Source organism: Cupressus sempervirens, chromosome 2 (assembly GCF_028749045.1).
Source record: "Cupressus sempervirens isolate cs-2001-9-10 chromosome 2, ASM2874904v1, whole genome shotgun sequence".
NCBI lineage: Eukaryota > Viridiplantae > Streptophyta > Pinopsida > Cupressales > Cupressaceae > Cupressus > Cupressus sempervirens.
In genome coordinates, this window is record NC_143119.1 from 449,140,789 (window position 1) to 449,212,877 (window position 72,089).

At 32.8% G+C, this 72,089-nt stretch overlaps 1 pseudogene; it reads right to left on the reverse strand.

Moving 5' to 3' along the window:
• Positions 1 to 24,851: 24,851 nt before the first annotated feature.
• On the reverse strand, positions 24,852 to 57,327 carry LOC149572991 (MLO-like protein 10; annotated as a pseudogene).
• Positions 57,328 to 72,089: the final 14,762 nt, after the last annotated feature.

Consider the following 72,089-nt stretch of genomic DNA (forward strand, 5'->3'; position numbering starts at 1 on the left):
ATTGTTCCAAAAAAATGAACAAAAAATACAAAAAAATATTGGAACAAAAATATGAATGTGGTTACTGACAAAGTCATAGACTCATCAATCAAATCTAACAAACCCATTTTCATTTTCAATCTCTCTAGTTGTATTTAGGATAATAAGAAAAATGTCAATGTATCATGAAATTTATGGTCTCATCACGATGCAAGACCATTATCCAAATTTGCAGCTCCTTCCATTATGTGCTTTATATCTTCTTTATATCTAAACAACTAATGGAAATAGTAGTATTATTAGTTTAATTCAACATTCTATTATATACTTCCTTGACACTATTGTTGGGAGATTATTTCCTCTATTTCTTTTAGTGTGGGTTTTGTGTGGGTGCCTATAGCTTTGAGGCTCTCGTGGGCCAATAGTTTGGGAAATTAAGTACAAGGATTTTTCTACATTCAACTAGATATTGCAAGGGTGCCAAACATTAATTATAAGTCTATTGTAAATTAAGTTTGATCCAAGAATTATCAAGTTATGTTTTTATTTGTAAAAAAATGTTGGTTGTTGTAGCAATTAATTTTTAATTCCATCATTATTTTTGAATTTGGAATAGTGAGGGATAAGTTGCAACTCTAAATTTGATTCATTATAATCCACTAGTGGGCGTGATCAATGTTGTGATTTTCTAATTATAAAGTGCTAGTTTGGTGAACATTGACTACAATCAAACTTAGAAATTTAGGAAGTCTTGGATCACATTGAATTGTTTTAGTTTCATCACATGTTTAATTTTAAAATTCCATAAATTGTTAGTGGACTCGATTTCAAGTTTATTGCATGTCTTTGTTTTGAAAACCCAATGAGAAAATTTCAATTCTAAGTTTGATTGTAAATAAAATTAGTTGTGAGATTGCTTGCCAAGTGTTTGAAGAAATATCAAAGAACTACTTAGTATATAAAATTGGTTTGTGCCTTAGCTATAACTAGCTAAAGTTATTACGATATAGAATCATATAAAAAGAGTAATAGGTGGTATAGGAAGAAAGCCACGACTAGGATCATACTTAGGCTTTCTAAGTTCATAAGTATTTTGACTCTTGAAGGTTTGATATCATTCAAAAATATTATCAAGATGCACTTTAGTTTTTTGAGGCATATAAGGTCAAAACAAATCAAGGTCAATAGAGTCTCAAGGCACAAAATAATGAAAACATATAACCATTAACAATCATGATATCTCCATTGTGAGGAAATTTAAGACAAATAGGAGAAGCCACGATTTTCATTGAAGTAAGCCAAGAAAGAACAAGTTTGATTTGAAATTTATTGGAAATAGGAATTATAGTGAAAGTAGTAGTCAAAGTTTTACCACCAATTTCTACATGAAATGAGATGGAAACATGGGAAGGATAAAGGAAACTATTGAAAGTTTGAGTCAAAATATTAGATATTTTATATAAATATTTATATAATCATTTACTAAAAAATGTGATTTCTAGTTATTAGATTTAGATAATAGGTGGGATTAATAAGCATACCACGGGAAGGAATACCACCAATATTGAATTCTCCCCAAATGGCTTTTGTTATTGATGATGATGGCACCTCAGTAGCAAATACCTTTGAATTTCAATTGCTGGGAAAAATACAAAATGGATTATGTCGACCTCAAGAATTTTTTTTTGAAGTTCTTGTAGATGTTGGAGGACTTAGGAGTAAAATTCTTGTGGTAAACAATTATGATATTTGCTTTAAGGAAAAAATTATCTAAATTTAATTTTTGATTCTATACTTGTCTTCACTCCTGCATATTGCTGAGTACTATTTATTTAATTCATGAAGACACTCATCACATTCAAATGAGAGTTTTGTATTTGTATTTGGATCATCCTTGTCCAAGAAACTTAATCCTAACTAGGGTTGTACATTTGTAATGACTTGATATAAGTATTAGACTCATTGTTTCAAGTTTCAATTGCTATATCCAAAAAAAACCATCTTAGTTTTCATCAACCTGTATGTCTTACTACTAGTGAGAGGAAATATTGTACATATTTAAAATCTTACAATGGAAATATATATTTCTTAGAATTATATTAAAATAATTATAGGAGAAAAGGAGATCTAATCTCAGTAACACTTCTCTATGACACATCTCTTTGTTCTAATAGGATAGGTTTTAGTTTAAGTAACATACTATTACAACTTCAAAATAAAGAGAAACCCATAAATTAGATAGAAATCAAAGTATACATATTCAACTATGCCAAACCAAAAAGACATTAGTTTCCAAGCCTAGGAAATATAGAGAAAATGTACATGTTAGAATTCATTAGGACAGATCAGAATCCAAATTTCTTTCTAGGTCCTCTTGAATCTTGGTTGACCACCACAAAGGGGGTAAACCTGTAAAATCCCTTACTAATTCTGTACTTTTTTTTTTTTTTTTTTGGATGTTTAACATTTTGTCAAACACTTTGCCAATAAGGTCTAATTTATGATCTCTTGTTTTGTTTTCAATACCCAATAATGAAGAACATGTAGAAATGTAAATACTAAATGCATAAAACAAAAACAACAAGCTTCATAATAAAGTTCACTTTTTTAGTATCAGGTCATATATGCCTAATACAATTACAACAATAGACTAATCTCTTAGTTTTGAGGTTTATTACAAACCAAAATTCACACACACACACATACTTGAAAGGAAGGATAGAAGCCCAATATTTGAATAAGGTATGGCTGTCTCAAGTGGCATCCAAAATGATTGATAACAACAGAAAATTTCTTTATACATTTGATATGAAGTGTCGACCTTCAAACCCTAGCTGAGCATTTTCCAACTCTCCAAAACTATGCAAACCCTTATTCCAAAATGTCTAAAATATTCCAACAATGATAAAAAAATATTATTTCAACTCCAATGGCTCTCAAGAATTAGTCTAATTGTAAATTTCCCTCATAAGAAATTGTTTTCAGCTTCAAAATTGTAATAATCACCAAAATGGGTTTTTGAAACCCTAGCTCTAGCTTATCCATAAACCCTTGTCAAACAAAGCATGAAAATGATGCCATAGATTTGCCATGACTAGATCTACAAATATCTTCAACTTTTATCAACATCCAAATCCTATTAAAGTTTCATACCAGAATTGAAAATAAACCACAAAAAAAAAAATGAACACTAAGAAACAACAATTTATCTTGGGAAAACCGCTGAACTATTATCTAAGGTCGAGTGTCTGTAATGTCCCCTTAATTAATAGTTGTTGATTTTTAATTATCTTCTAACTCATCTGCCCAGTTGGTGACATGCACCCAATTCGTAGAACTTGTTCAATGAATCTCTCATCCCATAACAATCAAAATGGAACCACCCCCTGCCATGTTTCCCCAGTCCAATGATGCCTCTAAGTGGTCATCCGACAAAATAGTGTGGAACCAAGTAAAATGGAGGTCCATGAAAAAGCCTAATTATTTTTTATGGCTACTGTGCAACCTCGGAGAAAACTTCAATGATGAATTCCTTTTACCTTGTTACAGTCATGGTAAGGGTAATATACATTTGTTTGCAATTCAATCCCATTTGAGGAATGCATAAAGCATCAGTTCATGGGAAAAGCTTTGGTCTGCAGTTTCTAGTGAAGCATTAGTTACTGATAGGAATCTCACACGTGTGACTTTGTGATTTGATTCAATTCAATCCCCCCCTCCATTTTTGTTGTATGCAAGTGGTTGCAGGAATCCATTCGAACTGGCAGATGACTGCAACCGTCTTCATCTTTTATCTTTTCTTTTCCATACTTAAGCGCATTTGTGAGAAGGAAATACAACACCATTCCCCAGTCGGATATATTCAATGGTTAAACAAATTGTTTGAAAATCTCACCGTAGATAGCGTGGTGCTTCCACTGTGCCCTCATGGACAAGCAGCAATGAGATCAAACAGATTGGCTCCTTGCTGGACTCCCTTTCATAGATCAGATCTAAGCTTTTATAATTATCAGTTCATAGTCAAAATAGGAAAATATGTAATTAGCAAAGCTCTAATCAGATCTGATAATGGAATCCATCTAATTGGCAAAATTATTATTAGATTTGGTAATTGATTTGCATGTAGAGTTCGCCAGACTTCTGTTGTGGTGCAATACATAAGCTATGCTCGAAGGAAGTTTTGAAATCTTCAATCAAATGCAATGGGAATGTTTCAAGCCATGTTGCACAACTTTAACGCTACCTCGCTATGAGGAAAGCTTTGATTGGCTAAATTAACATCTGTCAAAGCACGTTTACCATTGGAATTAACTAAAATGATCACATCAATTTGCTCAAATATCACACACTAGCACTTACACCCAAAAGGAGATGTAAGGGTAGCTGATAAAGTGTATATATATATATATATATAGAAGGAAACATATAAATTTGATATAAATTTGATATTATACAAATATTTGTTGCATCATTAATAAATAAATATTAGATTAATATTGTATAGTTTTTGTACTTAGAGAGATTTTAGAATGATTATACATCATTAATATGTCAATATTTGAATCTTTTGAAAATTAAAAAAATACGTTAATTAAGATTTTTATAAGATTTTTTATTTTTATATTAATTATATATTAAAAAAACAATACACTTTATTTGTAATATATATTTAAAAGAATATTATAATACAAATAAAAAATTTATTAATATATAATATGATATTATATATTTAATTTAATTTATATTATATATTAGTTATGCATTGATAAATATTATCATTTTCAAATAATATTATAGAATTAAACGTTATTTTATCAACACTTTGATATAAGTTATTAAAGTTAAATGATGTATATATATATTTTAATTAAAATTATATTTAAATTGATTAAGGGAAGTAGTAAGTCATTATGTAGCACTTGTTTCCAATTTTATTTCAATATTGTATAAGGGCATTTCATTGAGGTTCTTTGTGACATCGTGGAGAAATCTCCTCATCCAAGCTGTATTATATATTTTTCTTATCATTTTAAAAATTAATGACAATACAACTGCATTCCTTCTTTATTGCAATAATGCAAGTATTACCTCCTAGTGATTATAATTGTAGTCATAAAATTACATTCAATCAATGAATTTAGCTTTTTATTTCTAACTTTTTACTATGCCGAGAGGCATCTACAATGGAAAAAGCATTCCCACCACAGGAATATGCCGATAGAATCTTCTGTGTAAACAAAAAAGAATGTGTTGTAGTTACAAAAGTAGTGATGGAAGGCCACTCAAAATAAAATAAAAATGTATTGAAAAGCAATGGTGGAAGGCTATTTGTTATTACAATTGAAACAGACAATCACATTTGTCTTGAATCACAAATTCCGTTAGATTACAATGTTTGGAGATATGAATCACAAGGACAAAATGAAACACATGCAGAATATGAAACAGATAGAAATGGAAATGAAGAGGAAGATGCCTCACGTACTCATAATCCCATTCCCTTAATAGGTTGATATGATTCATATCTTGGATAGGTTCATACAATTCATATCTTGGATTCCCATTACTTGCCAACTGTTGAATGCAAGAGAAGGAGATTTACATTATGTTGGTTAATGAATCGACTAATGCCTGGAGCTTCTATATATATGAAGTTCTCAATCGACATTTTCCATTTCTCAGCTTTTGACATCTAGTTTTTTGTATAGGTTTGTTGTTTGAAAATTATTTGTTTACTTATTCTTAATGTTGTTTGTAGAAAGTGTATTCCATTATGCATAATCTTACTACATTTTCTTCCATATGCATGGCACTGTAAAAGAGAGTTGGTATTGAATTGCTGATCAACATAAGCAAGAGAAGAAGATTGTGTTTGGAGTTATGGTATACACTCCAATGACAGTTCCATATTTTTAAAAGAAATTATTGTTACTTTATTGAAATAAATGTTACAAATTTTAAAACAAAATGTAATTGTAAAACAAAAAAGTGTCCATAATTGTGTCATCCTTCATATGAGTAGTATGTTAGGCATTATTGTTAAATATCTTAATCAGTGTCACCCACTTCTAAAAATTCCCTTCTCACACAACTCCATTCAATTCTCTTGTTGACACACACATCACAAGGCCTTGTGAAAAAAAACAACAAATTTGGGTGCGTTTGAGTCGCTGCAGTAGCCAACATTGAGAAAAAAGAGGCAATTTTGGATACAGTCCATCTTTATTCTCCTACTAAGCTCATCCATGGAGGCTAAAGTGCTTGTACACCGTCCCATGCAATGTTTTTCTAACAAGTAATTATTGTTACTTTGCCAAATCTCCTTTGCTTGTTATGTAATTTCAACATTCTTCTATACTAAATATAAGTTTCAGCCCAAGAAATTGACAGCTGTGGCCTATTTTAGATAGTCCACGAGTCCCAATCATATCTAATCAGGGTGCTTGCGCATATCCTTGGAGATTATATTATAGGGGACTTTAATGCTCACTGTAGGCTTTGGTTTATAATTTAATGCATTTTTATGTATAAGTGGACATAGTTGAATATGTTTTGTTAGTGTTGAATAATCATTATACTTTTATTGTATGCTCAATTATCCTTCTTAGTTTTAAAAATAAAAATACATATATACACATGTACTAATATTATTATTTTTTAGTCTTTTTAATATCTTTCCAAAAATCACATAAAAAAACTTTAAATCCTGATAAAAATTATTTTAATTTAAATTTATAGAGTATGAATGTTTAATAACTAATTTAATAAGAAATAATAAAAATAACAAGCAATGTTAAGTTTTGAAGTATATATTTTAAACTAGAATGAAAATAAAAGCTTATTTTTTGGAGCTTTATGAGGACATATTTTTGTATCAAATTAGAATGTTTGATTTAAAGATATCACATCCTAAAAAGTCATTTAAAAAAGGAATTAAACTATTTGGTTGAAAGAAATTGTAGCTAGAAAATTAGAAATATTTGTTATTGAATTTAATTATTCTGTTATAATATAATTATTTACAATTTTATATTATGTTGTGCTTTACAAAAATTTAGTAATAGATATATTTATTTATTATATATATATTTTTTGTATATTATACTTTGGTTTTTACGAATTCTATGAAAAATTAATGATGGGATTAAATCAAAGCATTAAATAGAATGTTACTTTAAAATTCAAAAACTTATTTAGAAACATCCTAGTCTAATTCTATAGATGTGTTGGCACTTAAATTTTTCTTCATGCTAGAATTATATGTTATCTTTTTTTAAAAAAAAATTTGTATATTATTATTAGATTTATTATGAAATGCTAAATTTTAATATAATTTTTTTTATTGTAATCATGTTTCAATTAATGTTAGATTAGATTAACCTTTTAATATTGTTATACAAGTCATTTATAGTTATTTTAAAATTATTCATTGAAAACTCAATTTCATTGTATTCATATTTAAGGAAGGTAGAATGGAGGAGCTAAATGACATGAAGGTAGAAATATGCTCTTTTGAAGAGGTGTATTGGGGTGCCTGGTTTGAGGGCACAATCATTGGAATTGTGCCAAATGTCAATGATCGAATCATTTATTTTCAGTACGATCATTTCATTACGGACAAGTTGACTAGAGTACCACTTGTTGAAGAGGTTACAATATAATGTATTAGACCCCTACCACTTGCAATTCCATTACCACATGATATATATGTGGGGGATTTTGTTGAAGTTAGAGAGAATGATTACTAGTGGCAAGGGATTGTGGAGGTTATATTTAAAACCCCATTGAGTCATGAAGTTTTTTGTGAAGTGTATTTTCATGATACTATAACATTGAAACCATATTCACTTTCAAACCTGTGGCCAAGGTTCGACTAGATAGAAGGCCAATGGTGGCCTCGGCAATGGAATTGATTAATTTTTTTACCTTTCTATGTTCACATGCATCACCTTATATAAAGATATACCATTTCTTATTATCATTATTTTTGTATTGTAGATAATACTTCTTGGATTTTATGAATATGTAATTGTTCTCTATATAAATAAAAGTTCTCTTTCATGTTCTTACATTTGTGAATCACTCATATTTTTCTACATTATAAGTTGATTTTATAATATTCTTTATCTTAGTGCATAGTTTTTTCTTCATAAACTTATGTATATTGAACAACTAAATACAAATAAGGATCATATTTAGCTACATATTTCATGTACAATAGTTAACTACTTTTTTCAATATCAATACACCACCTAAAAACATACATTAATTTAAAGTATTTGTTTAATTTATAATCTAATTTATTTCTTCATAAAACTATGCTCTTAATTTATTTTCCTAACATTAATGTATTTCCACATAATTAGCTATGGTGAGACCAAGGTTAACCTTTCACTTAAAGGAGCAGAGAAGAGAACACCAAAGGGAATATCATAGACAATACCAAAGAGACTATCGTAGACATCAACAAGTAAAAATAACAGAAAGCTAAAGACAAGAACAAAGGACAAGGCATAACCAATTAGATAGAAAGAGGCATATTAGAAGAAGGGTTGAACAAATAGTTGAAGAATTGAAAATGCAGCAAAGAGATGGAAGAAATATACAATGTTAGAATTCTTCTCAAATCCTTCTCCTTCAAAATGAAGCATAAAATAAGTGTCAAGAAAATTATGGCCAACTGATTGAAAGGCACAACCAACCACCTAATGCAAATATTGAGTTGAATGTTCAAAACAAAAATCCCAGCTTAGTACAATGAGTATCTGAAACCCCACAACATGGAAATGTTAGGAGCATTAATTATAATGTTGAAGGAACTATGGAAAACACTACAAACCCAAATGGTCTTCTTAATACTGATTTTAGAGGATTTCAGATGCAGTTTAGGCATCAAATAGATAGTTCGAAGACTCCAAGTATGTGTCATGTTTGTTAGGAATCATATCTTTTTATGAAATTTTCTCATACTTCTGAAGGTCCTTTATGTAATAAGTGTTGACAAGAGAGAGGTATTCATAGATTTTCTTCTCTAAACCATATGGATCCTGGATCTCAACCAAAAGTGCTTGAAAATTTGACCCAAGTTGAAGAGATGTTGATTGCACATGTTAGTCCTATACTTCAAGTTACACATGAAACTAGTGGTTAAAACGAGTACAAGGGAAACTCTATATGTTTTCCTCAACATGTTGAAGAAGTATCCAAAGTTTTACTGCATGCAATTGATAAGTTGCCAATAATTATAGTTTGTAGATGGGATCAACTTGGCACCTGTTATAAAATTTACTATAAATAGGAAGCGTGTGTATAGAGCTTTGAGGTACAAAGTAGAAAATGATCCCTTTTATGTAGATGTTACAATCAATGAAGGTGCTCTTAATGACTTGGACCAAATTTTTGATGAGAATATTTTTAATAGGTTGAAGACAATACACATGGAGTTTGATTCTGATGCAAATGAGGTCATTTTTTTTGGTCCACTCATGGAGGTAGATGAAGGTAATATACTTGACCATACTAAATCTATGGCCTCTAAACCACCCAATGCTCAAAGAGAAATGGAATTAATTCATGCATGGGTTAACAATTCTGATTCAGTTTCATCTCAATTAATTGATTGGCCAGCTATAGGTGCATCTCCTATCAATGAATATGTTACATTGGGATTGTTGGATATGGCTTTTCCAACATTATTTCCTGATGGAAGATCCAAGAATGAAGAGAGTTTATCTTCATGAATTTTCTAAACATCTAAGTCAGTATAGGGATCATCATTTTGGTAAACATCTAAGGTTCAGGTATTTTATGACAAACATGATAATGCAACATCGTGCACAAAGTTCATCATTTGTATTTGTGAAAATGAATTTACGAGATTTACCAATTACAATAAATGAGTTACATGAACATATGGATAATATGCCACATAATAATTTGGTTGATAGGTTGATGAGGTTTGGAACAAGTCTAAGGGGCACAAGGTCATATTGGGCTAAATGTAAAGGTGAATTGATAGACTTGGTTCACCAACTAGGAACTCCTACAATTTTTTTCACATTTAGTGCATCAGACATGTAGTGGCCTGGTTTACATGCATTAATGCTAGGGACACCACCAATTGATCTGCAGGAGGCTCAAAAATGGAGAAGACATAATATCATTGACTATGCTCACATTGTTGCACATCACATGCATCTCAGACATACAATGCTTAGAAAAGAAATACTTCAAAAGGGTATGAGAGTCAAAGACGTCTGGTGTACATATGAGTGGCAACAACGAGGTTCACCTCATGTGCATGGATTTCTATGGTTCGAAGGCACCAAACATGGACACTATTGATTGGTCAAATGAGCAAGAGAGGGAAAGTGCTAAAAGATATTTTCACTCCATTATTCATGCATGGAATCCTAGACATGATGCACACAAAAGAAATATACAAGTATGTTTTGAATGATATTATCTCATATCTCACTATGTTATGATGATTAAAAATTTATTTTGGACAAATTTTATTAATGATTAACTATAATTTGTACAACTATTTTGAGACTTTTCAACATTTTGGTCAACATCCATGTCTAAAAAATACTACACAACTAGCATAGATGGATATTGATCAAGACTATGAAGAGATATTGAGCTATGTCAAAAGACACACTATCTGTAAGGAGGGTGCATGCTTATGTAAAAAGAGGGGAAGAATGGTTTTTAGGTAATTGTTCTATGGATTTAGAGTTTTATGTCTATTTAACACATCAATCATTTATGTACATCAATAGAAACTTATAATTTTATACCTCTAAAGTATAATGCTCCTTGGCTAGTGAATCTGGGTGGGTCTAGATTATATGAGGATGCACAAACAAGTTTAAAAAAATTGACCTAGCAAGAAATGATGATAGAATTAACACACATAATTGACACATCTTGCAACTTTGGAGGGTAAATGTAGATTGGCAACCTGTACTTTCTAGACATGCAGTTATCAAGAATATTGCAAAGTATGCTTCAAAAGAAATTTTTTTTTTTGAAACATATCAACAAATGTTGATGCGTTTATCAAACTTGGAAAATCCTGATGATCTTACAACAAGGGCATATATAAAGCTTCTCACTGAAATAGTTATAGAAAGAGACATTGGAGCTCAGGAAACATGTCATATGTTGTTAGAACTTCCACTTATGGAGAGTAGTAGAAAGTTTGTTAATCTAAATGTTTCACTTGAAGTTTTCAAACCTATAACAATTAATATAGAGAATAATGAAGAAGATCATACAAATTCTTTTATACAAGGGTATTAAAAAAGACCCCTTTTTATGGAAGGTATAACATTAATTGATGCAGCAAGATCTTGGATATACAATCCAAAGAAAAGAGGAGATAACAAATGGGGGCCAAGAGAAATAGCAGCTATAGTTAAAGTTTTTCCAAGGTTTATATCGATTCCTCCATGAGACTCCAACAAATGGGTTGATTTTTTTCATTTGAGTTGTTGTACAAACCTTTTCATGACATTGAAAGGGAAATTGGTGATACTGATGATACTATAGTGGCCAATTGGGAGTCACTCCAATATACTCCTTGGCATGTTCAATGAGCCGAGCAACCAGAAAATGATGAAGCTACAAGTGGCTCAGATGAAGAAGATATTGTACGTGCTCAATAAAATACCACAAAGCATGAATGGGAAATCATATCTAGATAGCATCATGGTAAACACATGGAAGTTTTTGAAATAGACATGTTGGGAAGAAGAGATATTGACAGGAATAAAAACTGGTCTATTGAATATCAATGTGAAGATAATGTTGTTGCGGCTATCGACTTCGTTGTTGAAATGAAGAAACATCAATGTATCATGTATGATGACATTCCAGAATGCATCAACTTTACCAGTCTTAGTGGAAACCAACAAAAGGCCATTGACATTATTATGACACATTACCATAGCAATTAGGTGGGGAACCCTATATGCATGATAATTCAAGGAACTATAGGAACGTGAAAATCTTATCTAATTGGTGCCATCAATCAATCTATTTGTATGGATGCAATGCAAAATCCTTGTCCTCTTTTATTACTTGCATCGATTGGAGTAGCAACTTTCAATATAGGAGCTTAAACAATTTATTCAAAGTTGTGAATATCAATAAAATATTTTACTCAACTGTAGGGGGCATGACTTACAAGTTTTCAAGAAGAAATTGATACATTAGATATATTTTGATTGATGAAATGAGCTTCATTGGTCAAAACTTGCTGGAAAATATAGATTCTCACCTCAGACAAGCATTCCCAAAAAATGTTGATAGAAGTTTTGTAGCTAAAGATTTTTTTGTTTTTAAGTGTATTGTTTATATCAACTAATATTTACTATTACTATCCATCTATAGTATTCCTAATACATTTTTTCAATCTTTATTTTCTTTCTTTCAAGAATTTTTATTATTTTGGTTGGTGATCTTGGTCAATTACCTCCAATCAATGATAAACTAGCATATGCTAGCCAAATTATTGTGGAAAAAATTCAAATTAGTGGTTACATTAGATAAAATATTTAGGCAAGATGGTCAAGAAAATGATCAGCAAAGATTTCATGAACTTTTAAGAAATTTGAAAGATGTGAATCCTAAGATAGATGTTTGGAATCTTCTTATGATGAGGATCCATATACGGCTTAATTCTCTAACCAATGATGGGTTTGAAAAATAAGTACATTTATTCTCAACCAATGAGAATGTCCATAATCATAATAGGAGAATGTTGTACTCTTTGAGGTACCCTGTTGCATGCAACCTTGCAACTAAGACAAGGAATGATAACATAGTTGAAGATGGTTCAAATGATGAACTTGAGTTAGAGTTATTAATTAGTAAACATTCCAGGGTGATGTTGATTACAAATCTTTGGATAGAAGCTGGCCTTGTCAATGGAGCTTTGAGATATATACAAATTATTGTGTATAGACCAGGAACCAATCCTCCTCAACCACCAACCTATGTCATTGTCAAATTTGATAATTATTTTGGAATACCATTTGATAACCACCATCCAAAAGTAGTTCCTATAGCCCCATTACAGAGGGGAAGTGCCTTCCAACTACCATTAAGATTGGCACGGGCATTGACAATTCACAAATCACAAGGACTAACTTTTCAAAAAGAAACAATCAATATAGTTCCAAAGGAAAGAGCTAGATTAACATTTGTGACTATTTCTCGTGTAAAGTCTATTGAAGGATTGAGAATAATGCCACTATTTACATATGATCACTATGAAAAAATGAAAAGCGGCAAGCAACTTTCAAATAGGAAGGTAGAGGAAATGAGATTGAGAAGCCTTGAACGTCAATGCTGTAATAATTCATAATTAGTTATTCTTCTTTTTTGTGTCACATTTGTGCTTTACTACTTTGAAACAATGCATTAGTACTAGATGCTACAAAATTATGTTTTCTTATTCTTTAATGTATATGAATGGTCATTATAATGTCATGTTTCCATACACAAAATTTCATTGTAGTTTTCAATGCAATATGGTTTTTACATTGATATACTCTACACTTCATAATGTTACTTCACTTATTATGTTATACAAAACATTTTGATTTCAAATTTATATCCCTCCAATTAAGTATCATTGACATGATTCTGATTTTAAATTTATATCATATTTTCTTTCAGCAATGGTAGCTTCTGACAGAGAATTAAGGATTTTTGACATGAGCCCAATATCTTCCATAGGGTCCAACCATTTTCTTGAAATAGAGTTTGATAGGTGCAAGCAGATAATTAAAGAGTCTTGTATAACTATGCTCATAGCTCTTGAGAATGCAGCTCTGGCAATTGATGATGTACAAGAAGTTTAGATAATTGAGATGGAAGATGTTACGAGATTTGTTCATAATGCAACTGCAAATATAGATGTGTTTCCATCCATGATGAAATAAGTGTACAATGATCAATTAACAAGTGAAGGTCGCAATACAACTTTTATCTTTGAAGAATATGTCATGTACTTACATCATTATGGAGAAATGTTCTCCATGTAGTGAATTCATATCTTCCAATTTTGTCATTTTACTTTATCTAAATAATTGTACTTTGAGATATAATTCTCCTTTAATCTATGTATGAGAATAATAACATCCAATTTCACAAAAAAGCTCCTATTTATTTCAACTGTATATAAGTATATAATGATTATATATAACCCTAATGCTAATCCAAAGTTTAAGTATAGCCCTAATGCTAACCTTGCCTCTAACCCTAACCTTGATTCTAATCCTAACTCTGACCCTAACTCTAATTCTAAATCTAACCCTAACCCTAGTTCTAACCCTAACTCTAGCACTAACTCTAACTCTAACTCTAACCCTAATTCTAACCCTAATCCTAACCCCAAATCTAACCCTAACTTTAACTCTAACTCTAATCATAATCCTGACCCTAATCCTAACTCTATCTCTAATTCTAACCCTAACACTAATGTTGACCCTAACCCCAACTCTAACTCTAACCCTAACCCTAACCCTAACTCTTACTCTAACCCTAACCCTTACTCTAACTCTTATTCTAACCCTAATCCTAACTCTAACCATAAAAATAAACAAATAAATCGATACTAACTTTATAAAAATAGAAAATTAGAAAAATACTTATATATAAATTAATATTTTAACTCTAACTCTAATCATAATCCTGACCCTAATCCTAACTCTATCTCTAATTCTAACCCTAACCCTAACCCTAACTCTTACCCTAGCCCTAATCTTAACCCTAACCATAAAAATAAAAAAAATAAATCGATACTAACTTTATAAAAAATAGAAAATTAAAAAAAAACTTATAAATAAATAAATAAGTGAATATATATATATATATATATATATATATATATATATATATATATATATATAATTAATTAATATTTTAACTCTAACTCTAATCATAATCCTGACCCTAATCCTAACTCTATCTCTAATTCTAACCCTAACCCTAATGTTGACCTTGACCTCAACTCTAACTCTAACCCTAACCCTAACCCTAACTCTTACTCTAACTGTAATCTTAACCCTAACCATAAAAATAAACAAATAAATCAATACTAACTTTATCAAAAATAGAAAATTAGAAAACTACTTCTATATATATAAATTAATATTTTAAATAAAAAATATTATCATGTCTTCCATGTGCATGGCGACTACTACTAGCTTATATACATATATACGTATATACATATATATATATATATATATATATATATATATCTATATATATATATGTATGTATGTATATGTATAGATGTATATATATATATATATATATATATGTATATATGTATATGTATATGTATATATGTATATTTATATATGTATATGTATATATGTATATATATATGTATGTATATATATATGTATGTATATATATATGTATGTATATATATATGTATATAAGCTAGTTAGTTAATCATGGAAGTTCGAACCACTAGAAATGTAGGGAGTGGGAAGGGGAAGCATGAGTTTAGTATGGTTGAAAAGACTTGTGTACTATTTAGTAAGTCATCTATGTGTAAGTACACTATGATATCATAATATTTTATCTTTCTTATGGTATTTTTCTTTACAACTACAAGTTTATTCTCTATGAAAAAGGGTTTGCTTCAATGGTAGTGAGTATGTAGGAGCTATCAAGACTTACTACATTCTCTGCATTTATTCCTATGGCAAACAGATGTTTAGACTTTATTATTCCTGCCTTAAGCCATTATCTCTTCTTCCCACCTTGAGTTTTTATTTTCCTTCTTTCTCTCTTGCAAATTTATAGCTAGGTTATTTATTTTTCTATTATGGGAATAAGTGTCAATCTCCTATATATAGGAATAAGCCCAAGTGTGTTAGTTTAGCCAGTTAGAAGAAAGAGTTTACGAGAACAGACTATTAAGTTTTACAATGAGTTGTGTTTTTACAATTCTATGTGTTATGTAATGAAATAAGTTTTTGGCTTCTATCATGTGTTAGTAGTTTAGTTGAAGCCAACCAAGGGGGCCCACTTGGAAGGTGGATTAGATTAGGTTAGTCTAGATTTATTTCCAAGCATTCTTAGTATTGTAAGTAGAAGTTGTAAGTTCCTTCCTGTAGCATCGCACTTCGTGAATGTTTCTGCAGCATATGTGAGAATAGTTATAGTGGATGAACTAAGTTGGAATATTTGTTAGCCTTTCATTGTATTTCTAGTATTCATAGAGTTGAGTGTGTTAGTTTCCTACATCAATAGTGTAAGTTCTTTTCCTTGCATTTTACTTTCTTGCAGCATAAGCTTAGTGACTCATTAAGAGACCTAGTGCACATATTGTGCTGACCATTTCAAATATATGTCCCTGGGTTGACAAGATTAAATGCACCTCATAGTGGGAAAAATAGTCCTTAGTTTGAATATATTATTCCTAAGCATGGCCCAGAGCATGACTATGATACACCTATTGTGAGGCAGGCCACAAGGAACTCAAAAGAATAAAAAATCTACTTGTAGTCACTATGGTAAGATAGGTCATACATCAAACAAATGTTGGAGCAATAGGAAAGCAAAATTCAATGGAAAATGCTACAATTGTAATTAGCATGGTCACAAAGAAAATGAATGTAGAGAGAAACCAAAATTTGAAGGCAAATGTCACAAATGTAAGAAGAATAGGCACAAGTCATCAGAATGCAAAACTAAGATATTGAATCCAATAGAACAAATTGTAAAAGCTATATTTGGTTGGGACTACAATACTAGGTGTAGATGTCATTACTGTGGAGAATTTGGACACACTGTAATGAATTATGAGAAACATCACATGAGGAAAATACATACTACCAAAAGATGTTTCATTTGTACAGAACTTGGTCATTTTTCCAAGAACTATATGAATATTGGAAGAATTAAAGATGAAAAGAAGGAAAAAGCTGATAACATTAGAAAATAGATTAGAGAACAATGGGTTCCAAAATCTTCTGAAAATGCAAGTCTAAGCAATGAGGATCAAGTCACTCAAGAATTGGGTGACTCCACCATTTCCACTTGATTTCTCATAGGAGAACTAGAACTTGGATACTAAAGAAGACATCTAACATCGATTCCAGTTGACAGGATGAAAGATCCATATCAACATTCAATATGTAAAGGGATAACTAAGTAAGAGATGACAATCACTATTGAGTTACTATCCTTACTGAGCAAGGTCAGGTTGAAGACTCTACCAAGCAAGGTCAAGAGTAATTAAGTTTTATATGGTTACCGAGTCATGGAAGACTGCTAAGTATTCAATGCAAGTGAAGTGGATGACAGTCTATCATTTGAGAAAACAATCATATCAAACATCTATGGTGAAATTTGATAAAAAGGGTGAAATTGAAGTCATTTCTCACCGTGAATTTTTGAGAGCTATTTGTGCTAAGAAATCTTCTAAGGAATCAAGCAATTTGAGAGAATTGTTACCAAAAGTTTTCATATTCTCTCCCTAAAGAGAAAATATGGCATCCAACAATAGTAAGTCAAAGAGAGGTTCAAACATGTTGGTTTGATGTGTGGAATGGAGGGCACCGAATTTCAAGTTGACCCCTACAACTGCAGAAACCTTAGGTCAAAGAGGAGTGCCATCTCAAATTCCTCCAAAGGTACTATTAATTAATGATATTCATTCACATGTCAAATATGATATTCAAGATATTAGAATATTAGAAATAAATGAATGTTTGAAAGAGTTACGTGTAGATGGTGTATTGAAACCTGAGCATCAACATCTTGAGACAAAAGGTTTAACTCACATTCCTCATATCCCACAAGATTTCTAAGTAAAATGGATAAGGTTTATCCTTAGTCATGTGCACAATGGTCATCTATGGTTAGAAAAAAAAATATTGATAACCAAGAAGATGATCCATAGGATCACTAGTCTTCCCATGTTGACAAAGGCAAAAATGATGAAAACCCTAGGTCGGGTTAAACTAGAGAAGAAAACCCTTGCTGAGTGGGATGGAAGGGGAATGAAGATAAGCCATGTCACTGACATGGAATTGAAGTTTGACATTCATGTCATTGCCAACAAAATCTATAGTTTGATCAGATTGAATAGTGTATCTTGTGAAGTAATTGATTTAGTCTTCAAGGTGTTCAAGAATAACCTTGCCGAGTTACTATAGAACTAGTTCAACAAGAACATGGAGAGCATTAGAAATTTTCAAGAACAATCCATGTAAGTTTGGTTCACTCTTGACTTATTTATTTTTCTATGTTTAGAAGTTCTTCCCATCAAAAGGTACTATAGTTTGGAGAAAAGATGTACCAATTCTTTATTAGATTAATGAGTATATTGCTAAAATGGGAGAAAATTATGCAAGCATTATGGACAACTACTTTGATGCATTTAAAGAGAAAATGAATAACAGATTCTAGATTCCAAAGAAGTTAGTTGAATATTACAAAGATGATGTTTGTTTCATGGTCGATAGTGACAAAGTGTACATTTAGGCCAAGAAAGTATGGGTAAAACCTCTTGGATATGAGGTGAACATTGATGAAACCAAGACATAATTGAGGCATTGATAAATGAGTCTATTGACCATAAATCTACTTACTTTGGCACCTATGCTAAGGAAAAGGCTAGAATAGAATTAGAAATCAAACTCCCTTAGGCAGTTTACCTGGGTAAGAAGAGGATTGCCAAACTAAAAACTAGTTCCACACTTCTGTTAACTAAAGAAAAAGGAGACGATGAAGAAGTAGAAGATGAAGAAAATTTAGAAGAAGAAGAGCCACTGAAAAGAAAGATAAGGTAATCATTGCTAAATGTACCAAGACATATACTACTATGTTCACAAGGAGATCATCCAGAAAGAAAGTAGACAAAGAAGGAGGAGACATAATCTTCAAGAGGTCTCCACCCACCTTTGAGGAAAGAATGAAAGAGTTAGAATCAAGATCTGGCATTACAAACTTCAAGGAATGGAAATATGAGATCAGGACTACAGAGGAGTAGAAGCAAATAGAAGATATGTTAATATCCAAGATGGGTAAGTGGAATTCCTCACCTAATCAACTAGCTCAACAGATTCCTAATGCTTTGATGGATAAGATTAAGCAAAGATGGGAGCATACCATGAAAAATGCATTAGATATATATGAGTAGACCTTGAGGCAACTCATGCCAAATTTGGATGAAAAGGACGTGAAGGTATCTCTAAATAAAAATTAAGAAAATTTAACTTTGAGATTCAATAGTTGTCTTACACTATTGAAAGATATTGAGCATGTTGTGAAGAATGTTACAAACAAATGGAAGAATGTCTATCTTCTTCACAAGTTGAATAATTTTGTAGTTAGTGTAGGTGATAAGGATGATGATGATGATCGGGAGAAAGATGAAGAAGAGGTGAATCATTTTGATAATGTAGATGATGAAGAGGAACAAGGGTAGGAAGCTACCAGGAAGATGCACAAGATATTGAGGAGACTGACCCAGTAAAGATTGTTGTAGCAGTCATAGCCTAACTTCCTCATTCTCCAAGAAAAACATTGAAAACAACAAGCCTAGAGAAAGCTTCAGTAGGATTGATTGTGACCAGTACTGAAATCACAAGCACTCAATCAATCTTGGCACTAGTCCAACTTAGTACTTCATTGATAAGAGTGTCAAGAACTTCATCTACTGAACAACAAGCTCTTCCCTCTACATCAATTTTGGCTACATTAGGTATTTCTTCTATAGGTATTTCTACAATGAGTGCAGTATCAACTTTTTTAGCAAGTACAACCATTTCTACAATTGTTTCCATTCCTACCATGCAATTAATAAGTGCAAGGACAGTTGAGATGAAGCCTCAACTGAGCACAATTTTTTTGGGAAAAAGGCAAAGAGAAGGAAGAAGATATAGATCTTGATGAGGAGATTGTCATTCCAAAATGGGACATCACAAACCTCAATCCTGATCAGATGCATGTTTTTGGTGAACTTCTTCAAAAGAAAGCCAAGAAACAAAGGCTTAGAGAGGAAAGAAACAAGGAATTTAAGATAATTAAGGATGCTAAGAATATTTTGGCAGAGGCTTTAGGCATAGAGGTTGATACTTCACAACCAATTTTGTATCAATTAGTAGAGGTAGTCCACAAATATAATGAAGATTTGGATGGACAACAAAAATTGTTGCAGAAAGTCAAGAAAAAAGTTGAGAATAAAGTTTTAGAACTTATTGCTCAACAAATTGCTATTCTTCAAGTAGAATTATCTACTATTCTAGGCTCTCTAGAGACCTCCTACATCAATGTATTTTTACTTTTTGGAAAAATCTATGATACATCAATCTTCACTAAAGAAATAAGAGAGAAATTGTCAAAGATTGATGAGGATCTAAAGGAAAGTGCACAATAGTTGCAACTTGACTCAAGTACAAGCTTTTCCCACTTCAACAAGATCAGATTTTTAACAGATATGCAAGTAGAATTGCTAAGAGAGGAGGCCAGAATATGATCAATGTTGATAAATATTTAGAACATGATTCTCCCAAACATGGATACACTACAGAAGCACGTTGCACAATAAAAAAACTCATCCATGACAACAACTTCTCCATTACTGACCACATGATAGAATTGTCAACAGAAGTGCAGATTAATTTGCACACATCCAAGGTGTTGTAGTAGAATAGGGACAAGATTTTGGCACTTATCTTAAAGGTACATTCATATTTCTTGTCACATTTGGGAATTTTTGTATAAATATATTGCATAAATCTTGGCATTAATGTCAAAAAGAGGGAGAAGATGTCAGGAGAAAGGGGGAGAAAATTGCAAATTGTAGAGAAAATGTATATTGTATATCAGATGTATAGTATACTGTATATTAAGTATGGGGGAGCATTACCATATTATCCATGTATAGAAATATATCTTTTACAAACCCAAATTTGAAAAATCTCAAAAACAGTATACTCTACCGAGTTGGAGACATAAGGTAATGGCTAATGATGTTCTTGAACATTCTTGAACTCAGTTTTGACTAATAATTTTTTTTGTCACTAATGCCAAAGGGGGAGATTGCTGACATTCTAGTAATGTTTGTTATTAGTGACATACACTTATTTAGATTATGAGCATCCACTGAGCATATTGTATAGTTAACAATGTTAACCAAGCATTTCAATTTATACCAAGTTCTATAGTTGCTACTAAATCCTTTGGATAGATTTTAGTTTGCACCAAGCAGTTACTACTATAGTGATGATCAATAGTGTAAACCGAGCATCTCAGTGTATGCTAAGTTTACTAGTACAAACTAAGTTGTGCAGTGCTTATTAAGTTCACAATTGATGTGATGCAAGTCTAGTGTTAACCGAGGTACTCAATGTTGAACAAGTGACTTGGTTTATACTGAGCTCGTAGTGATGGCATTATCAAGCTATGCAATGTGAATCGAGGGATTTAGATTATATGCTAAGTTTCACAATATTTTTCGAGTCACTAGTGCAAACTAAGTTCAAGACTACTTAGAAGTGATTAGTATGGACCAAGCTTCTACATCTACCGAGTGCATGAGGATGCTGAGCATTGATAGTAGATGCCAAGTATTAGAACCTCATCAAGTCAGTCTTTAGAACCTGAGTTTCTACACTTTGGCTAACTTTGTAATATTTGTATAAACTTATATTGTGTCTAAATTTACAATTTGTAAATTGGATTGGTATATATGTAATATATTGTGACACATCCATGATGATATGAAGTTAAGTAACAAGCATAGAAGAAAGAAGAGTGAATTTCAAGGGCTACAATAGTATAAGTAGCAGCAAAGATTTATTTATCACAATAAGGTGATTTGTACACTCAAAGGAATCTCATTCAGAAAACCAAGTTGTAGATCAGAGATCAGTTACTACTTCATCCTAACAGCTGGATCAGTAAAATCCTTTAACAAGGTAGACCTAATAGTCTTTTGTAAATCTCTTTATCGAGTGCATACTTCATCATATGTTTGTAAATCCTTTTGTAAAGTGGACCTAGTAGTCCTTATCGCTCCTAACAAGGTAGATCATCAAAAGTGATCATTGTAAGCCTTAATAGGCCAACTTTATACTATAGTACTAAAGCTTGTGGGTATCATCCTCACCCTAGTTTTACTTTCTATTTGGAAGGTTTTTGGGTCACCAAAATTGTGTGTCAAAATTGTTATGAATGCTTTAATGTTTTTAGTTTCTCATGCATGCAATTAGATTAGAATTTAAATAAAGGATTAATTGCTAATTATGGATTAAGTTTTATTGGTTATTGATTCACCCCTCCCCTCTCAGTAACTTAGCCTTTCATAATATTTCCAATAGGCCACACACTACATATATCAATTGATCCAATGTCATTATCCACCATGATATGTTTAGCCCCATTGTTGCTCCCACTAACCCCCATCCCAATTTTACTATGCATCTCTAACAGAGAAAAATATGGAGGATCAAGCCAATTAGAGAGATCCATGCCATGGCCATCACTTTGCTCTGTGCTTGAAGAAACTTCTAGACTAGGAAATAAATTGTAAATGTGAGGAGTTGGGGAAGCATCCAAATGCAATTTTTTTGGGTAACTTGAGAAATCTCTTTACATTATCCAAATGCCTTGAGTATTGGCCCAACAAATACGTAAAATCAGACTAAGTGCAATTGTTGTGGTTATGGAAATAATCTAAGATCTTTTCATATACACACTCAAAACATAAATATCCTCTATTCCAAAAGCCAACCCACATAATGTCTCCAATGCACTGCTCATCCCATCTACAAGAGGAAAGAAAAACACATAAGAAACAATAGATGCAACAACTTTAACAATAGCTATCCAAATCAGAAATACTAGCTGAATAACATTTTTTCAACTTGATTATTGACCCAGTTAATGAAAATTTTATGATGATTCCCATTGCAAGACCTCCAATAATTGCATCATTGATGGTAACTATAATGAGTTCAAAGTTTCCAATGTGCCCAAAAAATGCTTGGGTTATGGTGTCGGGGCACTGCCCTCTATTAATTTTATATTGTTTAAATTCATCTCCAAAATGATTTATTTATTAAGTCATTGGAAACATAATGTCAAATTTTCTAGTTATTATGTTATTGTAATTAGGATCATATGAAATTTGTAATGAAAATCCGAATATGGATAGGAAGGGACACGGGAAGGTAAACGGTTGTAACCATTTCAGGTTGTCTTTAAAAGAAAGACATTATTGTAATAGCAAAGAGAGATTGACAGAGTAGTTAGAGGAATAAGGAATAGGTTGTGAGAGGAACTTGGGCTCTTTGGTTTTAACCAGAGAGCCATTGATGTTTTGATGACTTTAACATTAAAGGAAATGTATTTTTATTAAGTTTTTATGTTTCCTTTTGTCTGCTTTTGATCTTTGTCAGGAAGGTTATAACAATGAACATGAATCAGTTTCTCTTTATTGTTATTTGCAAGAAATGTAAATGATTTGTTTTATGTCATGACAGTCTAAAGGAATGGTAATGGAAATGGTTTTATATAAAAAGATAATGAGATAAACAAATTTGAAGATTATTCAATACCCTCTCCTCATCAGATTGGTATCAAAGCTCAAAAGATTCTAAGCATGTAGATGGATAGAATCTACACCAAGTAGTGTTGGGTTGTTTTAGATTCTTGTTTTGAGGTTTGTGGTTGCATAATGGTGCCGGTTCACTCAGCTGCAATGGGTGGATAGGAGAGGTCTACCAAAGGATCATAAAAGATGATCCAGGGCTAGAGAGGATGGTCCTTTGTGTGTTTCCAATAGACTGGGGAGAGAGGCATGATGGGACTCCCAGGTGAGGGATAGGAGGTTGTGATGCGGCATGGACGTGTGGATTGTGCAATGGCTAAGACACCATTGGAGGCAACCAACATAACTCTATTGATAGGAGTCAGTTAAAAGAGATAAAGAAAGCAGAGGCGGCATTGAAGCAATGATGGTGAAGAGGCACAGATTCTCATCAATGCATTTCCATGAGGTCATGTAAAAATTTGAAGTTTGGGAGTATGGTGCAGGGGCACCGCCCTCTATTAATTTTATATTGTTTAAATTCATCTCCAAAATGATTTATTTATTAAGTCATTGGAACCATAATGTCAAATGGTCTATTTATTATGTTATTGTAATCATGATCATATGAAATTTGTAATGAAAATCTGAATATGGATAGGAAGGGACATATGAAGGTAAATGGTTGTAACCATTTCAGGTTGTCTTTAAAAGAAATACATTATTGTAATAGCAGAGAGAGATTGACAGAGTAGTTAGAGGAATAAGGAATAGGTTGTGAGAGGAACTTGGGCTCTTTGATTTTAACCAGAGAGCCATTGATGTTTTGATGACTTTAACATTAAAGGAAATGTATTTTTATTAAGTTTTTACATTTCCTTCTATCTACTTTTGATCTCTATCAAGAAGGTTATAATAGTGAACATGAATCGGTTTCTCTCTATTGTTATTTGCAAGAAATGTAAATGATTTGTTTTATGTGATGACAGTTTGAAGGAATGGTAATGGAAATGGTTTTATATAAAAAGATAATGAAATAAATAGATAAGAAGATTATTCGATGCCCTCTCCTCATCAGGTTACAACACATACATATTAATCATTTAGAAATTTGCTATGCAGAACTTGCAAGGATAAGAAAGAATTGTAATTCAATGGTTGGAATGAACAATGAATAGTAGAATGTAATTGCAATAATTGTGACTGGTAACATGATTTTTCATGGGGTGGGAGATGGTTTTACCATTATTGGAATTTATTTATCATTATCTTTGATTAATACTATTAGAAAATGGTATTATGATGCAATTATTTCATTATAATCCATTACAAAGGAAAAATCAATGATATCATTGGTCTTTTTTGTAGAAATGTCTTGTCTTGTTGTCTTCTCTTTCTTAGAAGCTGGGATTGGTTGAGCATGATGGGAAGAAAAAGGATGATGAGAAGGCAAAGGAGAAGGCTCTTCACTCTCATATTTTGATGCTTCATAGTCTGAATGGTAAAATTTATGAGAAACATCTTGACTTTCAATGTCTCCCATTGATTTGTATTTGTGGAACATGTGTATTTGTGATGATCCATGGCTTGGAGTTGTGTCAACACTTTGAAACCCACTTCCAAAGAATTTAGACCCCCTATTTTTCTTCCTCTTTTTCTTTGTATTGTGCCACTATTTCGTTAGTGCATTAGTTGTCTCCTCTTTGAATATAGCCTCTCTCATGTCAGACCCCATCTACATAAACCATTGTTTTGATCTTTAGAGAATAATTCTCTACATTTCTACAATTGATTTCTAATATTTATTTTTTTTGGACTCGACTGTGTGTATTTTTTTTAGCATCAATGTTTTAGATCACATTCCATTATCCATCATTAGAATGAGATTGAAGTATAGTAAAGGAAAAAAGAATTGAATCACAGAGTGTGATAAAAAATGGTGATGGTAAAAAAATATACAATCAAATCTAGAAACAAAATAATACTAATTCTCTAGTTGTGGCTAAAATCTTGAGCACAATAAATTCCACATTTCTTCAGTAATGAATTTGAATAGGCTTCTAGTAGTATAACTACATTGGATTTTCTTATGGGATTCAACATGAATGCTACTCAATTGAATTTTCATTAAGAGAATACCCAATTTTTTTCTCCAGTTTTAGGGTGCATAAAAAGAAATACCTATCTCAAGTGCATAGAGAGGAAGTGTGACATAGTTGCATAAAAATTGCACAAAAATCCTAGAAACATGCACAAGAAATAAATATTAGTTTACATTTGTCTCTAAAATATAGATCTATTATTCTTAAAATATTTATGTGACAATTACTAAGGAGACTAGAAATCAAAACCCCAATTTAGAGGATTCCATGCCTGTCTTGAGTCTATCAAGGAAAAACACTAACTAGAAATGTGGATGAAAATAATTTTGTATACTCACCCCATTGCAACTCTGACCAAGATAAATGTGAAATTTTGATGGAAATAGGACCTCAGGCCAAACTCATACTACACTTGCCAAAAGATCAATTCTAAATTAGCTACATTTATGCGAGAAGATGTAAACTATTCAACTCTACTCTATTACTAAAAAATTTCTCAAGAGTATTTATGTAACTACTTATTCTTGACCAAACAATATTGTTCCTAATACTTACCCATATCCATAAAAAAGAAAGCAAGCTAGAAAGAATTTTGCACAAAATAAGGTTGAATTAATTAGTGAGTATATTATCTTCCATAGAGTAATAAGAAGTAACATTTACATTGAGACTTTAAGCTCTACAAAATTTTAACACCTGGAAGAGAACAAAATGTATCAGAAAGAGAACCAACTTTAGGTAATTGAACCAGGAGCATTTATCACTAGGTTGAACTACTGGAGTTCCTCTAAAAACTACATGTCTCTCATGGATTTCTATGGCCATCTCTATTATTATCACTTGCAATTTTGTACCAACTAATAGAACCATCAGTACATTTGAGGAATAAATTGCTAACGAGCGCAATAAATACGATTAGAAAAATTATTAGTAGTTGTTTCCTTTAAAGCACACAAATTTCATAACTTACACATAAGGGCACAAAAAAGAGCCAAAAGTATGAATACCACCTTGTTCCAAAAGATAGTGCATACAATCAACAAAAGACTTATTAGATTCTCATATAGAAGTAAAAACCCCTTATAAGATAATGAAGAACAAATATTTTGAGGAGGTTTTTGCTATGTTGAAGGTTTACTAGACACATTCAAAAGGAAAAAGACCACAATAAATGCCCATAATGGATGGCTGCATACAACTCAAAAAAAGAGTGTTAATATAAATGAAAAGGGAAAAATAGGACAAAAAGATTATAAACATCTGAGGAGTAAGAGTTTCAAAACTATGTTTACTAATCTGATTCCAACCACCACATTGAAGTCATCATCCAAAGACTTCCTTATGTATTTGTAAAAGTTGAATTTTCTATTTGGATCCAAGTGGGTTTGTACATTTCAATGGATAAAGATTTGAGGAACTAAGAACAAATTAATCAATGCCATGAATTGGGCATGGAACCCAATGAAAGTATGAGGCCTCACCCTGACCCTTCATAGCCTTAGTTGTTACATTATCATTTTGATACTCACGACTCGAGATGTCGAGACATTATCTGATGCTTTGAACATATCATATTATTTCATGTTGTCTGATGTTATTTTCAGATATTTGATGTTTGTCAGTTAATGTTTTATGTATATGTATATTGATGAAATTAGTAAATGTAGGATTAATACTTTGATTTAAGAGATTTCAATGGTTAAGAATTGAATAGGATGAGAGGAACCCTAATTTTGTTATAGATGGATGTTTTAATTTATGTGATTCCTGATACGTATATACATATGTACATGTGATTTTACGAGACTACTGATGTGTGCAATGAGTGTGCAGATATTTTAGCTGAGAAAACCAACGGAGGAACAAAACTGATCTCTATGTGCTAATTTTGGAAACCTTGTTGTTTGTAATTCAAGTATTTTAATTGTGAGATGTATGTATGTATTTTTCTATGATCAGTGAATGTTAATGTTTGTAACTATGTTCTTTTAGTGTCGCTTGACACTCGTAAATTGTTTATGCTCTTCAGCATGCTAGTTAGGGTTAGCTGTGTAACCCTTGGACCTAAGTCAGATTAAGTTAGTATCTTTTACTAATTTGGTTCTTAATCAAGTTTAGTCACCCTTAATCTAGATTAGTGCTTAATCTGCATTTTAGAGCTGTTAGTTTGTCCTAATTATTTCCTAGCTTTTGTTTGGCTCTAAACCTATTCCTAAGGCTTTAAAACATGAAATAATTATACCCAAAGGGTATGGGTATGGGTTGGGGGTCTTTTCCAACCCCTAAGCCCCTTTTTTTGACTTTTGAGGTCACTCAAAAAGTCTCTTTTTGCCTTTGTACGAAAATTGACTATGGCTAACATGAGTGGCATCACCTCACCTCCACTTAGTGTTTAACCATAGTGTGAGTTGAGTTAGGAGCTTCTAGATTTGTAGGTGGGTGGGTGAAGTTATTGATCCCTTTGGTGGTTGAGTTTGAGGCTTATTTAGAGGCCCTTCTTGGACTAGTTGAGGTCGTTACCCAATATCTACATTTTAGAGAGGAGTCTTAGAAGATTAAAGCAAGGAAGGGAAAGGCTCTACTCAAACTTGTTCATTTTCCATTACCTCTTTGTGCAGGTAGGAATTCTCATCTCCCTTGTTCAAATTTTCATGTTTGTTTCATGCTTATGCTACCTTGTTGTTGTTTAAATGCTTGTATGTATGTGGGTATGTTGGGAAGGATTGAAAACCATGTTCTTGAATGCTTTTCTTCCATGTTTCTATTTGAATTTTGAAGTTTTCTTGTATGGGTGTTTTGGCATTACTCACCCTTGGAGAGGGCAAAAGTGGCCAATTTCGAGAAAGGTCCTTTTAGTTGGACTCCAACAATGTAGAGTCTCTTCTCAGGACGAGAAGAGGCAGAGAGGGTAGGGTGTTATGGGCCCCTACTTGTCAACACAAACCTCATATGAGTATGGCATGTTAAAATGGAAGAACGAAAGTTCTTGGTTTATAGCCCCGATTGGGCATCTATTTTGGTGTTGTGCTTGACTTCTCCTATTGGAAAAATCCACCTTTCCCTAGTTTTGATTCATTGTGAATCCTATTGTGAAAACCTTGTATGAATATGCATGTTTTATTTGTTTCTTGATCATGCTTGTTGTCACCTAATCAGATTCTGTTTCCTCCACGGTTCTTAGAAAAGTGTTGTAGAAATTTTTATGGAACCCTTGATGAGGGTCATGGAGGAAATTTAGTTAAATTGTTGTAATTTAGGATTGAAATCCTATGTAATTTGTATCTCAAAACCTTGTTGTAATGGCAATGATGCCAAGTTTTCTTCCTGTTCTTTCTTGGCTGAGCTTTTGAATTAGGTTTGCCAATAAAATTGGTGATTGAGTATAATTATTTATCATGTGATTTAATCATAATTTTAAATTAGATGAATGCACATCCAAAATAGGATGGAAATGATGTTGATTCAATTAGGCAAATTTCAAGTTTTCTTATATGTTGGAAATGAAAATTTTATTATGAATGAAAGATTAGTTTTTGTGATTGTTGGAATTAAATCAATTCTTGCATTGTGGTTTAAATGATTATCTAAATCTCTTGGTTTATCTATTTGCAAGTAGATCTATTCAATGTACTTTAAAAAAAACAATCCCCCCTTGGTTATTAATCAACTGAAAATTTTATACTTGGAAAATTTTAAGACAAAACAAAAATGTGTTTCAAGAGAGTAAAAAATCTCTGTCATTTGTATGGGAGAAACAAATTAAATCCTTTTGGTAACAGAGAATCAAAAGATTCCCTAAAAATCCTTTTTGTTTTATTGAAAATTTATATTTAAAATTAGAAGTAAAACAAAATAGAAAGAAACATAAATATATATGTATAAAATAACAAAAGAATTTTCAAAAAGAAAAATATCTACCTTACCCTCCTAAATACCTACCTCGCCTAATAAACTTTTTGGCTTTCAATCCCCTTGGATGTCAGTCTTGGTTTGCCTTTTTAAACTGAGTCAACAAAGATCTTTGGGGGGGGGGGGGTGGGTGATGTCACCCTGCCACCATGTCCCATCCCCATCTCTCTCACCAAAGTGGGCGCTCAGTTTGGAGGGGAAGGCATTAAAGTTTGTACTTAAGCAAAGTATGCTCAACACTAAAGAAATGTGTGTTTCTCCTTGCCATCCCCATGGTCGCCTCAGTCTAGGGGGTCAGCATACTTTGACCCACCCACTTGGGCAACGTGCTGGGTTTTTGGGAAGCGCAGGGGGGGAATAGGGTGTAGGGTGGGGTGTAGGGGGAGCTTAGGGATGGGAGAAAGTTAGTAATAGACTTAGATAGGTTCGGTGTTAGGTTAGTTTATTTGATAATTATTTTAAATTTTAGCATGTTAGTTTATGTGTTAAGTTATTTTGTTGGGTTAGTTTAGTTTAGTATTAGATTTAAAATTTAAGTTAGTTTAAATTGTAATTTAGTTTGGATTATAGTACTAGGAGATAGTTTTAATTTTATTTAAGTTTTAAAGTTTTAATTTTGTTGTTTAATTGTTATTTGTTAAAAGTTTTTGTTTTAAAATTTTATATATATTAGTGGTATTAGTTATTAGTATGATTTAGTTAGTTAGTTTAAATTTAAATAAGTTTAGATTTATGTTAAATTTATGAAATGTTATTTTAAATTAATAAAGTTTCTTTTTAGATAGAAGGTATTAGATTTAGTTAGTTTAGTTTTAAATTAATTTAGTTGTTTAATTAATTTAGAAAGTTTTAATTTCATTATTAGTTAGAATTTAGTTAATTATTTTTCTTAAAGTGACTTTTCAATATCGGTTAAATTGTCAATTGATAATTGTCTAAGAGATTTATAGTTGAACTTGATTAGATATTTTCAATTAATTTTAAACTCGAATTCATTGACATTGTTATTTAAATAATTTTTTAATATATTGTTGAGAAATTAATGTAATAACGTGATTAATGATCGATATAAATCTTTTAACAAAAATTTCAAAATCTTAACGATGTATTCCTCCACAAGTTTATAAACTTAAGATGAAATGTAATGAATCCTTTTTCTTAAACTGAGATCGCAAACATATCAAACTTGAGCATTCTAATTATTATTTTTTTTTAAAATTGTGTTCTTGCCTCGTAGTTTGGGCATGATAGAAAAGAATTATTAAAAGATAAGATGATTCCAAACGAGTGAAGCTTACCACAATGAAGCAATGGTGCAAACTTATGTAATCAACTATAGGTACTGACCAAAAGAATTTTCAAATGAAACATACATGCAATTCAAGAAAAGAAAAATCTAAACCACATATTGAAAGAAAAATATTGATCCCTTGATTTTTTCTGAAGGTGTAACAAACTTATGAATGAATTTTCATGGGTAAATCTAAATCTTGCAGGATCTGCTTGAGTGAAGAAGAAAACAAATACATTAGATTAATTCAAATCTAATTTGTCTACATGAGGTGGATGAGTGGAGAACACACTTTCTCCACTCACCTACTCAGCTTGCATTCACCCACTCAACTTGCACAAACCCACTCAACCAACACTTAGTTGATTGAAATTGGTTGTCGATGACTAAATGTAGAATTTAGGAAAAGTGGAAAATGTAGTGCATGAGTTGAGTTAAATGGTGTGTTGGACAGGCTATCAATGACCATGATCTTATCATACCCCCATATCCATGGATAAGATTTCTCAAATATTTTCTTCATCTTTCAAGATTGTAGGATCACAAGATCATGGCTTTTATGATTATAGAAAGATATGCTCAAAAAATCAAATATAAAGCCTTAGTTTTTTTTCTTGGTATTTTATTTGCAGGCGTGAGTCAAAATCTGGAAAATTCTAGCAAATGTGCAATACATTTTGACCGGTGTAAGACAAAATTTAGTTGGAGCGAACTCCAAAAGGAAAGCCTATTAGCTAAGTAACTAGCTCAACTCAGGATTAGTCAATGACCACCATAGACCTAAAGGTTTTTCTATACACAAGTTAATCCTCCCATTTTTAAAAATAAATGACATCTTCTAAAATCATTGTCTCCCAAAGTAATATGATAACGTCTTCCAAAATCACTCTCTCCTAAACAAAAACTAAAACCAAATTATCTATATGAAACATATCTACAAATTTGTTGCTAAAAATAGTTACATTACTCCAAGCCCTTTACTTCAATCCCTTTGATGGGAAATAATGAAGTTTTGCATACAATAAATATTAAAAATAAATAAAACTACAAAGGCAATGCCTTCAGAAGAATCTCTTTGTCTATGTCCACATATAGCTATCATGCCCTGAATTTGAATGGGAAAACACATACAATGTTATGCCCTCAACTTTAACGGAGGAACACAACCCATTTAATTTTTTTTTTTTTAAAAGATATGTTAACGTTTATTGTTTAGTTGAATGATTTGGTGTACACTATGAAAGGGTTCACACTCCTATCAGGTTGTGGTAATACTAGTCCGTTACTCTATATAGCTAAATGTGTGAGTTGCATTTTAACATTATAGTTTATGATGAAGATTCAAAAATTGCTTGACTATTCTAAATTTTTTGATTAGATAAGAGGATACATTATCCATACTTAAACTTGGAGTTGTTTAAGTTTGCTAACGGATCAAGATTGCTCCACTCGGAGTTTAGATCACGAGCTCTTATTCTTCTGCACTCAAACTGAGACACTCTGATGTGCAGGTGTGATTCGAATTATGTTAATATAGCGGTGATATCACTGAGGATTGCGATGAGAAGATGAAGTATTAATAAATTTATGTCTATTAGTATTAGGGTTATCATGATATTAATTATTATTATTTTTAATATTATTAGTTAACTAATATTATAATTATATCTTAAGTATACCTATACCTTCTATTCGTATTCTACATCTTTCATTTAAATGCTAACAGTATTATTATTTAATATTAACACAAAGCTACTATACTTAAAATTATAGGATAATCATAATCAGATTCAATTACCATCTAATCTCATTCCTCCTTACACCTAACTCAGATTGTCATGAATTATGGCTAATAACATTAGCAATGACCAGGAAACTATTCACCAACTTATTTAAAGTTGAGTGCCCTTCCTATTTATACTATTCTCATCCAAAATAATCACTAAATAATATGATATATATATATATATATATCTTCCCATTTCATCCCCAAATATCTATAATCCCTTTATGCTATGATCAAATACCTTAAAAATTAACGACATATTTATGTTACCATTGAAAAGATTAAAGAACTAAAACTAACTTATATATCAATATTCACTATAAGCATAACTTGTTAATTCATGTGGCAAAATAAAATCAAAAGAAAATAAAATCAAAGGAGGGTAAAACTAATATTCTAATCCTCCATGAATACATATATAGTTACTTTTTTAAAAAAACCTTCAAACTTTCTATATCTTACTCTCTTCTAACTCTATATCATATTTATTACATACTATAATTTTCTAACTATGCCAATTTCAACACTAATCCTACCTATGTTTCCCACCTAAATTGCTAACATGTCCCTAGTCACATAAGCTAGGTGTCCTTGCAAGGTTGATTTAGAGCAAGTGTCACATCACACAATCTAATATCCTTTTTCCCTTACCTTTTCCTTTCTAGGCGACTTGGACATGGCAACATTTTAATGAGTTTAACATATCATATTAAATTTGCTTCCCATCTGCCTTGTTGTTGCCTATGTGTGAGTGGAGGTAGGTGGGAAGAAAGTGGGAGAGTGTGTGTGCTCTCCAAAGCAACCTCCACCATAAATATCATCTTTTCTTTTTTTTGAACTTAGGAGAATGGTTGTTTTCCAAGGAGGAGAAGTTTTTCGACATTGTCAGCAGCAATTAATGTGTCAAGTACTCCTCCTTCATGCCAAGATGTAGGTGCTTAGGGATAATTTCTGACTTGGTATTTATTGCCCTTATTTTATTTTTAAACCTTGTTCATAGATATAGAAAGATGGAACCTTAGATCATAGGGTTGTCTCAAGTCAAATGTCACATTTAATATAGCATTACTATATTTTTATTATATTTGTTTTTTCTATACTATTTCTTGTTGAACTTGTTTCTAGCTAGGAGTGTCTAATCTTTTAGAGTCCTAGGTAGGTTCCTATTCATTAAAATAATGCTCTGTAATGGGAGGAGGTTATTTATTTTCCTTTCCATATAAATTCCAGAGGGATAAAATGAGCACTTTCAGCAGTATTTTTTTTAATGTTCTTTGCATTTTATATCTTCTATTTGATTTTCTTCTCCTTTAGTTTAGGACATCCATCATAGATTATTGCAGTGATATATTAGGAGTTATTAGATTTGTTATTACAATTTAGATTAATGAGCTTATTGGATCATTTGAACAGATAACTCATTTTTAAAAAAACACATATAGAAACCATGTTAGCAGTCTTAGATGAACCAAACTGAATGATTCAATTCTATGAGTAATGGGAATTGGTAATCATTTACTCAGGAGCTAATATTGTATTCACCTATAAGGATACATATCAAATATTCATGTACATTAATTATTCAAGAGAATTGAAATAACATTATCAATCCAATACCATTACGTGATCTAATACTTCTGGTTATTTCTATTCTTTCATGATAATTAGAATAAATCTTGCAATCTAAATAGACATGAAGAAGCACATTAACTTAAAGCACCAAGATAACTTAGCTCCTTACACACACATACATGTTTCCATCGATGATTCTTCCTTTACATACAAAGGTGGTGAGATCACTTTAATATGCTAATACGATGGAAATATTACTCACTAACTTAGATGTTCCTCCCAATCTTCTCGAAAATGAGAAGCAATAAAATTACTCTTGCAATACATTTAACACACACAAGAGGATGGAGTTTCACTCATAGCTTTAACTCAAAATACAACAAGAATATTTTCATCTCTTATGCACATGGAAAACATTGAGAGCTCCAACTTGTCAAGAACATCCAAGAAGGACTTGCAAATGAGAGTTAAAAAAAAGAACCATGGAGGCTCACCTCCCAACCTAGGCCTCAAGGAGACCACCCCCGCGCTAGGGGAAACAAGGTTCAACTGGGATTCATCCAAACGTCATCACAAAAACATGAACTAACATGATCACACATTTACAACCCCAACCAAGGTTTTCACAATGATTCACAAATGGAATCATAAACATTGGGTGAAGGTGGGATTTCAATTAGGAGACTTGCCATAACATACCGAATCTATAACAACAATTTTCATGCCCTTTCGAGGCTTTCACAAAACAACAAATTTTATGCCCTTTCGAGGCTTTCACAAACATCCTTCAATCATACTACCATCAACCTAAGCATCCTTAGATTTACATACTTCATCAACCTTCTTACCACACCATCATTCTCCTTATTGTCCATAACAAGTTATGAATGAATATGGCATACAATGGAGCCCATACTCCAAGGTTCTCAACTATATTTCAAGCCCAACTAACCCCTCCACCAAAGGCTCACTCTTCCCTCCCAAGGGTGAGTGAAGCCTTCACACCCATGAATAGATTTCAACATCCAAACAAAACAAGAAAACCAACCAAGAACCACCACGAGAATTCAAGAAACAATATACACCACCACAACACAAAGATTTCAATGACAATGCAAAATTCCATATCACACACATGATCCTAGAAGAAACACTGTTACAATTTCCAACTTAAACTTCATGAGATGAAGAAAACATGGCATGAAGCACTAACCTTCTTCCAAGCTATGGTTGTCAAATGGTGATCAAGATCATTCCTTCCTTGGCTTCCAAGCTTCCTCTTCCAAAACCTACCTGTATGTACCATTAGAGAGTGGGTGAATAATCCCCAAGGTTGGTACAAGCTCCCTATAAAGACCTCCACTTTTATTCTCACCTACCCCTCTTACTTTCTTGTATCTTCCCACCAATAAGAACTTAACCAAGTGGTGTAATGAGGGAAGAAGTCATGTGACAATATGATTTTCGAATTGGCTTGGAAATGACTATTTTTGAGGATCCCCTAGATCCCCTAGACCCACTTATGATTATATTTAAACCCCCAACCCATACTATTACCATTTGGGTAACTTATTTTCACAAAATTAACACTTGGGTATCACTTTAGGCTCTCTAAAGTTCCTATCAACTTATAACTTGAATTTCATTAAGAAGGTGACTCTTCCTAACACTCTCCAAGGTGGGTTAATTGATTTCATAATGAGGATTAGGCTTAGGTTAAGTGACTTCATGCCAAAGAATCCTATTTGACATGTCATTTTCACATAGACAATACAAGTGTCAAATGACACACCCACACATTAAAACACTTTACACATCACGATGACATGTCCTTAATTAATCATGCTCTCTAACTATAACACTCATGCATATTCACATTACGAAATAAACACAATACAATGAGGTTTTGAATCTTCCAAAGATTCACCTTGGCTTTACCGTGTTCACATAAGATTGAACCTTGTTTCCAACAATTATCTTCATGGTTCAACTCTCCTGCACACTCAACTTAAACATTAGTAGCTTGATAAAATACTATACAAATACATACTGATAAGTGCAGAATAAATCCAATGTCTCATAATGCTCATTAACATATACTTTTAACTTCATCTAATCATTTCCTTCCTAAATACTATAAAAAGAAGCATTGCAATGTTATATTCATTTAAATTTCATCTCAGTACATATATAATTAACTTTCATTTGATTTATATTCAAAACATTGCAATATCAACATATGGGTATCAACATTTATCTTTCTTATCATAACAAAATTACCATTCTAAACTCTATTACCGTACTTATAATCAGGAAACACTAAAGTCATAACTACTAAATCATTAAAACATATAAAATGGACCTTAGTATATATGTCCTAAGTGAAAATCACTAATATGCAAACTTGTTAACTAGTATTCTTTTAATCAAGCTAAACATGTCGACAATCCTAGCAATATCCCTTAGGGTTAATTCTTCAAACTGTTAGAATGTTTCCATAATTGTGTCATTGTACTTTAAACCCAAGTTTCAAATGTAATCATATGTCTTGTTCGCATTTGAATCTACATTCATTGTTATCTCCTAGAAGAGAAAATGTTAATTCATCTTCCCTAATTTGGCTAGTGAACTGTTCTGTAACTCCTTTGATCAAGTCCCTAGATTGAACATATAGAGTTTCATTTTCAAGTGATCTTAGTTATTCCATCTAAATTTATTTAATGGTTATTACACTTATCATAACCAAAGTCTTCTTAGTCTCTAATAGGATCCCATAAATAATCATTAGTAATAAAAATGTCCATCATACTCTAATTAACTCCTAATCGCATTCATATTATGAAATCTAAAGTAGGGTACGCATGTGGGTCTTACAATAGCATCCTTCCAATTAAAAGTTGCACGCTATCCAACATGACCCAAATGTAGCTTGCTAGCCATATTCACCCAAACTTTATTTTGGCTCTTTGACAAGCATCGTTGATGTGAGCTTTTTTGTATCTAGCATAAGAAGAAGGCAACCAATTTTGGAGATGCCGAGTAAGTTGATTTTTCTTTTATATTGCTAGCTAAGTGATTCTATGATAATCTCCATTACATTATAATTCCCTATTTTTACATGCTTTGCAAACTTTGCACTCTGTGCACATGTAAGAAATTTTCCATATTATTCTTTAGAATGACACAACCAACCTTGAGCCATTTTAATAATCAGCTCTCATGGCTTATTGTGGTCTTTTCGGAAAGATATTTTCATGTCATATGTTCAAAACCTGGAAATCCCAATTACAATAATGTTTCTTAGCAATTCATTGCAACAAAGATTTCTTAGCAATGGGAATTGTTTCTAGATACTAAAATAGGCACATTAGTCCAATTGAACACAAATGTTAGGGTTACAAACCAACCTATTCCATGAAGTTTTTTGAAATGAGAGTGATTTTATGTTGTTATGATCAATTTATTATTATACTTGATAGCGGTAGATGACAGTTGTATGTTTATCCATTTATGTAAATAGGACTACCGAGCCATGACAATCAACCAAGGAAGCTTCAAAGGAATTATCACTCCAAGAAAAAGAAGAAATGAAAAATTCCACTAATTAGATACATAAGTTTAATTGTTGTGCAATATTTTGTCAATCATTCCTTGAGAAGACAATCTCAAGCCAAATAATCAACATAATCTTGGACCTGCGGGTACAAGTGCTATTTTTTATGAACCATAGCTTATGATTGGTATACATGGTAAATGTTAACAACATGCCTTCTCGTCTTAATGGAGTCACTATTTTTTCAATAAAGTTTTACTAATTAAAATACAAGTGCTATTTTTTATGAATCATAGCTTATGATTGGTATACATGGTAAATGTTAACAACATGCCTTCTCGTCTTAATGGAGTCACTATTTTTTCAATAAAGTTTTACTACTATTGTATTTTAATTATTGCAGTTTGACCTTCTCCACAATTGAATAGTTGTCATCATAATTCTTTAAGACATTGCTGACTAGGTAGTTGGATTTTTTTTCCATCGCATATATTATAAGTACCAACCCAATCAGTAATTAAAATACATTCTTTACTATTGATACTTTTTAATATCATTTTAATACTTGTTAAGAATCATTATAACTAAATGTCTAGACATTACATGATTATAGAACATAATTGGCTATGTTTAGGTGCCAATTACACCCGAGGAAGAATATGCGTTATAAACTAATCACACAAACTAAATCCAAGTTTTTATTCTAGAAAATTGAGTTGCATAGATGTGATTTTATTTTATTATGATTTCAAACTAGATCTAAAAGGAAAAACCATGGACAAATATAAAAACTCAACATTAATAAAAATTAATGCAGATATATCTAATTATAAAATTGAAACATCAAGCTTTGATTAAGGCACTCAATTTGGAAGGTATATTTGTATAAAGATTTAATTCAGCAGGGATTCTAAGCTAACCTTTTTTTTGATGAATCGACCTTTCCTATTAATTAAATATTAAAGATACATATCCACAAAAAAGGGGTTGGGGGATACAAGATCACTCTATGAGTTCACTTAGAATAAAGCCAGATAAAACAAATATTCATTAAAAAAACATTAATAGAAAATAGAAAGCCATCAGGCTGCAAGAGTAGTGCCAGCGGAGAGAGGATCGTTATCATCAAAACCCCAAAAGTCCTTAGGGTTGGTAGTTGGATTAGTGGGAGCCCAACCATCAATAGGGGCAACAACAACATCATTAATTTCCTTTTATCCCTCCAGCCTAGGCAAAGAGATAGCTAAGTCTAGCTAAGGGAAAGCTCACTTGAGGTCTTTATGAGAAAAAAGCTAGTCCACATTAGGGGTAGTACAGGGATCCACAAGGGACCAACTTGTGCCAAACCTTTGCGAAGGCAAGGATGAGTGGTAGCGACCATCAAAACTTCCTTTGGGAGAGTGATGATGAGGCTACAATTTGGGAGTATGTGAGTGGCACACAAAACTATTCTAGCCTCTCTAACAACTACGAGGAGGAGTTCACCATACAGGGCATCTAGTGGCACCTTGGAAACTGTACAAGAGGCATTTCCCCAAATTTCTAAAAGCTACTATAGGTGAGTGACCTTATCTATATGTACTTGAATCTACATCATAACACTATTATATATGCATGCTTTAGAGTACATAGAAACATGTATACCAAGAAAGTTGTGAGAGAATAAAACAACATTACGGTCCTTCCGAATAGTAATTAAAATCTCCATTATGAAAGCATGCCATAATTGGGAGTACTTGAAAGGAAGCTTGGGAAAATCTCCCAACACAACCATATGCCATGTAAAAGCCTCTAAGTGGAAAGAATTTAAAAAAACATGGATCCAGAGCTAATAGTTTTGGCCTCACTTGCAAAAGAAAAAAATGTGCAAGAAGGTTTTCAACTGACCACAAAAAGGACATCTAGGGTCTAGGACTCCCAGATGTCAAAGCTAAGGGCCAAAAGAAAGCCCCTAGAAAAGGAGGCACAAGGAAAAGTGAGCCATTTTTGGCTCTGTGATGGCATTCCAAACTATGGAAAATCTAAGACTCCAAGTCTTGTGAGAGGATTTCAAATCTCAATGTTGATTGAGAGTATCAACCATCGAAATATGGGGAACTAGCCACCGATAGCCCAACCTAGGTTTTTAACTGGTCATAGGAGTGTAAAGATACCACTTCCAATATTTCAACCAAGGGCAAGATGAGTGAATTACAAGCTTCTATAACAAATGGGGAGACACTTTTGTTACAAAAACTTGCACCCTTGTCCAAAGTTTTACCAAATTGCAACCTTGTGAAACATGAAAACAACCTCCAAGATATGGGACTTAAACTATGAAGTTGAGTCGCTAGAGAAGGCTACCTTCCTTTGCTATCAAGATGCACCTAAACTACACTTAGAGAGGAAAATGTAGAAGGAATACATGAAAGAAACTACCTAATCTATTCTAAGGAGGTGACGCACCAAAATAGAGTGTTTAATATTATCTCTGCCCATATATGCACACTTGAATTGTTGTGACATCAAAGATATATAGATCTAGACATGTTTAAATCTAATAATCACATGGAGATTAGACAAACAACATGAATAAGACAAGAAAGAAGATAGTTCACTTATATGTCATTTACAGGTCAAAAGAAATACAATCATGCAAATTGTAGATAGCCACAAAACATTGAAGAGAGGCAAATAGGTCTTTCAAAGTAAATCAATGGCTGAAAGAGATAACGAATAATACCATAAATAGTTACAAGGAAAAGGGAATTTAGAATGTGCATTCCAAAGCATGCCAAGGAAAAATAGAGAAAAGTTGACCAGCCACTAGAGGGGTCACAAAATGTGCTTTTATAGCTTAAGCATAACTCAGATGTTTCTGACTAAGAGTTAGTTCACACCACTCCATCCAACCACTACTACAAATCTGGAAAATATTTTATCATGGTACAAATCTAGATGCTGGAAATTCACTTGTCCACCAAACAAAGCTCTGAGAGGTCAAGAATGATAGTCATTGACTTTTGACTAAGTAGATGGATCAATAGGTAGTGATGCAGTATTCTTTCACATTTATCAGACCTAAGGAATGATGAAAGTGGTTGCAGGAGATCAAAAAGATTAGATCTATCATCAAAGAGCCACTTCCTCTATCATAAATATGCCAAATTAGTTGTGTAATTGGTCAACCTAGAGTCAACCTTTAGGCCTTGCCACATGGACCAATCATCCTTTATCATTCTACTAGTCTGCTAACATTCAACTTTATGTTTCATGTTTGACTACTTGTGCTCACAGCTTCACCATCACCTTTATTTATTAACAATTATTACTTGCAAAACCACGACCAACTCTCTATCATTGCTTCAAAGATTTTCTTCAACATTTGCCATTGACCATTGTGACCTTGTGAAACTAAGATCCTAACCACACTCATACTATTGCTACTCTGACCCGAGGTTCACTTCTCAACCTTGTGACCAAGTGAAAAAAAGGAAATCACTTGATCACAACTCTAACTATAGTTCCTTCTTAACACACTATAATAGCGCACTAGCCATAGATCTAAAAAAAATAACGGTGCAAAATGCATTTCTAAAACACTGAAGTTTTGCCCTTATCGCACTGCCACAACTTAAACCATGGTCTATCAAATTAACCTTGTGATTAAGTGAAAATAATGTAATTTCTCTATCAGGACCTTGACCTTGGTGAGCCAACTAACTCTACTATGATGTGAACACAATGTCATCACACCTTTGCCACTTGAACTCTAGTTAATGCTTAACCTACTATGACTATGTGAACCAAAGGGTGATTGCATGGTAGAAACTTAAAATGTTACAAAGGCATAACATGAAAATAAGGCCGTGAGACTTAGGGTAAAAAGATATGTCCAAAGTTTTAAATAGATCCTTATATAACATTTAATCATTTGGATATTTAAAAAAGTATGACTATTGGACATGTTTTATAGGAAAACTCAAATTTTGGCAAGAGAGAAAATATGGCTAGCAATTTTGGTGACTTAGAGGGGATGCATTCCTACTATGCATGGAATGCATGGACTAGTATCCTATACATCCATTGGTCAACAAAGTCATAGAAAACATGAAGATCCACCCAGCAAAACCCTCAAAACTGCTCTATGCAACTACAAAATAGGAACCAAACTCTTTGTAACAAAATATGCACTCTTGCACTTTTTGGGAAACAAGAAAGAATATGAAACTAACTAACTAACTATATACATGAAACATTTATTTCTATCAGAAACAGGGCTTGAGATATATTCCATTAAATGGAATAGGCAAGATTTTACCATTAGGCCTACTTAACTAGAAAACATTAGTGTTCTTGCAACTGATAATCACATAGGGACCACTCCATAGTGCATCAAATTTTGAGTGCTTCCTAGATTTTGTCTATCTGCGTCACACTTTAACACAAGGTCACCCTCTCTAAAAATTCTAAACTTAACCTTTTTATCAAAACTCTTCTTCATCTATTGTTGGTGTGCTTCCAAGGTTTGAATGCCTTGATTTCATTTTTCTTCTAGCTCCATCAACTCTACTATCCTTATAGACATAACATCATTTTCAATTAGTTCCAATTAATGAGCTAATACTAGGGATGAAAACTCCAATGAGATAGGAAGCCTTGCTTCACTGCCATACACCAACATGAAAGGTGAGTTTCCAATAGCCCTTTTAGGTGCTATTCTATCAGCCCAAAGGTTAGTTCTCAATTTTTTGTGCCAACACCTTTGGTTATCTTCAATAGTCCTCTTAATGATTCTAACCAAATTCTTATTGGAAGAATCAACCAAGACATTACCATGGGGGTAGTAATTGGAAGAAGTGCTCAAGTATATGCCATGATCTACTACCCATGCACAGATCTAAGCTCCAACAAAAGATTTTGTATTGATTGAAATTATGGTGGAAGGGGCACTAAACCTTGTGACAAGTCCATCTAAGAATTCAACAACTAAATTCTTAGTAACATCCTTTAATGCATTTGTCTCTATCCACTTGGTAAACTAATATGTAGTTGCTAGAATCCATTTATGACTAGAGCTAGAGGGAGGATTAATAGGTCTTATGAAATATAATCCCCATTGAGAAAAGGGTTGATCAACTTGGATAGAATGAAGTGGGAGGGTGGCAAGGCTCTGCTTACCTGAAAATAAAGCACATTTTTCACATTTTCTGACATACCAATGAAAATCATTGAACAAGGATGACTAGTAATATCTCACTCTCATTATCTTCATAGTAGTTTTTCTTGCTGAAAAGTGGCCACCATTGAGACCATCATGAAGCTCCTTAATCATTCTCTTTGCTTGATCTACACAAATACGCCTTAACAAAGCTCCATTAAAGTCCTTCCTAAAGAGAATACCATCAACTATAGCATAAGCAATGGACTTCAATATAATCTATCTTCTTTTAGCTTTATCCAATCCTTGAGGATATCCATTTCCTCCTAAAAAGGTCTTGATGTCATCTATCTAGCTCTTTAGGTTATCATGTCTCACCTCCCATTGTTCTATCAACACCAAGACAACTTCTGCATTTGATTCTTGAGATGAGATCATCTGCATGCACAACCCTTTCCCTCTTACCAACTTGGTGATCTATATGTCCACATTATACTCCATCACTTTGGTGATCCAACCTACCCTTTTCTCATTAATATCCTTGCTCAAAAGGAAGTCTTTCACAGTGGTACAAGGTACTAGCAAATGGATCTTATTGTGAGATGAAAGATGCCTAAATTTCTTCAAAACTCTTATGACTACAAGGAATTGCTTCTCCACATAGTTGTATTTGTCTTCGTACTCTTTAAGCCCTTCACTAAAGAAGGCAATATGCAGTTATTCATTCTTATCTTTCAATTGAGTCAAAACAATAGAAATACTTAACTCACCACCCAAGGTGTAAATAAATCTCTCTCAAATTTTGGATTGATGAGAGTAGGAGTTGAGGTTATGGCTGCTTTGATCTCTTCAAAACTTTCTTTCCATTCCTTGGTCCATGAGAAGACCATATTCTTTTTAAGCATAGTTGTAAGAGGTTTCACCATGGTAGCTAAATTAGGAATAAATATTCTCACACAATTTATTTTACCAAGAAACCTTTGTAGACCTTTCTTGTGGTTAGGAAGAGAGAGAGCAAGGATTGCTTTCATTATTTTTATCTCAATGGTTATACCATCCTTGGATACAATGTTTCCTAACAATTTTCCTTGATTAGTAAGACACACTTCCTTGGATTCAAGGATACTCCATACTCTCTATATCTTATGAATACTTGTTTGAGATGGCCATCTACCACATTCTTTGAATACACTATGATATCATCAAGGTAGACTAGCACAAAACTTTCAATCATATTCTTAAAGGCCATCTCCATTGCCTTTTGAAATGTGGCACTGACATTTTTTAGGCATAGGTGCCCCACTTTTTTGTGAATGCAATCTTATATCTATTAGACTCTTTGACTAACACTTGATTTTAACTAGAGAATCCATCCAAGAAAGAGAATCTCTTTGAACTAGTAACCTTAGACAATATTTTCTCCATGTAAGGGAGGGGATTATGATCCTTAAGGGAGGCTTGGTTAAGATCCCTGAAGTCTACACATAGTTTGATTTCTCCACTCTTCTTCCTAATAGGGACAAGGTTGGCTACCCAAGATGAGTGCTTGATAGGGAAAATGATATTGGCCTCTATTAGCTTGGATAACTCCTTTTTCATTAATGGCTCAATCTTAGGATTCACTAGCCTCTATTTTTTCCTAACAAGTTTGACATTATCAACTAAATATATGGTGTGCTGAAACAAACCTGGGTAAAAATATTTTAAATCATCATATGCCCAAGCAAGTACATCATTAAATTCTTGACATAGATGAACAAAAATTTCTTGCTCAATTTCATAACATACCTTCCCCATGTTTAGAGTCTTTCCATTAGAAACAACAATTGGTATATGATCATCTTTCTTTGTAATCTATCTCTTGCTTGGTCATCAGGATTGATGACACTTTCTAAGTTAATGAGGCTCTTAGGCAACTTGTTAGAACTAAGATTGATGATCTGATCCCCATACTAGTCACATAATCTTGACTAATTTCTATTTGATAACTCTACTTAATTATGCAAGAAACTTATAATTTATGCATCAAATTGAAAGACTTGCCACTTGACATTATTATCAAGGATAGTAGGCCTAACTACCACTCTAATCTACTGCTTCTTCTCATCTTAAAGGCTCCTTAGCACATCATAAGATGCACCCACTGCTAAAAGTATGTTAGTATGTCTATTTTCTTTCTTAGGGATGCTCTAAATATTAAATGCATTGAAACTTTCAAGAAAATCCCATACTCTATATTTATAAGACTTGAGCAAACCATTCTTGGTGATATTTTGATTTCTCACCTGCTTAACCACCAGCTTGCTTTCTCCATATACACTTAAGACTTGAATTCTTCTTTTTTGAGTGAGTAGAAGACCTTGGATTAATGCTTCTTACTTAGCCACATTATTGGTACAACTAAATTGAAGACTAAATGAGAAAAAATACATTTCTAGTGCAAGAGAAACCAACATCACACCAACTCCTGATCCATTTTTATTTCTTGATCCATCAAAGTACATGCTCCATATTCCACTTGTATCCTCTTTGTTCTTTATAAGGTTAGGGACAAGAGAATCCTTTTCTAATATACAATAAGTACCAAGGCCTATCGCCAAGGTTTCTGATATAGGATCAAACTAATATGCATTAGTCCATTCATCTAAGCAAAAATTAGGCATCTCTGCTAGGAAGTGGTAGGCTCATTTTCTATGTCATTTTCTTATATCTCTAAGATGGTGCAGTTCATATTGATGAGATTAGGAGTGTATAGCTCAATATGATGGAGGGATAAGGGCTCTACTTTGATTGAAGCTTTAGTCCTATATCTTGTTCTAAAAAACATGTATGACTAATCAGAGGATATGTAACCGCCTATTTGGGCAATGAAATATGTTGAAAGGCAGATGGAAAAGTGTGGGTTAACTTCAACAAATGATATATCTTGAACTATAGTACAACCAGGGCATGCATGTAGGGTTGTTTCAACATTCAATGATTCCTACAATCTTGATAGTACTACCATCTAACTAAAATACATCCCTGACGATGAGCTCATTTTTCATTTCTAAGATATCAACAACACACTTGGGCATTACTGAACTACTAGCCCCTAAATCAATGATGCAATTGTGGACTAGCTTATCTCCTATAATAAGAGAAACATAAAATGGAGGAGGTGTAACCTTTTTACTTATTTCTATCTCCTTTTATGGTTGTACAAAACTCATAGTACTCTTCAAGCTAGGCATTTTATCCTTTGGTTCAATGCTATCCAATTCTTGCCAAAGTAGCTTCTTCTATGATGGCATAGTAGCAACAACATCCAACATAGAAACATTCACACTTTTCTTCTTCATCTATTCTACCACACTAAATGACACATTAGGTGCTTTGGTAGAAACCTTGGGATTTTCATGCGAGGAAGTTGAGATAGAACAATCTGAGGGTCATTCACATCTCCTCTGCTTTTGTTTTTCCTTTGCTATTGAGGAGCATTAGCAGGTCGATTAGCACTATGTTTCTAATCCACTTCTTGTACATGAAGTATTACACTTGATGTTGAAGCCTAATTGGGAGGAGGAGGAGGAGTAACATCTTCAACAACTCTTCTCTTGCTCCTAGTGTTGTAAGTGTAGGAATCCTAGTGTATATTATAATGCTCTTCCACCTTATGATTCATGAAAGAATAACCACCTTTCTAAAAAGCATCAACAAGTTGATTAGCATTGTGTTGTTGGGAAACTACTTTTTTTGGTGTAGTTAATGCCAAGTAAGATTATGCCTTTTGATACATATGATATACATAGGAGTAGTTACAAGAAGAGCATAAATCTTGATCTTGAGCAAGATTGTTCTAAGGGACTAAAGCCCTATTTAGGTTGGTGTTTGTAGTCTAGGTGTTGTTGATAGGTCTATTCTAATTGTAGGGAACATGAATTTAGTTTGGGGATCAATTATGTATGGGAATTTGATACTGAAGTTGGGGAGGTAAATTATTTTGAGCTTGTTACCTCTTCATAGTCACCAGCTCATTACTTATTTTTTACACTACTGCATTTTTGTCCTCCATCTTCTTTTCTTGATCTTACATCCTCTTATTCATATTTTGCATCAATGTCTACATGATGGCATCAATCCTATCAACTCTATTAGAGGATGTGGAAGGTATTAGGACCACAATAAGAGGTTGACTTGTGTAGGAAGTGTGAATAGGGACTATAGTAGGCTAATGATTGGGCATGCCAAGAAAAAAGGGTATTGGAGGTCTTGGAGATAACTTCCCTCCTTGTATCAAGATATTTTATTCTCTTATGGAAACCTCATAAGCATTTGGTAAAGTGTCCCCTCCCATAGATTGCAGAGTGGTAGCAATATCATTGTTGAAGGCTCTAAGGTAATACAATAATGCATTACCTAGAGAAGGCTTTATTGTAGTGGGTATTCTATCCCATGTCTTCTAAAATCTATAATTAAAATTTGTCATATATTCATGGGGTGCCCTCTTGATAGTTGTCAGTTGCTCCAAAAGTGATAGGTGATCACTTTTATCCTCAAAATTCTTACAAAGTCCTATTCCTAACCCATCCCAATCAGTAATAGAGTTTTATGAGGAAAACCTCTATACCACTGTAGTGCTTTTCCTTTCAAGGATGAATCTAGGAGCCTAACAAAAACATCATCCTTAGATATTCCATGTATATTACAAACATTGCAACCTCTTGAATATGTTCTAAGGGGGAAATAGAAGTTTCAATAGTAAACTTAGGTATATTTTTAATAGCTGATATTGGTATGTTATGTCTTTGGGCTAATAGGAGAGGACTTCCACCATTAAACATGGTGAGAGCATGAGCTATAGCCATGTAAAAAAGTGACCTATTGATATCAGTAGATGGTATTCTAGGCTGAGTTTTAACAATAGGAGTAGTGGAGATGGATCTTGTAGGGGCATGTGTCACTGTTGCACTCCTAACTAATGATAGAGTTACCCTAGCATTTTATTTGAAAATGAAAGGTCTGAATGTTGGAACTTACCTCTAGGGCCCTTGTTTCATCTTTCGGCATAAATCACAACAACTTTGTCTAGAAACTAGATATATTGTAGGATAGAGTTGCCAAGTACTTGAAAATGAACCTCTTGGAGGCCTGAAAATATTGAGAGTAGCATTATATTCTCAGCACATATTAGAACTTTTCTTGGAAACCAATAGACTTATAAAGCTTCAAGAGTCTATCTCACTAGGTGTGCCCAAAACTTTTGTGAAAAAAGCTTGCACCCTTGTCCAAAGTTTTAATCCAAGGACAACCTTGTAAAACATGGAAACAACCTCCAAGCTATGAGAATTGAACTATTAGGTTGAGTCTTTGGAGAAGGCTAGCTTCCTTTTCTATCAAGATGCACCTAAATTATGCTTAGAGAGGAAAAGGGAGAAGGAATATATGAGAGAAACTATCTAATCTATTCTAAGGAGGTGATGCACCAAAATAGAGAATCAATCCTATCTCTTCCCATATATGCACACTTGAATTTTTATGACATCAAAGATATACAGATCTAGACTTGTTTAAATCCAACAATCACATGCAGATCAAAAAACCAACATGAATAACAAAAGGAAGAAGAGAGTTCACTTATATGTCATTTACAGGTCAAAAGAGATACAATCATGCAAATTTCAAATAGCCACAAAAAATTGAAGAGAGGAAAATAGGTCTTGTATAGTACATCAATAGCTGAAAGAGATAAGGCAAAATATTATAAATAGTTCAGAGGCAAAGGGAATTTACAATGTGCATGCCAAAGAATACCAAGGAAAAATAGAGAAAAATTGACTAGCCCCTAGAGGGGTCACAAAATGAGCTTTTATAGCTTACTCATAACTCAGATGTTTTTAACTGAGAGTTACTTCACAACCACTACATCCAACCACTACTACAAATCTAGAAAATACCTAATCATGGTACAAATCTGGATGTTGGAAATTCACTTGTCCACAAAACAAAGCTCTGAGAGGTCAAGAACAGTGGCCATTAACTTATGACTGAGTAGATGGATCAACAGGTAGTAATGGAGTGTTCTTTCACATTTATCAGACCTGGGGAATGATGAAAGTGGTTGCAAGAGATCAAAAAGATTAGATCTATCATCAAGAGTTGCTTCCTCTATCATAAGTATGCCAAATCAGCTATGTAATCGATCAACCTAGAGTCAACCTTCAGGCCTTGCAACATGGACCAATCATCCTTTATCATTCTACCACTCTACCAACATTCAACCTTGTATTTCATGTTTGACCACCCATGCTCATAGCTTCACCACCACCTTTCTTCAGTAATAGTTGTTACTTGCAAAACCATGACCAACTCTCTATTGCTGCTTTGCAGCTTGTCTTCAAATTTTTCAACTGACCATTGCAACCTTGTGAAACTAAGATCCTAACCACATTCACACTATTACTTCTCTAACCTGAGGTTCACCTCTTAACCTTGTGACCAAGTGAAACAAAGGAAATCTCTTGATCACAACTCTAACCATAGTTCCTTCTTAACATGTTGCAATAGCATACTGGCCACAGATCTAAAAAAACTAACATTATGAAATGCATTTCTAAAACACTGAAGGTTTTTATCCTTAGTGCATCGCCACAACTTAAACCATGGTCTATCAAATTAACCTAGTGATTGAGTGAAAATAATGCAGTCCCCCTATTACAACCCTAACCTTGGTTGAACCAACTAACTCTATAATGATGTGAACACAATGCCATCATGCCTTTGCCACTTGAACTCTAGTTAATGCTTAACCTATAGTTACTATGCAAACCAAAGTGTGATCACACGGTCTCAACTTAAAATGTTTCAAAGACATAACATAAAAATAAGACCATGAGACTTAGGGTAAAAAGATATGGCCAAAGTTTTAAATAGATCCTTATATAACATTTGATCATTTGAATATTTGAAAATGTACGACCATTGGACATGTTTGATAGGAAAACTCAAATTTTGGCATAAGGGCAAATATGGCTAATAGGCACTGTAGAAACTAGAAGATTAATTGTCTATCAATATGGATAGATAAGCATGAACTAAACTTGCAGGTCCTACCATGAGCAAAAAGGATCATGGTAACCTAGGAAAAAAAATCTTTGGACATCTTGATTCCCCTTTGAAATAAGCATAGTGCACTAGCTCCTTGAACTTTAGCCAATGGAACACCTTGAACAAAAAAAAAGGGAGATCACCACAAGCTTTGTTGGTTAATAAAGATCCCAAAACTTGATGGCTTCCTAGGGTTTCCAAATGCTTTTGGCAACAAAGATACCCTAAATTTGCATAGGTTTAGTGGTCATGAGAAGGGTTTGAAAGCCAATCCCCTTCCAAGTAGGCCAATTAATTGGAAATTCTAAAGATATGTAATATTGCAATAATAATTTCTAGGCCTCATCACTAGTGAAAGTCTGAATGACCCACTTAGTAGAGAGGGCAATCCCCTATCTGCAAGTGGAAAGTAGTCCAAGACCACTTGAGTCTTTGGGGAAACAATAGAAATCCAAAGAAACTCTATGAAAGCCATGATGCACAACATCAAAGGCCTAGAGGAAATCTCATAAGAGATCCTCAAACTTGAGGTAGGAAGCCTTGGAAGGGGCCCAACATGAGGAGTAGTAGACATACATAGTAGCCAACACTTTGGAGAAAATCTAAAACTTTCTTATAAGGGAGAGAGGCTTGGTGATCCAATAGTCCAATTTCTTCTCAATTTTTACCAAGACAACATTCCATAGCTCCACAAGAGAGGCTTGAAAAGAAAATGGGATGCCCAAAAATGTAAATATTTCACCAAGTTGAACCCATTTCCACCCATAGCACTGAAACCATTGAGGGCCTAGAAAAAGGATTATTTATAACAAAGGGTCTTGTGCCCTAGGATGACAAACCCAGAGGCAAGGCAAAAAGTATCCAATAATTGTAAGGTATTGGAAATATTATCCTCATCCTCCAAAAGGGTGAGAAAGGAATCATCAACAAAATGGCCATTCACAAGCTATGTAGTGGAATCCTGAAGAGAAATGCCAAACACCAAACCCCAAGAGATAGTGTTAGCAAGAAGATAGTCAAATCCTTCAGTTGCCAACACATAAAGAGAAGACACTAAAGGGAAGCCATGAAAAATAGATTTGTAGAGCCCAAAGGCTTTAGATTGCCAACCATTTATGGTAATAAAAGTAGAGGCATCACCAATGAGCATCTAAACTAATTGCATGAAGACTAGGCCAAATAGTAGCACTTGATGTATTGCCAAAATGGAAGTCCATTCAATCTAGTCATAGGCTTTGGCAAAATCAATCTTAAGAAATAAGGTCTACTATTTGGACTATTGAGACCACTCCATACCTTCCCAAAAAAAAAAATATTATTCAGAATGTATCTGGACTTAATGAAGCCAATTTTCTTAGGGTGAACAATCTTAGGGAGTAGATGCCAAATTTTAATGGAGAGAGCTTTAGCAATAATCTTGTAGGAGACATTTAGAAAAGTAACAGGCCTCCAATTGCAAATTTCCTCAGGATCACCGGCTTTAGGTATGAATTTGATATTAAATTTACTAATAATTTTGCTTAGGGAATAAGAATTGTAAGCTTCTTGATACACTCAATGTAGATTAGGGCCAATATCTTCCCATAGGATTTTGTAAAATTCACATGTGAAACTATCACAACCAGGGCCTTTATCATTTGACATGGAGATGACAACTTCCTTAAGCTTAGCAAGCATGAGCTTTTTCTCACAAAAGTCATATTGCTCAGGAGCAAGCCTGTTGGGAGTAACAATAAGGCAAGCTTGAAGAGCCTAGTCACATGTTGTAAAGGATCCCTAAGCAATGAAGACCTCTCATAGTGACGCACAAAATCTTGAATGATGCTAGGCAAGTCATAAAGTTTCTGTTGGTATTTATTTATGCATTTAATGCCCACAATAGAATGGTGAGCCCAAATGACATTGAAAGATTCATTGGAAGCCTGATTACCAACCTCTATCCAATGGAGATGGGATTTGATCTTAGCTCCCCTAGCAGCATAGTTGTCTATAACTTATTTATGGTGTCAAAGATTGGAAAGTCAAACCTAAAGATCCATATCAAATAGATTCATGGCAAGGGCTTTTGAGGCTATACATAGATCTTTAGTAGTGGCTTCAAAAGATCTTCTATGGTATATGGCCAAGTTGCTACCATAAATGCAAAGAAATCTCATAGTATAGAGAATGGTGTTATTCCACCATTGAATCCACCCACCCAGGTTGTGGGGTCGAGGCTTAAGATTCCAAACTTAAAGAATTTGGGAAACATTTGGTGGATGGGACAATAAAGAGGTATTGACATAAAACTAGGTTTTGCAAGGATGAGGCTGAGTAGTGTGCCAGGTGATAGAAAAGAGGATTGGGTAGTGATGTGACAAGGTCATGTATGGAAAAGGGGCAACAAGTAAAGCATGCTCATGTGAGAAGGGAAAAAATGACTAAGCTGAAAGCATAGCCCTATCAAGTCTCTTTAATACTCTATATGACCCAACTCAAAAGTTGGACTAGGTATGCCAAACCCCATTAGACCAGTAGTGATTAGCATTGGGATCAAATAGGCCTAGCTTATTTTGCATGTAAAACAAGCTCTCACTAGTTACCCATCGAAAAGGAAGGAATCATTCCATATTAGTTGCCAGCTCAACCATATTGATATCCCCACAAAAATACTAGGTCACATGTAACAAATGACTTGCCAACCAATGCCATAGGTGTGAATGCTCAACATCGTCATTAGGAGCATAAATGTTAACAATAGCAAAAGAATGATTATGAAAAGATGACAAAATCTAAATAATCCTCGACACCATGTTAGAGCCATGTGATATAATAGAAGAAAGTAAACAAGGAGAGAGAAGAGTAACAACACAACCTCGTCCAACCTCATGTTGGGAAGAAAATAAGGTATTGTTTGACCAAATAACTTAGTAGATGGAAGAGAGAAGAAATCCAACAAATTTAACTTCTTGAAGACAAAGAACCATCAAGATAACCAAGTCAATGCCTATGTCCCAAACAAAATATTTTTTAAGGAGGTCTATTAGCCCTCGCACATTCTATGAGAGACAACTCATGGTAACCCATCTTGTATGTCATCCTTGTCCCCAAGAGAGGAGAAGTTTTTGTCCAAAAATGTGGGAGTATCAAATGAAGGGTCTCCAAGAGAGATGACCCATCATATCTTCTCTCCATTATCATGAACCTCATCATGGCCTTCTGAGCTATGAGGATCACAAAGGATCTATCAAAAAATTATTGATGCCACTTGTAGTGCTTGAACCCACAAAGAGCGAGGGTCAGGGGTGTGAACTCTTGCTATCCTCTGAACTACAGGATTTGACACAAGCAGTAGTGGAAGTAAGGGGACTAAAGGCTCTAATAACACTAGGCATAAACTAGGTCAACCATTATCTAAGAGCAAAGATCCTTCCTTAACTATAGTGTAACCCTTACCCTTTTTCACAATAGTAGTCCATCTATCTTTTTTGGCAACCCGAGCCAATTTTGCTTCATAGAATACTAGACAACTATGTTCTAGTAGTGGATAATCCCTAATCTTGTGGTTTGTGGACTGACACCAATAGTAGGTATTCAAGAGGTCTAGGTAAAACACCTTCTAATTGAAAGTGATACCACCTATCTATATTTCCACTAATTCTTTGACATCCCTAGAGAGGTTGACCTCAACACATACCCTACATTGGGGCCAAGCATTGAAAAACTTGTTTGGCTCAAGACAAACAACCTTGCTGATGGACCAGCATGGGAGAGGAAGCCTATGGAACTCCACCCATATGGGAACCTTAATCTTGCAGTATTAAAAAATAGAAAAATCATGTGACTAACACTAGAAAACCATAAGAGAGGACCAAATAGTCCAAGGACCTTGAATAAAGACATGCTCAGCTTGGCCAGGAGTGCCAAAATGAAAAATAAAAAAACATTTGGTAAGGATTTGAATGCTTTTAAGGTGGACACTCTGAGGTGTCCAGACCTTGGGAACCCATTCTTGCAACATGCTTTTAGAAGGAGTATGACCCACAAATTACCCAATTAGGGTTTTCTGTTCTAGCTAAGTGCATGCACTATCAAATTCCTTGGCATTAAAAATAATATCAAGAGAGGAATTACCTTGTGGAACACCTTAGGTACAAACTTGCAGGAGTGTTTTTTCAATAAAGCCATACTTTCCAATATTAGTAGCTCTAGCACCAGCAACAACTATTGGGTCAGAGAAGGCCGAGGCTATTATAAACAAAAACAAGTCCCACATTAAATGCGATATGATAGGTGGAAAACCAATGAGGATTTAGATAGAAGTCATACAATCCCTACCTAGAATAGCTACTTTTAAATAGAATGTGAATCTTAAACACCCATATGATCAATTTATCAAATTAAAGAAAGTTATCAAGCTTTTCGATGAAGGAATATTCTTATGTAAAACAAATTCTATGTTGAGGAATAATAAGAGGTACCTAAATTTTTTAGAATAAAGTCTCTTGATATCTATAAAGGAAGAATTACTGATATATCCTTACTAATATAGTCTCTAAACTTGTTTCATTCTTGTGGTGTCAACTAACATTTTGATTACATAAAAATAGGTTTTAAAGGACCCAAAACCTTTAACAAAGTAATAGAGAAATAAAAATATAATTTAAGTTCAAATAAAAGAAGACCTCAGAGACCTCTAAGAATAAGCCATAGTACTAAGAGGCCAAAGTACAATTATTCATAAAAAGACAACAAAAGAAAAGAAAAAGGACAACACCCAGACAACTACTTGTGTTCAACAGGTCCGAAGCTTGATCTGCCTGAATGTTCATATTTTTTGTAGAAGCTTTCATATCATCCATCTTTTTGGCTTCCACTCCTTCAATCTTATTAGAACTAGAACTTGTGCATTTTCTTGGGCCCTGGTCCTCATTCACAATAAGGGAGTCTTGGCCTTTACTCTATTCCATCTTGTTCAATAGAGTATTGAAATTATTAGCCACAGTCTTCAAAATAGTGCAGTTTTGATTTGCTAGTTTTTGAAAAGATAAATAGGTTTTATAGGGACCCTAAAACCCAATATTAATTACAAAAACATGGCTGAAAATAAGCAAGAGAAGCCAGCTAGAATAAAACAAGTCTAATGGCTGATAATAAGTGAGGCCAAGCCAACAACAGAGGCCAACAAAAAGGCTAGTAAAACTTACTATCTTTAACAAAACTTAGCAAAAGCCATAACCAAAATCCAAAAAAGAAATAACAAAAACACAAAAAGATAGAACAAGAGGGCTACTCTTCATTCTTCTTCCTGAGATATTGCATGGTTTGGGCAGCCTCATAAATCTTCTAGTGCTCCTTGGCCATCTCCTCGTGGACTTTCTCTATTTCCTGGTTGAAACTAGTAAAGATGATATCAATGGCCATATCTTCATCTGACCTAGCTCTACCTCTATCCTTTTTGTCCTCACCAGCCATAAGTCCTCTATCTTTTAACACACCAATTAAGGAGAGAATATTTTCATTGATTGAATTGAGGAGAGAGATCATCTGACTAGCTAAATTATGATTGTAGTTTTCAAGATTCTTAATTCTTCTCTCAGCCAGACCAACTCTATCCTCTTGATCCTCCTGATTCTCATTTTTTATCTTCTTCTTGTTGCCCTCCATCTAAAAAACCTTCTCTCTAACCTCATCCATCTCATGGTATAACCACTTGATTGATCTAAAATTATCAATCATGTTGTTATGAGCATTGTTCAAAAAATTCATACCTGTCTCCCTAGCATTATCAGTAATGGCCAAAATAGTAGGGTCAATGAGATCTTCAAGCCAAGGTTGTTCTTGATTTTCCACCAAAATCTAAGGATTCATTGCTTCTCTAAAAATTCCCATTGTCACAGTCCTAACATTGAAATTTCTCCAAGTTTTTCTCCTATTTTTCATAAGCACTTCCCCCTTTTTACAACCAATATTATCCTTTTCCTTCTCCTAGGGATGAGAATGAGGATGAATAGGGGAGAGAGGGAGAATCATAACATCTGGCCCCTAATTTGAAACCATCTCATCATCTGCATCATCCCTCTTTTGTTTCTTCCTTGCATGTTCCTCTTTAATCTCCTCTTCCATCTCCTTGTCCTCATCATCAAAATCCATGTCCTCCTCATCCTAATTATAATCTATATCATCTTTACTAGAGGTTTGGCTATGGTCCCTAGGGATATTTCTTCTTAGGTTTATAAAAAAGGATGACTTCTTAGCATGACCCTTAATTTTATTACTAGAAGAGACATTCCCCTCCTCCTCTGGGCTTATGCTTTGAATATCATCAGAATCAGAAGAGTAGCTAGAGCTACCATTGTCAGCCTCTGCATCTAGAGAGGGATTGTTCCTAACCATTTGAGCTTTGAAGTACTTGTGGATAAGTAGCAACAATCCCTCATGTAGAGTAGGGTTGACAATAGGTTTCTTCTTAAAGCTAGTGATTGCCTTACTCATAGAGGTAAATAAATAGTAAGTGAAAGAAATTTTACTATCATGGTGGAAATGATTAAGAATTTTTTATCTGCTAGTTTCTTGACTATTTTCCATGTTACTCACTCTAGCAACTGGACCATCCATCTTTTTTGCATCTCTTTTCTTGACTGGTCAAGGTTCCTATTTTTGGTTTTAATTGTTGGCACATGCTTCATTGAGTTTTTTATCTCTTTCACATTGCCAATAACCTTAGATAGCCTATCAATGTGTTAACCCAACGTACACTCTCACTTTATTGTCTTGCTAAGCTTATCAAAGTCCCTTGATATATCCTACATTTTCTATTTAAGTGTCCCAATATCCTTCATAATCAATCTTGGGTTACTCATGATGCCCTTTAGGAACTCCTATTCATCCTCTTCCCTTTTATCAAAGTAGTCCTCCTGCTCCCCCTGTTTGTTTCTATCTAGGTCCACCTCCTTGAGATTATTGTCATTCCTTGCATCCTAAGAAACCACCTTTTTTCTTTTTCTTTCCATCCTTGTAATTAAGGGTTCATCGTCAGAGGGGACATAATCCCTTTCTACCACCTTTCCCCTATTTCCTGAGACCTTTCCCAAGGTTCCTCTCCTTTGAAAGCCTTTCCTCTACTCCTCATTGTAATCACTATCTTGATTTGATTCACTCTCCTCACCCTTCCTTTTTGTCTTAGAAGAGCTTCCCATATCCCCTTTATTATTCTTCTTTAAATCACCCTCATCCATCTCATCCTTGATATCCATATCAAAGTCCTCCTTAGAATCATTGCGCTCAATCTCATAACCAAGCAATTTCTTACTCTGCCTGGGCCTATTCAACCTTTTCAACTTCAATAGGTTCATTATTAAAACCATTAACCCCTCATGGCATGTGTGATCTCCTTCAGGATCATTTTGAAAGGAAATAATAGAATTACCCAGAGATTGTCTAAGGTAAAAAGGGAAATTTATCCTAACCCTATGCCTAAAATGGTTAACCAACATGAAATGGTGACCATAAATCTTGGTGAAGTGCCCATCTAAAGTAAGATACTCAATAATAACAAACATCACAAATCTCCAGGGGCATGACATGGAACTAGGGCTAAAGTAAGAATTACCTATTTTCACTAGTCTGTTATGTTCCTTAGCTAAATCCACAAACTCATCAACTACCTGATCTGAGAGCTTTCTATCTTGGTAGAAGTTGATACCCTCCATATCTAGCCCTATGGCTTTAGCTATGATGTATTCAAAGACCTAATGTTAGATCTTAGCCATAAGCAAGTTATGTAGCTTCATAATCATCTAGTTCAAAATTGCCAACCAAGCATTAGGAATTCAAAAAGACATGAATCTAATTTTTTGGGTATAATTCAAGTTTTTAGGAACAAAGTGTAAAATATTACATAATTTTCAAGATAGAAAATTGTATAATTTTATTAATATATTTTTTTGTAAGAGAAGAAATGCTTTCTCAAAGTCTTGAATATTGTATTAAGTAGACAGGATGTTACTGTCCTAGGCTAGACTAGGGGGTTTCTTCCATGTTCATTTTCCCTAGTATCTGCACTTGAACGGGGATAAAAGATTGATGTAAAAATATTAAAATTAATAAAATATGGGTAATTTCCTTTTAAAATTTTTTTAAAAGGACACATTATAACTAAAATAGAGATTTGAGAAACACCCATCTAGTGATAACGACAAACTACAAATTGAGTCTCGTGTTTAACTTGATCTTATCTATAGAACAACTTCTCAACATTTTATAATATTAAGTTATGGGCTCCAATATGAAGCTATAGACTCTAATATAATTATAGGACACATCATATAAAATTATCCTATTCACATTTTATCACATTGATATTTTCTCTAATATGTTACGCTGCAATTATCATTTGATGTCTCTGATGTAAATTGCTCTGAGTATACACTCTTGTGTGTTTGCTTGACTTGTGTAAACTATTATTTAATAAAATCTCCATCTTATGCGACAATTGGTGTTTTCATACTATACCCATGAACATGTGATAACCTCAATCTAAAAGCTCTTTGATATTACTGGTGTGGCAACACTTGCATTTATTTGATTTCTAAAAATCTTCAACACAATCTTCCTACAACATAATCTACTATTCATGATTGCTCCAATGGTCTTTGCACAATGGCAAGCTCTTCTTCAATGTCAAAGCACATTTCTCCCTAAATCGATATGCTCTGATATCATGTTGAAATTTAAATCAAATTTTGCATGTTTGACCAAATATATATATATTTTGATTCCAATTTTGTTGAGATATGTTATATTTCACTATCGTAACTTTACTTTACACTTACTGATTTATGTGGGTTTCAAGTCACTCTTTCCATGCATATGTATATAATATGAAGAGGAACATCTCCCATCGAGAGATGTCTCTTGTTTTAGCATACATTATAAATGATATTTGCTCAATGTATTATCATGATTATAAACTATGATAATAATTTTTAAATATCAATAATATATATGCATAATATCTCACATATTTAATATACATGCATATGTATGTATGTATGTATGTATACATATATAAGTTAACAAACTTAAATGACAACTTATTCAACAAGTGCCCAAAAACTATAGTTTTGAGTCAAGTCCATCAAATGAGGTCATGTCTTGGAGCATCACTTCTCCCTTTAAGATCTAAATAGATATTACATTGTTATGCTAATGCATCGTCAGAATAGTATAATCAATGAAGAATTGATTTTCTTCAAACAATGGATAGTAGTTTTCATCATTAGGGAAGATAAAATGGGAAGTTACAAGAATTGAGATGACTTTCTAGTGGAAGATTCAATCATGATGTGTATAGTCTTAACCAAAATCTAGGAAGTTTGGGAATAAATTGAAGCATGCAAGGTTAGAATGCATAGTAACATGGGAAATAGTAGGTTTAATTGAGAAAATGAAACTAAGAAACATTTTTAAGACAACAAAAGAAACAATAGACAAAAAGACATAATACAACAATTTAGAGTGGTTCATTAAATATGACAAAATCCACTCCCAATCTAGGGAAAAATCTTTATTACTATTTAATTAATACACTAAATACATAACATCTACACATCCATTTATAGAAACATATACAACACCAAATTGGGAGAGAGGAGAAGGTGAATGGTCATGTAACCATTGGGCTTCACATAGCCAACAATCTCCCACCTAAAGTGCAATGAGCACAACCATGAACAATGACATTCCCTAAATTTCCACTTTTTATGTCACATCATAACTAAACTTTAAGAAGACTTTAATTGTTCCAAATCTATTCAAAAACACTTTGAATGAATCTTCTCAAAATTTTGTCAGATTGAATTTTCTACTACAACTTTTATAAGTGCAAACTCACCCATAAATATATGGTTAGGAATACCAATTTGTATAGGCTTAGAGTACAGTCCTTCATCTGAAAAATAATAGATTTGATCCTAGTGACCCAAACAAACAAAATGATCCCAAATAACAAAAAAACCTTGAAATAACCGCATTTTTTGGAAAACAAATTCTGACAAAAATATTATCTATTCTTTGATATTCATCTTAGAAAGGAGAAATTTGTACATGTGTTGTAACTATGATAGATTTATTACACTTTGGTTTAAAATTCTCAATGAAAGCCTCCATTGGTATCAATAGTCCAATTCCATGATCTTTAGAGAAGGGACATTATCACTGCTGATATGTATTATTTAAATTGAGAACCTTAATGATCATAGAAATATGTGGATCTTGTTTCCCCTCAAATCCAAACTACAAAAATCCCTTGTCCAAGAATGTATCTTCTTCTTGTTTCTCCCAACTTTTCTCCCATTTGATCTTGAGAGAAAAAATTGCAAAATATTGTGAATTTTGAGGACTGTTGGGAATGACATCTACCATTTCACTAACTTTTACTATTATATTGGATGTAAGTGCATTTAACACCTTAGATGTAGAAAAAAAATGCATTCCACCTGTAGGAATCATCAAACATTCCCCAACAAAAAAACATATGTATTCCCCTCCATCCAATCCTTTACAAAACAAAGACTTGCCTCATACCCCCATGCAGTTGCTTAAGAGAAACTTCTTCTTAATTTTAAGAAGCTTAGGTGTTCCCATTTATTTTTTTAATTATAGGAAAAGAATAATTTTGAAGCTTTCCCTATTTTTGTGGAGCAACTACTAAGTTTATTTTGGCTAACAATCCTTGCTCAATATTTTTAGCAATAATTCGTGGGGTTGGTGCCCCCATGGTTATAAACTTTTTCTTTTTATTTCTTATCAAACAACCAAAATATGATATTTAAATTAAAATCTTAATAAAATAACTTGTAGATAAATGATTTGAGACAAAATAAGAGACAAAAACAAAAGAGAGGAAAAATATTTTGTGGAGCCATATATCATTTTTCTCAATAAGCAGCGATTGCTTATTCCATCTCCTCCTTTTTTTCATAGCTTATTTTTAAATTTCAAGTAGTGGGTGCTCCATAAAAGTGGTGATAGATTCCAAATTATCCCTTTTCTGATGATTAAAAAGTGGTACCAAAATACTCTAACTACTTGAATTTAAGCACAAATTGTACTTAAGCAGTCGCATGGGGACATGGGTTTAAAAGTAAATAACTCCATGTGCCCATGTAGCTTCTTAAGTACAATTTGTGTTTGAATTTAAGTAGCTAGAATGTTCCCATATAAATTTTTAATCATGGGAAAATGATAATTTGGAATCTATCCCTACTTTTATGGAGTGAACACTACTTAAATTTTGACAATAAGCTATGAAAAAGGGGGAGGTGAAATAAGCAGCTGCTAGTTATTGAGAAAAATGACATAAGGCTCCACAAGATATTTTCCCTTTCTTTTGTTGTCTCCTATTTTGTCTACAAGTTATTTTATTAAGATTTTATTTAAATATCATGTTTTGGTTGTTTGATAAGAAATAAGCAAAAAAAATCTATAACCATAGGGCCACCATCTCCATAAATTGTTGCTAATAATATTGCATAGCAACAACTAGCCAAAATAAGCTTAGCAGTTACATGGGGACTTTCCCCAAGCCTTGAATAAAGTGTGAAGGAATATGGATCTCTGATAGAACACAACTATATGTGTTGTTGTGATGTAGGGTGCTTCCCTTAATAGCATAAACCCATAATAGAAACAAAGAAACAACAAAAAATGCAAGAACAAATTATGGACTTCTTATTTGCACTAAAAATGTAGAATTATAGAATTCATAAATACAATATGCTAACCCACATGGGTGCCTTTAGTACAATAATTTGCAAGACAAGCTAGGAACTATCACCTAGAGTTGTCCTAGACAATGTTCAGGCCTTTCTTAAATAGATAGTTTTATGTTGCCTGGGAAGGTTCTAAATTCTCAAACTTAATACCTAGGGTTGATAGACCCTAAAAAAACATAGAGTCAGCCAAATACACCTTTGACTATTATTTTAGAAATTTCGGGTAGCCCAACTTTGGAAGGTCATATTTCATGAACCGTTGCTCTGATTGGCTATTATAGCCACTTTTCGAAAATGCTAGCTCTTGATCTACAGGTAAGAATAGTTTTATTGCCCTTCTATCAATTTTTTGACCTCATTCGGGCACTCTAAGGCCTCTAATGGTGATCTTGAAGATTTTTTTGCAATTTTTTCCACTAAAAATCCATAATAACTTCTATGATATTTAAACTGGAGCAATGAGATTTTTATGGTAGGTTTATATCTCTAAAATGAACCTTCTTGTAGAAAATGAGAACATTCCAATCTCATATGACAAACTTACTAAAAATAGAAAGTTCCCATTAATAGTAACCACCCTGTCTACTAGCCCTTATTGAAATAGAAAAGTTTGAAAATAAAATATATATTTTTTATGCCAGATTGCCCTTACACCCAAGATGCTCCTACATCATGTTGTTTAATACTTTCATAATTGATTTAGAAAATGATCTTGATATGAATTTGCTTCAAATATATAACTGCAAATCAAATGTACGATACTTATGAAATATGTACATTAACTACTAATCTATGAATTTAGGCCAACCTTGTAATGTATAGTACTCATCAACATCTGTATCACATTCAATTTAGGAAGAAACTAATGTTACTGAATGTATTTTTTTGTATAGATGTGGAGAGTAGAAGTAATTGCATGAATTTTTGTTTATGCTTTTCCAACTATGCTCTCACAAAAGGTCTTCCCATATAGGGACATGACCTTGTGTGGCTTATGCCACATAGGGTCATGATCCTATGTGGATGTTTAGTTTGAATTTCAAAACAACCTCCCCAATCATAATCAAGTCCTTTAAAAGCATCAAACTTAACACAAATTCAGGCTATAATAATAATCAAACAACATGAGATTATTAGATAGATTTAACAAGTTTTGATTATAATAAATTTTTATATTATATATGTATATATTATTTGTGTGTGTGTGTGTGTGTGTGTGTGTGTGTGTGTGTGTGTGTGTATACACATAATTTATATACAATCAAAATTATTATAATTCAAAGCATAAATAAATCTAACAAATGCTATCACATTAAAATTCCCTTTTAGAGAGGGAGGATTGATGCATCCCAATCATCTCACCTATTGATCTTCATTTGTGTGATTTTAATAACTCTCATATTTTGTAAAATAATAATATCACACTAAATCATATCCTAGAAGGATATAAGTTATCTAATTTTTGGCACATTCTAGGAAAAAACAGAGTGTAGTATGTTTGATAGTAGCCTTGATCTTGGGGACAAAATAGTAGTCTTCCATATCAAATGTACCATGATCTTCAACATATTTTGTGATATCAACTCAAATTTTTCCATCATGATAATTTAATTACCATGACTTCCAACACATTTTGGGACAACAACTTAATGTAGTCTATTATAATATGATTTGTTATCATGATCCTAGGATCATTCTAAAACAACAACTTAATGTAATCTATCATGATGATAGGTCAAACTATTGTTAAGATCACCACATTACAATAGTGACCTCACAAATATATCAAATGAAAAATCATCAACTTTCATGATGTAATTCACATATGCAACATAGTAACTCATTTAAATTTTAAAATATAAATAAATAAATATTAAATTTAAACATGAATGAGAATTAATCTTAGGAATTATAATTACATCTTAGTCATACCAAGTTTACCTCTAAAGTATTCCACTTTCAATTTCGGAAGAGGTTTGGTAAGTATGTCGGTATTATGTTGCTATTATATAGCATCTTGATGAGATCCATGTCTAACATATCTCTGATGTAGTGATAGGGAATCTCTACATGCTTGGATATGTTACAAAAAACTTGATTTATAGATAGTTTAATGAAGCTTTGATTATCACAGTGTATAACTTTGGGATTCAAGGACTTCCTAAATAGCTCAAATGATAACTTTCTTAATCAATATACTTCTCGAGCTCCTACAAAGGATGCTATATATTTAGATTTGGTGGAACTTTGAGCAACTATTGGTTGTTTTCTTCTAAACCAAGATATCATAGTAGATCAAAGACTAAAACAACATCCTGTAGTACTTTTATGGTTGGTGGAACTATCAGCCCATTTAAAATTTGAATATCCTTGAAGTTGAATCTCAACATATCATATTTTAGACCAAGTCCAATTATACCATGCAAGTACCTCAAAATGTGTTTGGTTTCCATGAGATGAATGTTCTTAGGTTCACACATGAACTGACTTAATGCATTTTTTGCATAACAAATATCAAGGTGAGTATTTTAGGGATCTAATTATCTGTCAGTAGTATGTAGGATATGTAGGTTCAAATTCAAATGCATCACTTTTAAGATTATAAAGATTTGTTTCCATCAATGTGGATAATGGATTGCAATCCATCATTCAAAATTTGGTCAAGATGTCAATAGTGTATTTTCCTTTATTTATAGAAATTTAGTTCTCCTTTTTTCATACTTCTAGACCAAGGTAATAGTGCAAAAGACCTAAATATTTCATATCAAATTTAGATGCTAGATCATTTTTACATTTTAAAATAAGAGGATCTCTCCCTATTAACAATAGATCATCATCATATAGAACAAGAATTAGTATGTCACCATATGATATTTTGAAGTATATATCATAATCAACTTCATTTTTTGTAGCATCCTAGTTTGGTAAGATAATTGTCAATCCTTTTGTACCATGCACTGGGGGCTTGTTTAAGATCATAGAAAGCCTTCTTCAATTTACACACAAGAGTTTTTTTTCATGAGTGACAAATCCTTATTGTTGTTTTAGACATATCTCTTCATCAATTACACCATTTAGGAAAGTGATTTTTATGTCCATATGATGTATCTTCCATCCTTTGGATGTTGTAATAGCAATAATGGTTCTTACAGTGGTGTATTGGGAAATATGAGAAAATTTCTCTTCATAGTCCATTCTATCCTTTTGAGAAAATCACCTGGCAATGAATCTGGCTATGTTTTTCGATACTACCATTTGGTGCATGATTGATTTTGAATAACCATTTAGAGGAGATAACTAATTTGTCCTTAGGTCTAGATAAAATGTCTTAGACATCATTTTTTAATATGGATTGATATTCTTCAATCATTGTATCTTTCCAAGATGGACATGTTAAAGCCTCTTCAACACTTGATGTTTCAGATTTTATGAGTTTAGATATGAGAGAAACATAACATGAATAGCTTCTAGTTTTCTTACTTTCTCTTAATATTTCATCAAGTGCCACATTATTTTCTTCAATTATGTTTCTTGCCCATAGTGATATTATCTTGTTGTTAGGATTTAAATATTTTTAGTATTAGATGATAAGGGTTAATGATCTTCTGAATAATTCTCATTCTAAATCTCAATTGTGGAGTTTTCATATAATTTAGTAGTTGGATCATCATTTTATTTTTCAATGTTTTTGGAAAGGTTATATGTAGTATTTTAATCAAAATTAACATCTCCACTAATTTCAATAGATCTTTGTCTTGGAATGTAAACTTTGTAACCTTTAGAGGATTCACTTTACTCAACAAATTTGCCTTTCTTCCCGAAGGGTTATAGTTTGAACCTCTTTTCTTTAGGGATATGTATATATAGAGGAGAGCCAAAAAGTCTCATGTGAATTACATCTATTTTGTTTCCCATGAAGGCTTCTTCAGGAGTTATATTCTCTAGGATTGTATGTGGACATCTATTTTGGATGTATATTATTGTATTTGAAGCTTCAACATAGAATTAGATGTGAAAATTTTGATCATGCATCATAGCTTTAGTAGAATCAATGATAGTTATGTTTTCCTTTCAACCACTCCATTCTATTGTGGATTATAAGGTACTATGTACTCCCTCTTAATTCCAAAAGAAGTGCAAAATTCTTTAAAGTTTTCATAAATGTATTCACTCTAATTGTCATATCTTAAGGTCTTGATTTTCTTCCCACTTTTATTTTTCACTAAAGCCTTAAATTCCTTGAATTTAAATAATACTTCATTTGATTATTTAATTTTAAGGAAGTAAATCCAATTTTTCCTAGAGTAATCATCAACAAAAAATACTTAATACAAAAATCCTCCTAAAGAGGGTATTGACATTGGGCCACACAAATTAGTGTGGATAAGTTCTAACAGAACTTTAGATTTATGTTCAATATGAGTAAATTATCTTTTTGAGTTATTTCCTAAGTTGTAACCTTTACAGGTTCCAATATGTTCAGATTTTAGATGAGGTAATCCTATCACAATTTTCTCTGTAAAGGGTAGGGCATGAAAATGGAGGTGTCCTAACCTTCTATGCCAAATTTCATTGTTTTATGAGACTTTGTGATTTAGGACTTGATTTTGAATATTAAAGAGTTTATATAATATTTCATCTCTAAATCCTATAGAGATCACATTTTTATGTTGGATTTTTTAGGCTAGGATAGTATTTTATCTTCCTAAAAGGTGACACAATATCCTTGATTTGCTAGACCCAAAATGAAGACCAAATTTGTTTTGATGTTAGGTACAAATAGAACATTTTTTAGATGTAGGGTAAGTCTAGTTCTTAATTTAATTAAGAAATTCCCAATTCCATATATGTGTCTAGATTCTCCACTATCAATTATCCAATTTTATTTTTTTGAGTTAGTTTACTTGACGAGGCTAAGAAGAATAGTTAATTTTCTGCTTTCTCGACTTCAACTATAGAGGCTTGGATTTCTTTTTCTCTGAGAAGAACCTATGAGTGTGTCCAAACTTGTCTCATTTTTAACATTGAATTTTGGATAGATATATTTTTTCATATTTTTTAATATTCTTTCCACTTTTCCACTTGTAATTTCTTCTTTCCTTTATTTTTTGTGTTTGTGTCTTGATTCTTCTTGAGTAAAATCATTTTTTAGTTGATGAATTTTTGGTAGAGTGGGTCAAGCACTAATGCCTTGAATAAAAGATTTTCAAGTGGTAGGTAACCCTTTCAGGGATATTAGTGCCAATTCTTGATCATCTACCTTATTTCCAATTGTAAAGAGTCAATCTTTCAATTTTGAAATTATAATGAAATGGGATGTAACAGAATCTCCTTTATTCATTTTTATATGCATAAGTTGTTGTTTTAAGGTGAGCAATTTGCTCATATTGTTGATCTCATATGTAATTTTAATGGTCATGAACATGATATATGCAGTTGTTAATTTTGATATAGTTGGAAGAATATGATCCTTAGCAACATTGATAATAATTTTCATGGCCTTATTATTTTGTGTTTTCCATATTCTTTTATTGGATCATTGGAAGGGATTGATTTTTTTTCTTCTACATAAGACTCAAGTTCAAGTTCTCAAAGTATTATCATAATTCAAATTCTCCATGAAATGAAATTTGATGCTCCTTCAAGTCTATCCTCAAGTCTGACACGATTCACCATGATTGCACTTTTCAAATGAACGCAAGTCTGAAACAATTTTAATTTTAATTTTACTGCCTTGATCTCTATCAGTTAAGCTCTGATACTACATGAAGAAATATGGATCTCTAATAGAACACAAATATATGTGTTGATATTTACTTTCAGATTTGATTTAGAAAATGATCCTCAAATAAATTTGTTTTATATTAGCAACTACAAATCATATGTACACTACTTATCAAATATGTACATTAACTATAAATCTATGAATTTAGATCAACCTTGTAATGCATAGTATTCATTGAGATTTGTATTACATTTGATCTAGGAATCTAAACTAATGTTATTGAACATATGTAGTTTGTGCAAACATGGAAAACATAGGTAATCACTAAAAACTATTTTTTTATGTTTTTCCAACTACGCTTGCATGGTATATGTATGAAGTGAAAGGTCATCCCAAGTGAGGCATGACCCAGCATGGCTTATGCCACGTAGGGTCATGACCCTACATGGATGTTTAGTTTGACTTTTAAAACAACCACCATGATCATAATCAGGTCCTTCAAAAGCATTGGGCTTTACACAAATTTAGACCTTGATAACAATTGAACAATATGAGATTATTATATGGATTTAACAAGTTTGGATTATGATGACTTTTCATATATATATATATATATATATATATATATATATATATATATATATATATATATATATATATATATATATATATATATATATATATATATATGCATGCTATCACATTAGCAAAAAGGGGGGCTGAAAATAAGCAACTAGAGCTTATTGAAGAAAGCACACATCTTCACCATATTTCTTAATCTCCTTATTTGCCTCCAATTTTTACTTTAGATGTAATTTTTCAAAATATACAATTAAAATATAATTTTAAATAATAAATAATACTTAAGACTATTTAAAAATAAGTAGCAAATGTTCTATGTATGGGTCATCATCTCAAAAAATTATGTCTCAAAAAGTTGAGTAGTTGTTGCTCATAGAGATAAGCTAGACAATAATATGTAAAATTGCCCTTAGAAAATGTGCAACTCATTGGCTTTTTAATTGTGTAAACTAATACAACCACAACAATGGTCAAAACCAACAAAATTTTATGAGTTCTCGTTTGGAACAAAAATGAAGATTGATATGGTTCCCAACTTTCCTCTCTTGCCAATCTACAGTGGCAAAATATGGCCCAATTAAGAAACCTCCAATAGAATATTTCTATGTGATTCTCCTCTCCTAGACATCAATTTCTATCTCTAGGCCACCCTTAGACATCACACACTAATGGGAAGATTAAAGCTTGGACAAATAAGTCAACTTTGATTATTTAACACTTTTAGTATAAGAATCAAGCCTTAGTACATGATGCTTAAGCCATTCACTATCGCCACAAGAATAGGTTCTTGAAACCCAAGCATAGTCACAACCCCATAATGCTCCAATTACAAGGACAACACCATTTCAACATTGAAAAGAATGTAGATTCATTTCACCATGTCTCCCGTTATGGCCACAATCTCCTCAACCATATTGATTCCAAAAGTTTTATGGGCCATTGTAGCACATGGCATCTTGAAAGTATGGCCTCCTCATTCCTCTACCACCAAAATTTCCCTTACTAAAAAATAGGTTTGAATTATTGAATAACTTAGGTGGATCACAATGTCTAACTTCATACATTAGTGCTTCATTGTTTGTGGCATGCTCATTAACAATTATAGTTGTACCACATATATGGCATGTGAGTAATATATAAGTGATTATGTTTATTACTATAACCATTTTCTCTATGATTATTCTTATTAACATAACCATTCTTCTTAAAATATGACAAACAACCATCCTTATTTTCTTGCTTTGAGTAACCATGGAGAAATCTGCAGTTACTTCCACGCTTGTAGTAACCACAAGAAAAGTATTAACAAGAATCATTATATTCCAAGAGGAAGACATGGATTTCAACTAATATGTTCATCATCTATGACAATTATTTAGTTAGCTAGGGAACAAAAAAATTATAGGGCAGTGGTTGTTGTCTCTAAGGGCCCATTTGGTTGTTGCAATATGATTTGAGAAGTGACATTTGGAATCCTAGATTTTGGATTTTGGAACTTGAAATCTAGATTATGGTTTTGGGATTTGATTTGGGACTGTTTGGTTCATCATGCCAAAAGACATTTCCTCCATTTGGTTGCACATTTATAGAATTGGAATATCACACGATCTTTTGGAGAGAGGGTTGAGTTTGGGTGTAATGTGATGAGTGCAATGGAAACATCTTCATCAATTTAGAGAATCTACTACATCTTCATTAGTGCAAACCCATGTTAACTCTCTATTGATTCCTGAATTCTAAACTTGATCCAGATATGTTGAGGATGTGAATTCTTCTGCTAAGTACATGGTGAAAATATCATCACTTATACTTATCCATTTAGAACAAACATTATGACCATCAGATGTAAACTATGATCTAACATGTGACCCTGTAATTTGAAAGTTACCCACGAAGGTTTGAAATGCTTCAAAAATTATGGAATCTAAGAACACCCTTCATACCCAAGCTTGATACTTCTCGTTATGAGGGTTTAATCTTTGATCACTGCAAATTCATATAATTGTGATACATCAAGCTACATTTATGTGTGATGTGCTTCAATCAAGTGGGTTTAGCTATAGATCATTCTCCCTTCCCATAATTATTCTTTTGCAGAGACATATTAGGCACATGAATTTCCACACATCCAAATGATTTGGGTATTTTCTAGTCTTTGATAATCGTAAGGAGAATTGGAACAACCACTCTTTTTGTAGGTTCTGTCATTACAATTATGCTTTATTGGGACGATGTCTACAAGATAAATACCTAGTCTCGTGTCGGTGTTTGCATTTGTTGCTCAGTGTCATCAGCTTCAACCATCCAAAAATAGACCATATACAACCCCTGTTATTTTTTAGTAAACCATCCAAAAATGGATGGGACTTTACATGTGAAACATCAGACATTTATCTGTATTCACCATGTTTCTATAAATTGGAATTGTTAAACATTTCAATGCTTATTATGTCTGGAAACATGTCCGATAGACTTGAAAATATATTGATTTCATTTTATCTCCAATGCTCACTTTTGTCAACCTAGGATTAAAATTAGAATTAGATAAATTCAACCTATTTAGATGGAATATTGAATCTAGGTTTTGGGGGGTAAACGGGCATGCTAAATTCTATTTTATTCCAATCCTAACTCCAAGTTTTTAGACCCAAACAATGGATAAGAACTTTTGAAGTATTCCAAATTCCAATTCCATTCTAATTTTGGCAACCAAACAAGCCCTATAAGAGTTTTTCATTCTAAGATTCTACAAAGAGTAATGAAATTGATAAATATAATGAAGATTTTTTTAATGTTTAATGTTGAATGTGTTATGAAGAATTATCTCTATATTAGAGTTTGTATGCATTTAAATGAAACAACATTAGAAATAATTATACACTCGAATAAAACACATGCACACCTAATATTGGGTATGTGTGAAGCTTGTCTCATTATGATATAGGTGATGAATTTAGTAACATATAATTAGCATTCTTTGGAAAAAAAATTGACAAAATGAAGGTGTAAGATAAATGTCTACTAGATAATTAGAGAGTTCTAGGTTTGATTTATATACTTGCAAGGGAGTTTGATGAAAGGATAAAATTCTATTTGGAAAATGAGCTTAAATCCTTGATTTTGGGGATTGATGAAATGTGACGTGTATATAACAATTGAGAATTATTTTTATTTTTATTTAAATAAATTATAATTCATAATTAAATATGATTAGGGAGTTGATAGATCTTATGAATTCCTCAATTTTCTACATGGAGTTAACTATGTGCATACAAGTTTTAAGGGGAATTGTCTTTGTTGACATTAAGGTCAAGTTTGTTTATAAGTGACTCACACTTAGTCAATTGGTTAAGCTACTACCAAGCCAAGAAATCTATATATAGTTTCTACTAAGTTCTACAATTTCTACCAAGTTTCAAAATCTACATTATGTTCACACTGAGCAATATCTACCGAGTTGATTAGTGACAGTGCTAACTAAGCTTCATAATATTAACCAAGTTTCATAGTGTCAACTGTTTTCTTTGTCTATTGAGCTTGCAGTGTCAGTGATGTGAATCTAGTGTTGACCGAGCCAAGAAGTGTCAACAAAGTGATTCAATTTATACCAAGCTCATAGTGTTAGTTTTGATCAAGCGATGCAGTGTCAACCAAGTGATTCAGTTTATATGTCGAGTTTCATAATTTTCATCGAGTCATGAGTGTGAACCAAATTTAGGCTACTTGGAAGTGATTAGTATGAATTGAGCTTCTACGTCTACCAAGTGCATGACAATTTTGAGTATTTGACAATGGTTTTTGAGTATCAGAACATCATTAAGTTTTCCTTCTTAACCTGAGTGCCAACAGTTGAGCTAACTTTATGATCTTGATGGAAATCTATGTTGTAGCCAACTTTGATGAATTTTGATTTGGATTGATATATATGTAATGAATTTTATCATATCCAAATAAGTATGTATGAAGAGAATATAAAGAACAAAAGTGTGAATTGAGAAGGCTACAAGCAATATAAGGTAAACCAAAGATTTAT